Source organism: Rhinopithecus roxellana, chromosome 10 (assembly GCF_007565055.1).
Source record: "Rhinopithecus roxellana isolate Shanxi Qingling chromosome 10, ASM756505v1, whole genome shotgun sequence".
In the NCBI taxonomy this organism is placed as follows: Eukaryota; Metazoa; Chordata; class Mammalia; order Primates; family Cercopithecidae; genus Rhinopithecus; species Rhinopithecus roxellana.
The window spans coordinates 68,975,562-69,047,650 of record NC_044558.1 but is presented as its reverse complement, the minus strand read 5'-3'; the positions used below and the strand labels follow the sequence as shown (position 1 = coordinate 69,047,650).

At 38.9% G+C, this 72,089-nt stretch overlaps 1 protein-coding gene across 1 annotated transcript; it reads right to left on the bottom strand.

Moving 5' to 3' along the window:
* Window positions 1-23,958: 23,958 nt before the first annotated feature.
* On the bottom strand, window positions 23,959-62,738 carry DBX2 (developing brain homeobox 2). Its single transcript, XM_010382271.2, has 4 exons — window positions 62,181-62,738; window positions 47,800-47,895; window positions 33,083-33,270; window positions 23,959-25,895 (listed from the first exon to the last, which is right to left on the bottom strand). The coding sequence occupies exons 1-4, from the start codon at window positions 62,581-62,583 to the stop codon at window positions 25,563-25,565; spliced, it is 1,020 nt and encodes a 339-aa protein (XP_010380573.1). The 5' UTR covers window positions 62,584-62,738; the 3' UTR covers window positions 23,959-25,562.
* Between the last annotated feature and the right edge of the window lie 9,351 nt (window positions 62,739-72,089).

Below are 72,089 nucleotides of genomic sequence, written 5' to 3'. Positions count from 1 at the left end.
CATCCCCCAAATTTTTATCATTGGGATTGAGGTATAATTTTCTCTGAATCATGTGACTTTCCAGTTGAGAAAATGACACATACTTGATCCAAATAAAAAGGAAACGCCTTTTTGTTCTACTTCTTGAACATTCTTCCCTTCTCCAAGCTCCTGTATGACCACTGCAGCCTCCACTTTGAATCACTAAATGCTCATAATTTGGCAATGAGTCCAAAGATCTAGACTTTTACAGATTTGACTAAGGTCTATGGAAATGATTATTTTACAAAATATATTGCCTTCGGATATTACTCTTCATGTGGTTGTGATTTTATACATTTTGCCATGAACTTCATTTCTAACAAATAAGGCAGAAACTTCAAGTTCAATGACCATCCAGTGTATAGCAGGAAGAAAAAGAGCGGATTATGTTGGCATGCAATTATGGAAATAATGGTAAGTATGAAAGTTAGTAAACTTGGAGAGAAGCTACTAAGTACTCACTTCCCCAAGTCTCAGTTCCAGGCTGGTTGAAGCAGAAAGTTTTTGAAAATCTAGACATTACATCATGATTCCCCATTCTCTCTCTCATTCTTTTTCTTTATTTTTTAAAAATTATTATCATAATTTAAGTTCTAGGGTACATGTGCACAATGCAGGTTTGTTACATATGGATACCTGTGCCATGTTGGTGTGCTGCACCCATTTAACTCCACATTTACATTAGGTATATCTCCTAATGCTATCCCTCCCCAGTACCCCCTCCCCACAATAGGACCCGGTGTATGATGTTCCCCTTCCTGTGTCCAACTGTTCTCATTGTTCAGTTCCCACTATGAGGGAGAACATGTGGTGTTTGGTTTTCTGCTCTTGCGATAGTTTGCTGAGAATGATGGTTTCCAGCTGCATCCATGTCCCTACAAAGGACACAAACTCATCCTTTTTTATGGCTGCATAGTATTCCGTGGTGTATATGTGCCACATTTTCTTAATCCAGTCTGTCACTGATGGACATTTGGGTTTATTCCAAGTCTTTGGTATTGTGAATAGTGCCACAGTAAACATATATGTGCATGTGTCTTTATAGCACCATGACTTATAATCCTTTGGGTATATACCCAGTAATGGGATGGCTGGGTCAAACGGTATTTCTAGTTCTAGATCCTTGAGGAATCGCCACACTGTCTTACACAATGGTTGAACTAGTTTACAGTCCCACTAATAGTGTAAAAGTGTTCCTATTTCTCCACATTCTCTCCAGCACCTGTTGTTTCCTGATTTTTTAATGATTGCCATTCTAACTGGTGTGAGATGGTATCTCATTGTGGGTTTGATTTGCATTTCTCTGATGGCAAGTGATGATGAGCATATTTTCATGTGTCTGTTGGCTGTATGATTGTCTTCTTTTGAGAAGTGTCTGTTCATGACCTTTGCCCACTTTTTGTTGGGGTTGTTTGTTTTTCTCTTGTAAATTTGATTGAGTTCTTTGTAGATTCTGGATATTAGCCCTTTGTCAGATGAGTAGATTGCAAAAATTTTTTCCCATTTTGTAGGTGGCCTGTTCACTCTGATGGTAGTTTCTTTTGCTGTGAAGAAGCTCTTTAGTTTAATTAGATTCCATTTGTCAATTTTGGCTTTTGTTGCCATTGCTTTTGGTGTTTTAGACATGAAGTCCTTGCCCATGCCTATGTCCTGAATGGTATTACCTAGGTTTTCTTCTAGGACTTTTATGGTTTTAGGTCTACATTTAAGTCTCTAATCCATCTTGAATTAATTTTCATATAAGGAGTAAGGAAAGGATCCAGTTTCAGCTTTCTACTTATGGCTAGCCAATTTTCCCAGCACCATTTATTAAATAGGGAATCCTTTCCCCATTTCTTGTTTCTGTCAGGTTTGTCAAAGATCAGATGGCTGTAGATGTGTGGTCTTATTTCTGAGGACTCTGTTCTGTTCCATTGGTCTATATCTCTGTTTTGGTACCAGTACCATGCTGTTTTGGTTATTGTAGCCTTGTAGTATAGTTTGAAGTCAGGTAGCGTGATGCCTCTGGCTTTGTTCTTTTGGCTTAGGATTGTCTTGGCAATACAGGGTCTTCTTTGGTTCCATATGAACTTTAAAGCAGTTTTTTCCAATTCTGTGAAGAAAGACATTGGTAGCTTAATGGGGATGGCATTGAATCTATAAATTACCTTGGGCAGTATGGTCATTTTCACAACACTGATTCTTCCTATCCATGAGCATGGTATAGTTCTTCCATTTGTTTGTGTCCTCTTTGATTTCAGTGAGCAGTGGTTTGTAGTGCTCCTTGAAGAGATCCTTTACATCCCTTGTAAGCTGGATTCCTAGGTATTTTATTGTCTTTGAAGCTATTGTGAATGGGAGTTCATTCATGATTTGACTCTCTGTTTGTCTGTTACTGGTGTATAAGAATGCTTGTGATTTTTGCATATTGATTTTGTATCCTGAGACTTTGCTGAAGTTGCTTATCAGCTGAAGGAGATTTCGGGCTGAGACAATGGGGTTTTCTAAATATACAATCATGTCATCTGCAAACAGGGACAATTTGACTTCTTCTTTTCCTAACTGAATACCCTTTATTTCTTTCTCTTGCCTGATTGCTCTAGCCAGAACTTCCAACACTGTGTTGAATAGGAGTGCTGAGAGAGGGCATCCCTGTCTTGTGCCAGTTTTCAAAGGGAATGCTTCCAGTTTTTGCCCATTCAGTATGATATTGGCTGTGAGTTTGTCATAAATAGCTCTTATTATTTTGAGATACGTTCGATCAATACTGAATTTATTGAGAGTTTTTGGCATGAAGGAGTTGTTGAATTTTGTCAAAGGCCTTTTCTGCATCTATTGAGATAATCATGTGGTTTTTGTCTTTGGTTCTGTTTATACGCTGGATTATGTTTATTGATTTGCATATGCTGAACCAGCCTTGCATCCCAGGGATGAAGCCCACTTGATCATGGTGGATAAGCTTTTTGATGTGCTGCTGAATTCAGGTTTGCCCGTACTTTATTGAGGATTTTTGCATCAATGTTCATCAGGCATATTGGTCTAAAATTCTCTTTTTTTTTTGTGTCTCTGTCAGACTTTGGTATCAGGATGATGTTGGCCTCGTAAAATGAGTTAGGGAGGATTCCCTCTTTTTCTATTGATTGGAATAGTTTCAGAAGGAATGGTACCAACTCCTTCCTTGTACCTCTGGTAGAATTCGGCTGTGAATCCGTCTGGTCTTGGACTTTTTTTGGTTGGTAGGCTATTAATTATTGCCTCCATTTCAGAGCCTGCTATTGGTCTATTCAGGGATTCAACTTCTTCCTGGTTTAGTCTTGGGAGAGTGTAAGTGTCTAGGAAATTATCCATTTCCTCTAGATTTTCTAGTTTATTTGTGTAGAGGTGTTTATAGTATTCTTTGATGGTAGTTTGTATTTCTGTGGGGTTGGTGGTGATATCCCCTTTATCATTTTTTTATTGCATCTATTTGATTCTTCTCTCTTTTCTTCTTTATTAATCTTGCTAGCAGTCTATCAATTTTGTTGATCTTTTCAAAAAACCAGCTCCTGGATTCATTGATTTTTTGGAGGGTTTTTTGTGTCTCTATCTCCTTCAGTTCTGCTCTGATCTTAGTTATTTCTTGTCTTCTGCTAGCTTTTGAATGTGTTTGCTCTTGCTTCTCTAGTTCTTTTTATTGAGATGTTAGGGTGTCAATTTTAGATCTTTCCTGCTTTCTCTTGTAGGCATTTAGTGCTATAAATTTCCCTCTACACACTGCTTTAAATGTGTCCCAGAGATTCTGGTATGTTGTATCTTTGCTCTCATTGGTTTCAAAGAACATCTTTATTTCTGCCTTCATTTCGTTATGTACCCAGTAGTCATTCAGGAGCAGGTTGTTCAGTTTCCATGTAGTTGAGCAGTTTTGATTGAGTTTCTTAGACCTGAGTTTTAGTTTGATTGCATGTGGTCTAAGAGATAGTTTGTTACAATTTCTGCTCTTTTACATTTGCTGAGGAGTGCTTTACTTCCAATTATGTGGTCAATTTTGGAATAAGTGTGATGTGGTGCTGAGAAGAATGTATATTCTGTTGATTTGGGGTGGAGAGTTCTGTAGATGTCTATTAAGTCCACTTAGTGCAGAGTTGAGTTCAGTTCCTGGATATCCTTGTTAACTTTCTGTCTCATTGATCTGTCTAATGTTGACAGTGGGGTGTTAAAGTCTCCCATTATTATTGTATGGGAGTCTAAGTATCTTTGTAAGTCTCTAAGGACTTGCTTTATGAATCTGTGTGCTCCTGTATTGGGTGCATATATATTTAGGAGAGTTAGCTCTTCCTGTTGAATTGATCCCTTTACCATTATGTAATGGCCTTCTTTGTCTCTTTTGATCTTTGATAAAGTCTGTTTTATCAGAGACTAGGATTGCAACCCCTGCTTTTTTTTGTTTTCCATTTGCTTGGTAGATCTTCCTCCATCCCTTTATTTTGAGCCTATGTGTGTCTTTGCATATTAGATGGGTCTCCTGAATACAGCAAACTGATAGGTCTTGACTCTTTATCTAATTTGCCAGTCTGTGTCTTTTAATTGGAGCATTTAGTCCATTTACGTTTAAGATTAATATTGTTATGTGTGAACTTCATCCTGTCATTTTGATATCAGCTGGTTATTTTGCTTGTTAGTTGATGCAGTTTCTTCCTATCATCGATGGACTTTACATTTTGGCATGTTTTTGCGATGGCTGGTACCGGTTGTTCCTTTCCATGTTTAGTGCTTCCTTCAGGATCTCTTGTAGGGCAGGCCTGGTGGTGACAAAATCTCTCAGCCTTTGCTGGTCTGTAAAGGATTTTATTTCTCCTTCACTTATGAAACTTAGTTTGGCTGGATATGAAATTCTGTGTTGAAAATTCTTTTCTTTAAGAATGTTGAATATTGGCCCCCACTCTCTTCTGGCTTGGAGGGTTTCTGCCAAGAGATTTGCTGTTAGTCTGATGGGCTTCCCTTTGTGGGTAACACGACCTTTCTCTCTGGCTGCCCTTAACATTTTTTCCTTCAACTTCGGTGAATCTGACAATTATGTATCTTAGAGTTGCTCTTCTCGAGGAGTATCTTTGTGGTGTTCTCTGTATTTCCGCAATTTGAATGCTGACCTGCCTTACTAGGTTGGGGAAGTTCTCCTGGATGATATCCTGCAGAGTGTTTTCCAACTTGGTTCCATTTTCCCCACCACTTTCAGGCACACCAATCAGATGTAGATTTGGTCTTTTCACATAATCCCATATTTCTTGGAGGCTTTGTTCATTTCTTTTTACTCTTTTTTCTCTACACTTCTCTTCTTGCTTCATTTCATTCATTTGATCTTCAATTGCTGATACTCTTTCTTCCAGATGATCGAGTCCGTTACTGAAGCTTGTGCATTTGTCACGTAGTTCTCATGTTACAGTTTTCATCTCTATCAGTTCCTTTAAGGACTCCTCTACATTGGTTATTTTAGTTAGCCATTCGTCACATCTTTTTTCAAGGTTTTTAGTTGTTTTGCGCTGGTTACATAGTTCCTCCTTTAGCTCTGAGAAGTTTGATCGACTGAAGCCGTCTTCTCTCAACTCGTCGAAGTCATTCTCCGTCCAGCTTTGTTCCATTGCTGGCGATGAGCTGAGTTCCTTTCGAGGGGGAGATGTGCTCTGATTTTTTGAATTTCCAGCTTTTCTGCACTGCTTTTCCCCCATCTTTGTGGATTTATCTGCCTTTGGTCTTTGATGATGGTGACGTACTGATGGGGTTTTGGTGTCCTTTCTGTCTGTTAGTTTTCCTCCTAACAGTCAGGACCCTCAGCTGTAGGTCTGTTGGAGTTTGCTTGAGGTCCACTCCAGACCCTGTTTGCCTGGGTATCAGCAGCAGAGGCTGCAGAAGATAGAATATTGCTGAACAGCGAGGGTTGCTGTCTGATTCTTGCTCTGGAAGCTTCGTCTCAGGGGTGTACCCCACCGTGTGAGGTGTGAGGTGTCGGTCTGCACCTAGTGGGAGATGTCTCCCAGTTAGGCTACTCAGGGGTCAGGGACCCACTTGAGCAGCCAGTCTGTCCATTCTCAGATCTCAACCTCCATGCTGGGAGATCCACTGCTCTCTTCAAAGCCTGTCAGACAGGGACATTTACCTCTGCCGAGGTTTCTGCTGCTTTTTGTTTAGCTATGCCCTGTCCCCAGAGGTGGAGTCCACAGAGGCAGGCAGGCCTCTTTGAGCTGTGGTGGGCTCTACCCACTTCGAGCTTCCTGGTGGCTTTGTTTACCTACTTAAGCCTCAGCAATGGCAGGCACCCCTCCCCCAGCCTCGCTGCTGCCTTGCAGTTAGATCTCAGACTGCTGTGCTAGCAATGAGGGAGGCTCCGTGGGTGTGGGACCCTCTGGGCCAGGTATGGGATATAATTTCCTGGTGTGTCGTTTGCTAAGACCCTTGGTAAAGCACAGTATTAGGGTGGGAGTTACCCGATTTTCCAGGTGTTGTGTGTCTCAATTTCCTTTGGCTAGGAAAAGGAATTCCCTTCCCCCTTGTGCTTCCCAGGTGAGGCGATGCCTCGCGCTGCTTCAGCTCTCGCTGTTCGGGCTGCACCCATGGACCAGCACCAACTGTCCGACACTGCTACAGTGAGATGAACCTAGTACCTCAGTTGAAAATGCAGAAATCACCCGTGTTCTGTGTTGCTCATGCTGGAAGCTGGAGGCTGGAGCTGTTCCTATTCGGCCATCTTGGGTGCGCTCCCATAAATGTCTTCTTTTGAGAAGTGTCTGTTCATATCCTTTGCCCACTTTTTGATGGGGTTTTATTTTCTTGTAAATTTGTTTAAGTTCTTGTAAATTCTGGATATTAAACCTATGTCAGATAGTTAGATTGCAAAAATTTTCTCCCATTCTGTAGTTTGCCTGTTCACTCTGATGCTGTGCCAAAGCTCTTTAGTTTAATTAGATCTCATTTGTCAATTTTGGCTTTTGTTGCAATTGCATCGGCATTTTTGTCATGAAGTCTTTTTCCATGCCTATGTCCTGAATGGTATTCCCTAGGTTTTCTTCTAGGGTTTTTATGGTTCTGGGTTTTGCATTTAAGTCTTTAATCCATCCTGAGTTAATTTTTGAAGATGTTAAGGACTACCTTTTTTTTGGTATAAGGTGTAAGGACCACATTTTTGTGAAAGTATAAGGTAAAATGGTCCAGTTTGTTTTCTGCATATGGCTAGCCAATTTTCCCAGCACCATTTACTGAGTAGGAGATACTTTGCCTATTGCCTGTTTTTGTCAGGTTTGTCAAAGATCAGATGGTTGTAGATGTGTGGTGTTATCTCTCCTCCATTGGTCTATATGTCTGTTTTGGTGCCAGTACCATGCTGTTTTGGTTACTTTAGCCTTGCAGTATAGTTTGAAGTCAGGTAGCATGATGCCTCCATCTTTGTTCTTTCTGCTTAGGAATGTTTGGCTCTACAGGGTCTTCTTTGATTCTGTATGAAACTTAAAATAGTTCTAATTCTGTGAATAATGACAGTGGTAGTTTGATGGAAAGAGCATTGAATCTATAGATTACTGTGTGCAGTATGGCCATTTTGATGATATTGATTCCTCCTATCCATGAGTATGAAATGTTTTTCTATTTGTTTGTGTCATCTCCTATTTCCTTGAGCAGTGGTTTCTGATTCTTCTTGAAGAGGTCCTTCACATCCCTTGCTAGCTGTATTCCTAGGTATTTTATTCTCTTTGTGGCAATTGTGAACGGGAGTTCATTCATGATTTGGCTCTCTGCTTGTCTATTGTTGTTGTAAAAGAATGCTTGTGATTTTTGCACATTGATTTTGTCTCCTGAGACTTTACTGAAGATGCTTAGTTTAAAGAGCTTTTGGGGCCGGGCGCGGTGGCTCAAGCCTGTAATCCCAGCACTTTGGGAGGCCGAGACGGGCGGATCACGAGGTCAGGAGATCGAGACCATCCTGGCTAATACAGTGAAACTCTGTCTCTACTTAAAAATACAAAAAACTAGCTGGGCGACGAGGCGGGCGCCTGTAGACCCAGCTACTCGCTGAGGCTGAGGCAGGAGAATGGCGTAAACCCGGGAGGCGGAGCTTGCAGTGAGCTGAGATCCGGCCACTGCACTCCAGCCTGGGTGGCAGAGCAAGACTCCGTCTCAAAAAATAAAAAAAATAAAAAAAATAAAAATAAAGAGCTTTTGGGCTGAGATGATGGAGTTTTCTAAATGTAAAATCACATTGTCTGCAAACAGAGACAATTTGACTTCTGCTCTTCCTATTTGAATACCCTTTATTTCTTTCTCTTCCCTGATTGCCCTGGCCAGAACTTCCAATACTATGTTGAATAGGAGTAGTGAGAGAGGGCATCCTTGTCTTGTACCGGTTTTTAAAGGGAATGCTTATAGCTTTTGCCCATTCAATACGATATTGGCTGTGGGTTTGTCATAAATAGCTCTTATTATTTTGAGATATGTTCTACAAGTACCTAGTTTATTGAGAGGGTTTTCCCAAAACCATCCAAAAATGAAACCTGCTGCTCTTATTCTCATGTCTGGCAGAGTGATGTATCCCCACCACCACCACGACTGTTCTCTCTAAGCAGGGCCATCACCTGAAGATTTGTTGCCTCAAAAACATTTGTTTCAGATTTCCTGATATCTGAATGGCTTCAGAAAGTCTAAGGACTATGTTTAAAGAAGGAGAGTCTTATGAACCTCCAAGGTTTGTTGTGATCAGGAATTCCACTTTGCTCATCTTGTTTGGATTCTCCACTACCCAACCCAATGCCTAACTCACATAATCAGTATGTATTTGGTTAATAAATGTGCAACTGAATTGTGAAACCCATGGCAACTGCAGCAGTTTATTTTTAATTAAAACAGCCCATAGGAATGAGGTAGTTCTGGAGTTACTATCTCCCAAAGTTCTGATTTTCTCTTTCTACTTTTGTCTGAGAGATCCAACTTAGAGAGAACAGAGTCCAGTGAGTGCATTCCACCATTAACTTCAAATCCTGGGCAGTGGATTTTCTCTTTGCTCCATACAGGTTTGGCCTCATATACAGGTCACAAGTATCCATGAAGGTCTGTAACATTCATAGTATTCTTATGACCTCCAATGAAACCCTGGTGAAGTATGGGATAGTTCTCATGCTCCCCTTTCATTTTGCCAATAAGTCCATGAATTTCAACATGCTTTCCTTTTTCCTTTGAAACAGCTACCACACCTACTGTATTCTATGTTATTTTCCAAATCTAATTCTGAAGTGGCATACAATCTCTCCAGCACCCTTTCCCTATACCCCCCAGCACCACTACCTATACACAACTTTCTTGCCTACCCCACAACAACCTAAAGATGTTTTTCAATCTAAGTGTTTTGTAGGAAAACCAAAAAAGAATAATAAAAATGATGAATAAGAGGAGATATAAAGTTGTAATGTTGCTGATGTCTCACAATCTTTCTGCTAGTCTATAATTCCTCACCACTCTAAATTTTACTGACAATTCTCTTTAGTGCTATAGGTGGAGCTCACCATGCTTAAGCCTTTCTTTCTTAACCCTGTTTTTGTCTGGATCTGTGGCTTCCTAATGCTGGGCCATACATGTGAAGCATCACAATCATCTGGGAGCTTGAAAAGTACAGATTCTGAGGCCCAGCCCAGACCAAATGAACAAATGAATCAATCTGAACATCTTATACTGCTAAATGGGGAGAGAGAAGAGTGACTTTCTCCACATAGTCATTCAGGGACCCAGGCTGATAGAGGTTCTGCAATCTTCAATACAGGCTTCCAAGGTCACCAAGGTCATCTCTCTCCACTCTGTAAAAGAGAGAAGAGCATGAGGAGACATGTGTGGGTGGTGTATGTAGCTCAGGCTTGGAAGTGACTCATGTTCCATTGGCCATAACTCAATCACATAGCACACCAAACTGCAAGGCTGACTGGGAAATGTTGCCTAGTTGTTGTTCCAGAAAGAAGAGGAGAACATGGATTTTGGTGAGCAGCTAGCATTATTTGTGAAATGATTTGAGATAACTAATATTCTTTTGGCAGGGCTAGAAAACCAGGTTTCAAGCCACTAGAATTGGTCTGATGTGAAGAAGTCACTACTGCTCTGCTCGATGTTGCAGCCATCATGTGAGGGAAGTAGCCATGTACCCACTGCCATCATCAAAAGCCAGATTCTTGCATTTCCACTATCAACAGTAAAATGTATTCTGCCCATTCCTCTGGAGACTAGAGCCACAGAAGCCTTGCAGAGCTGAATCTGATGAAGAAAGTTCAGGTCACATTGCTTTGCCCTAGCTGCAAAAGGGAAGGTTGGGAATCAAGTCTTTTGGTTTTATTTTTAGAGAGGCGGGATTCATAAGACTAGACGGTGACCCAAACACATCCAGGGTATTAAAGAGCTGCTAAACATCTAGAAAAAAATGATAAAATCCACACCGCAGATAGAGCTTTGAAAGGAGGGGCCATTGGCAAGTAACCCATAAGAAATAAACCAAAATATATCAAGAATTATGATAAATATGACACAGTGATTGACAGATTGGACTAAGAAAAACAAAAATTCAGCTATATACTGTTTACCATAAACATCCTAAGACATAAGGACATAAAAATGTTAAAAGATAATTATGGAATGTCACTCTAAAAAAAGCCGTTGTAGCAAAGGGGACTATAAGCACAGTAGTGTCACCAAAGTGAAATTTGCCACATAGTTACAAAAGATTCACTTCACTGCAAATACATAATAAATCTAAACTTATATGTACCTAATAAAATAGCTTCAAAATATGAACAGCAAAATTTGACAAGCAACTTGGAAAATCCTCTATTACAGTGAGATGCTTATCACGACATTCTCAGTAACTAAGTCAAACCCCAAATTAATATGTACATAAAAATTTGGCAAAGCCACTAACAAGCTTAATCCAATATAAGCATATATTTAAAACCTTGTTAATACCCTCAACTCTACAAGAAAATACTTCACACCAATTTGTTTACAGAAGCCTCCACTGTCTAGTTCCTGTCCTCTCTTTCAGCTGATGATTTCCTTGCTATTGCATTGAGAAATTTTAAGTATTAAGAACTTACCCAGGCTCCTTCTATCACATTTTCCCACTTGCCAACATGTGTACCCATACTCTGCCTCCCCACATGTACTGTAGATAACTACTTGTGCTCCTGTGTAAAGCCAATCCCTGTCCTTGTGCACTAGGTCCCATCATCCCTTCCAGTTTCTTTTCTCTAAGAGGCCTCCTTTCTCTTCTATATTATTCTGCTGGATCATTCCATCAGAATTACTATCAGCTTTTCCCCATCTCCTCTGCAAATATTGTTCATTTCTCTGTTACCCTTTGTAGTAAAAGTGCATGGCTATCCCCCAATACCTGTCCTCTGATGCTCTCAAATCTACTCTAGTTTGGCTTTCACAGCCATTATTCCACTGAAACTGTTCTAGTCAAAGTCTTCTGCACATTGCTAGATCCAATGGTCATTTCTGAGTCCCCATCTTACAATACTATTATAAACATTGACCCAGTTGATTACTCCCTCCACTTTTATCCACTTTCTAGGATACAAATCCCCCTTGGCTTTCTTCCCATCTCAAAGGTTGGTTCTTCTCAGTCTTTTACTGGTTCTTCATCTCTTCTTGGACCTCTTGAAACTGGAGACTCTTAGGGCTAAGCCATTAGTCCTTGTCTCTTCTCTTCATATACTCACTCCCTTGGCAACCTCATACAGTCTTGGGGCTTAAATGCCTCTTATTTGTTCCAAATGTATATCTCCAGACCAGGAATCTCTGGAAATCCAAGTTTGCATATACAACTACCTACTCAACATCTCCTTTTGAACAGCTCGTTGACATCACAAATTCAACTTATCTAAAACTTAACTTCTAATCTCACGCCCTCCGCCCCTGAAAACCTAAGTCACCCGCAAACTTATCTGTCTCAATTATTGATGATTCTATACTTCCATGAACCCAGGCAGAAACTGTGGAGTCATCCTTGACCCCTCTGTCTCATACCACCAATATTCTGCCAGGAAATGTTTAGATCTATCTCTAAAATATATTAAGAATTTGCCCACTTCTCCCTACCTTCACTACTGTTACCATTATCCATGCAACCATTATCTCCTCAATGGATTGCCACAGTATCGTCCTAACTGGACTTCCTGCTTCCATCCTTCCCCTTTTAGTCTATTCTAAACACAATAGCCACAGTGACCCTTTGAAAATCTAAACACATCACATCACTTCACTGCTCTCCCTCTCACTGGGAGCAAAAGCCAAAGACCCTATAATGATCTGCACCTCTTATTATCTCACCTTATCTCTTACCTTGAGCCTAGCTCAAAAGCCTCAGGATCTTCTTGATCCCTTTATTTCTCTTATCCGTCACATTTATTCCATCAGAAAGACCTACTGAATCTAGCTTCAAAGCCTACTTCACCTTATCTCTTATCTCTTCGTTCAACCCCTGCAGTCACACTGCCTCTTTGCTGTCCTATGAACACAACACATAAACTCCCACCTATCAGTATCTGTATCTTTATGCTCTTAGACACTCTTCAATTCTTCACACTGTTTATTACCTCTGCCTGAAATGCTCTGGACTACTGAGGTGGGTGCAATAAGGGGGAATGAGGTTAGAGTGTTCTTGGCAGAATGAAAAAACATGAGCAAAGACCTTAAAGCAATAGAGAGGGTATAAAGAGCAAAATGTGCTTAAAAAAAAAAAAAAAAAAAAGTTTAGAGGGAAGGGATGATGGTGAATGATGAAGTTGGACTGAGAATTAAGTGGTGACCATTTCATAAATATCCATGTAGTCTCTGTTAAAGAACTTAGACTTCATCATAAAAGCAATAGGATATCTTCCAGTTCCTTGACCTCTTTATCTCCAGCGACGTTTCTCTTAACCCTATCAGCCACCCATCGCCATGGTCCCATCCTAGACTTTAACAACACTAGCCATTGCATTAATTCTGAAATATTAATTTCAAATGTTATACATTCTAACTATCAGATCACTTGCTTCTACATTCCCACAGCTAAAAACCTTCACCTTCACCAAGGCCCTCACTATACTAATCCCATCACTTTCTCACTAACAATAAGCCCCTGCCTCCCTCATCTCTTCCCTCATCCACTATACATCCCATGATCTACCACCACCATCACACTCTTTCCAAAGACCCTCAGCTCCCTTACTCTTTTACCCCTCCACACCACTGTCCCAGCAAAACCCCAATTGTTAATCTGCATTTCTCATATATGTACTGACAGCTGAACATTGATAGAGAAATATCATTCATGTAAACTTGTTTCACTTTAAATTAACATCACAGACCACAAATGGGTACTCAATAAGATCCAGAAATCCTACTCTGTTTTTCTAAGAGACTCACTCCCACACTGCCTCTTTCATTGTATCTCCTTCTTCTAACAACCCATGCCCCTCCTCAGCCTTCACCTTTACTTTCAGTTAATGACTTTGCTTCATACTTCATTGAGAAGCCATAAATGGGAAGACTCATCATCTCACCCTCCACCTACCAACGAACCTGCATTTGCACTGCTCTTCTCTACAAGTCCAGGGGAGAACATGTTCACTCCTTCTAAGGAAGGTCCCTCCTCCAAACATGGCTTTGGATCCAATCCCTCTTGCTGTCACCAAAACTGGGTCATTCTCTCCCTTTCCTTCATTATCATCACTTCTTCTCAATTAAATCATTCAATCGTTATCCTAATATTCCCTACTAGCTCCCAACATAAAAGAAAAGGTCTCACTTCTTTGCATAAACCTCTCCAGGTTCCACTCTATCTCTCCACTTCCTTTCACAAAAAAAACTGCTTCCAACTTTTTCTATACTCAGCCCGTCCTCTTTCTTACTTTTCATTTTCTCTTCAGTCCACTCCAGTCTGGTTTTCCCTCCTGACCATTCCAATTAAGGCTGTTTTGGTCAATTGCTATCATCCTCTCTCCTGTCGAGTTCAAATAACTTCTCCTTGTCTTTATGTTACCTCTCAGCACCATTACAGAAGAGACTAACTTCTTTCTTTTAAGAATCTTCTGTTTACTTCCCTGACACAATGCATTCTTACTTTTCCTCCTACCTCGCTTGCTACTCCTGACTCTCTTTTGATATCTCTTCTACAAACTCTCTTTGTTGGTGCTCCTCAGAATCACTCAGGAGCTCTCTTCTACTCCTTTCTATTTACACTTTAAAAAAAATCCCATCCAATAGTTTAAATTACCACCTATATTTTAATGATTCCGAAGTTGGTATCTCCAGTATGGATGTTTCTTCTCAACCCCAGATACCCACCACCAACCTTAACCAATGTCCAGTTGAAAGTTTCACCATCTGAATGAGTCTGAAATTGAATTTCCAATCCAAACCCCCCATACCTCCACCATCTCAGTAGATGCCCTCATTGCTCATCTGATTTGCCTAGCTCAAAAGCCTCAGGATCTTCTTGATCCCTTTATTTCTCTTATCCGTCACATTTATTCCATCAGAAAGACCTACTGAATCTAGCTTCAAAACCTACTTCAATTATGTCCATTTCTTTCCATCTACTATGCTACCAGCTTTGTCCAGGCCACTGTCATTTCCCTTTTTGGTCTCCCTTTTCTATCTTGCCCATCATTTCCCACTCTATTCTCTACATAGCATGTGATTTTTTAAATAAGATTATTCCTTCACCCATCCATGACTGCATAATTCACTTAGAATAAAATCCAACCCCCTTACTATACCTTCTGCAACTAGGCCTGATCTAGCCCTGCTCAAGTCTATATAGACTTAATTCCCCCTTGCTGACCAATACTCATCCCCATAGGTCTTGCCTTAGTTCCTCAGACACAGCATGCTCTTCTGCTTCAAGGCATTTGCACGGGATTTTTTCTCTGCTCGGAATATTCCTCCCACCACTCTTTGCATATCTAGCTTCTTCTCATCCTCCAGGATTGACCTGAAATGTTATCATCCAGAGTAAATTTTGCCCCAGTCCAACCTTGTTTTTTCAAGAGCTTGTTATAATTTATACTTTTTTGTGGACTGAGATTGTCTGTTTACTGAAATAGAATACAAGCCCCATGGGCAATGATCACATCCAACTTGTTCACCTTCATATTCCTGTAGTCTAGCACAGAGCTGGGCACAGCACATACTTGGTGAATGAATTAAATAAGGAATTATTGAAATAGAAGGGGGCGAGTGACATGATCAAATCAATATTTCAAGGTAGTGATTCCCAACTTGGGGCAATCCTTACTCCCCCAGGGATATTTGACAATGTCTGAAAACAGTTTTTCTTGTCACGACTGTGGTAAGGGAGGATTTGCTCATGGGTAGAGGCCAAGGATGTTACTAAGGATCTAGTGAAGCACAGGATGGCCCCCCACAACAGAGAATTATCTGGCCCCAAATGCCACTAAAGCCAAGGTTTAAAAACCTTGTTTTTAAAGTGAAACTCTATCTCTTTAAACAAAAACAAAAACAACCAACTTGCTATACCTCTCTCAGACTCGTTTTTGTCATCTGCAAATAGAGGTAATTATATCTACTTTATAGAGCTTATTGTCAGGAATAAAGGAGATAATGTGTGTAAGCAGCTAGGGGGGCGGAATGGATTGTTCCCTACGGCCTCCAGAAGAAGCCAGCCCTGCCAATGGGATCCCTGGTTCTCAGGCCTTGGACTCAGACTGAATTACATTTATATATGTTTATAGAATCATAATATGAAAATATACTCTTGACCAAGGAAAAGTGCTGTTTAAGAAGAAGTCTTAATTGTAACAGACTAGCATATTTTAACTGTTTTTCTTATTATAACCACACTGGGATTGAAATCACTATGAAGAAAAATACTAAGAAAATACATGTTTAATTTCAGATTGAAGTTTATGACTACAGGTAAAGCTTAAACAACGTTTTTTAAATTAAACTATACCTTAGATTCAGCAGAACTCTCCCATCTGCATAAGAAGGTATTCATGGCATTGAGAACAGCAGTTACATATCAGAGTGACACTTGCATTGATAAATCATCCCTTGCTGTTGCACTCTTCAAATTAGCAAATGAAATAGCATCATCTGGCAATGGGGCAATATTTATAAATTAAATTTATTAACAGATGCACAAAAAAATCCCTATTTTAGAGAAATCAGGAGAGAATTTAAATAACAGACTTGCTAGTTGGTCTCTTCTTTAACTGGCAATGGGGAGGCCAGTTAAAATGTTGTTCCCAGGTGAGAGACGATGGCCTAGAATGACGTAGTGCATGCAGTATAGAAAGAAATGAATAAATATTTAGGATGTAGAGTCAACTGTATTTTGTGATAAACTATATAGAGGAGACAGAGAGACACAAATAGACAAAGATATTCAAGAATATTCCCAGGCTTCTGATTTAGATGTCTAGATTAAGGTAGTGCATTTATTGAGTCTAAATGTATAATAAGTGGAGCTCATTTGGAGAGGAAGATGCAATCAATTTTGAATGAAACATGAAGTTAATAAATGACTGTAGAAGTCACAATACAAGCTCAATAAACTCTAAATTTATTGCTAAAGTTAAAAAACTCGATATAAATCTGTAGAGGTAAATCAAGACAAATATTATAAAGGTAAAAACAATGTGGCATGGATAAGTACCATACACAGAGTTACTATAGATATTTCATCAAAGAGAAAAAAAGAATAACATGAAATAACATAAAGAGGAGTAAAATTTCAGAAATGTAATGATTAAAAATACCTATAGAAAATAATTGAAAGGATTAATGTATAATTCCTTTTAGCACAAGCAAGCCAATGAAATGTCCAGTTTCTACTATTTATATGAAAGGAATTTAAAGTTTTACAATATATAGAAAGAAGACAATAATACCTATTAAAACAATGGTATTAGGTCTTCTGGTTTTATTTCTTTATGACTTGACGTTCTTTATCATGAAGATTTATATATGTTTATAGAATCATAATATAAAAATATACTTTTGACCAAGGAAAAGTGTTGTTTGAAAGGAAGTCTTAACTAGCATATTTTAAAATGTTATACTAATTGTGGTAGGCTGAAAACATGGCTCCCAAAAGATACCAGGTTCTAATCCCTGAAACCTGTAAATCTTACCTCATTGGGAAAAAGACTCTCTTTACAGATGTGATCAAGTTAAGGATCTTGCGATGGAAATATTATTTTAGATTATCTAACAGGGTTCCAAAGGCAATCTTGTAAGAGGGAGATTTGACACAGAAGGAAGAGAAGGAGGCCATGTCATTGCAGAGACCAATATTGGAGTGATACAGCCACAAATCAAGGAATACTGGAGCCAGCAAAATCTGGAAGAGGCAAGAAATGGATTGTTTCCTACAGCCTCCAAAAGAAGCCAGCCCTGTCAACATCCCCTGGTTCTCAGGCCTTGGACTCAGACTGAATTACATCACTGGCTTTCCTGGTTCTCCATCTTGCAGATGGCATATTGGTCTTCATAATCATGTGTGCCAATTCCCACAATAAATCTCCTCTCATATATCTATACATCTATAGATATAGATAGATCTAACTAGCTAGCTAGATATAGACATATAGATTCTATTGGTTCTGTTTCTCTGGAGAACCCTAATTCAATGAGATTTGCATATTAGAAGAATCATTCTGACTACAGACTGGGGAAGGAGTTGGAAGGGAGCTAGAAGGAATGCAAGGAGATTTCTAGGAAACAAGAAGCAAGCAAGGGATAATGGTGATCTGGAATGCATTAGTGGCTGTGGCGACAGAAAGAAAAAAACAGATTGAAGAGATGTTAAGGGAAATGCATAGATAAAGCTAAGTAATTCATTGCATATGAGGGGAGAGAGGGAGGAAAGTCAAGCTGACTCCCAAGTTTCTGAATTCAGCAACTGGTTATTTTGCTATTTATTGAGAGAAGGAAATACTGGTGATGATTTAAGGTGAGAAAAGGGCTCATTTGAATTTGAGATGTCTGTGAGACATCCATGTCAAGACATGTTCTCTGATTTTAAAAGCAATATGCATTTATAGTGCATTATTCAGAAAACAGAGAACATGGAAAATAAAGCAAACATCACTTTAATTCCACTACCCAGAAATAGCTACAGTTAATATATGGGCCTACAGTCTTTTCTTTAAAGCTGTGTGCACGTGCCTACACACACACACTCATAAACACACACACATATACACATAGGCACACACAAATATTAGGCTATTAACATTTTGTAGTCTACTTTCCCCTTAACAATGAATCATGACCATTTTTAAAGATATTATTCTTCTACATTATTTTCAATGGCCACATAGGATTTCATTATATAATTTGCTAAATTTGATTTAACCAAAGCCCTATTGTTACCAAATTATATTATGAGAAGATTTTTGGACAATGAAACTATGCTGTATATCATTATACATTTGTCAAAACCAATAGAATGAACAACACCAACAGTGAACACTAATTGTAAACTATGGACTTTGGGTGATAATCATGTGTCATAAGGGTTTGTTGATTGTGACAAATACACCAATCTGGTTTGAGATGTTGACAGTGAGGGAGGCTGTAAGTATACAGGGGTAAGGGATATACAAGAACTCTTTATGTCCACTCAGTTTTTCCAGGAACCTAAAATTACTCTAAAAAGAAAGTCTACTCTGTGTGTGTGTGTGTATGTGTGTGTGTGTGTGTGTGCATAGAGAGCGAGCATCCTTGTATACAAAACTGCATATCTATTACTTTAAGATAAATTCCAGTAAATGGCGTTGTCTGTTCAAAGAATATGCTCATTTAACGTGCTTATTGGCCAGGCACATGTTCAATGAGGCATGGTGTCTCCTGCCTGTAATCCCAGCACTTTGGGAAGACTAGGCAGGAGGGTAGAGGATCACTTGAGCCCAGGAGTTCAAGACCAGCCTGGAAAACATAGTGGTATCCCGTTTCTAAAAAATAAAAAAATTGTCCAGGCATGGTAGTGCATGCCTATAGTCCCAGCTACTCCAGAGGCTGAGGCAGGAGGATCGCTTGAGCCCGGGAGGTCAAAGCTTTAGTGAGCCATAATCACACCACACTACACTCTAGCCTGGGTGACAGAGTGAGACCCTGTCTCAAAAAAAGCCACATAGGCAAACTCAGGTTGCTTGTGTTGCCAAATTGCCCTCCAGAAAGTATTTAATAACTTACATTTTTACTAAGAGGGTACAGTTGAGTTGATTTTTGATCCCTGACTCAACACAGCCCATTATTGCATTTCACTCTGTACTTCCATTTATGCCTTCCTCAAAATGGTAAACATTGTTGATGCTTCTGTCAACAACATCCCATTTTGTTAAACACAATGTAGTACCAAGTTCACCTTGTCTTTTGATTACCAGCTAGTTCCATCTCTGAGAAAACGTGTGCCATGCTAATTTGTCTTTATTTAAAATTTCAAAGAAATTCTCACATGGATCCCAGATGTTGACTACTTAATGCAAGAAAGTGTTTCCTCATTATACAAATATGGTATGTGCTCAAAATATTGGCATTGTTTAATGAATCACTTAAAATAACTACATCAGAAAAAACAATGGTTCATGTGTGAGTCATAATTTAAACAATGCCAATTTTTTTATGTGTACCACATTTGTATAATAAGGAAACACCTTCTTGGATTAAATGGTCAACATCTGGAATACATGTGAGGGCTTTGAAAAATTAGCATTGTATTTTCTTAAATTTTCGCAGTATAGAAAGAAATCCACACTGGAGGAAACTTTCACAACAATTTATGTATCCCAGATATTCTTGCAAGTAGTGTGTTGCATGGTTGGTACAAAAGCCGAAGTCAAAGCAATATTAGTCAAGTTCCATGGCAAGGACTGCCAAGGAAGTCTAAGTCTTTTGCTTTTGTTCATTCTAAGCCTTCTCCTCTGATATTGTAGAATATGATTGTAGGAGGTTGAATAGTGGTGCCCCCACAAAAAAAAAAAAAAAAAAAAAAAAAAAAAAAAAAAAAAAATATGTCATGTCCTGAGCCCTGGAAGATGTGAATGCAAGCTTATTTGAGAAAAGGGTCTTTGCAGGTGCTATTAAGTAAGCAATCCTGAGACATGATCATCTGGATTTAGGGTTGGTTCTAAATCCAATGCCAGGTGTCCTTTTAAGAGAAAGGCATAGGGACATTTGGGACACAGACACATAGGGAGAACACATAGGAGAGAAAACCATATGGAGACAGAGGTAGACAATGCAGTCATGCAACCCCAGGTCAACGAATGCCTGGAGCTGGAGCTGGACCTATCAACAACTGGAAAAAGCAGCCTTCTGGATGCATCGGAGGGAGCACGGCCCTCCTGACACCTTGATTTTAGGTGTCCTTCCTCTACCACTGTGAGAGAATAAATTACTGTTGTTTGTGGTAGTTGTTGCAACAGACCTAGGAAACTACAATGCCTATTCAGTATTTGATGGGCATGGCATTCACAGTGAAAGAATTAGATATAGATTATGTATTAATTATATCACTGTATTTTATTCAAATTTGGCATGCCTGGTGTTTGGCTTTTGACTAACATCAAGGAATGATGTTTCTGCTTTAGGTGTAAATAACATTAAAAGTTTCCCAGCTCCCTTTTAACCTTGGAATGTTCTGATCCTGAAAGACTCGCTCCTTCTGTTATTTAAGCAACTTGGAGAAAAAAATCTATAAATTTATAACAAGTGGGAGATTCTAGACTAAATAGGCAAACCAGATTTATCACCTCAGGCTTTGGAGTGGTGACAGATGCCAGATCCCCATTAGTTTGCTTGACTCCTAACCACTTGGTAGACAATAATACATACTCAAAAAGCTAAATAATGTATCAGTTTGACTACAAAGCACAATAAAACAGAGGAATATCATCCCATATTATTACACTCTTGAATTTTGAACGCATGGGATATGTTTTGATAAGCTTTATGGTGGCTTTTTGGAAGCGGCTCTCCCTTTGGTGTATTTGATACACTATATTTAACACCACTAAAAGTATGTTTATTCAGTTTTCATTCTAAGTTTTATGTTTGTTGCAGTTTCATTTAGCTCAAATAAATGATAAACATCAGATTACTTTTCTTAAGTGTATTCTATGGTACAAAAGCCCATGATCATTCTTTATATCACCTGTCATCTCCTAGCCCCACACCCTGGTCCACCTCAAGAAGTGAAAGAGCTACAATGAGATATTACACAGCTGTCATAAAGAGTTTCAAGTAATTTTTAATGACATGGGGCAATGTTCTGTGTACAAAATTGAGTAAAAAAATAGTAGAATCAACTGGATATACACTATGGTCCAAATTTGTTTAGACACACATAGTTACATATATATACATTCAAAAAATGACTGAAAATGTTTCACAAAAGAGTTAAGTTGGCTATCACCAGGTGGAATTATATATGAACTTTACTTTGTTAGCTATATTTTCAAGTGTGCTTCTTTATAACCAGAAATAATAATGTAACAGAACTGAAGTAGTAGCTGGAAGCTAAGGGCCATCTTTGTTAGACTATTGCTATGTCTTTAGGGTAGTTGCTTATTTCAGAAATTGTTTGTAATTAATTCTGCAAAATTTTCCATATGTATTCAAGAACATTCATCCTGACTTCCCCAACTTGCACTATTTGTTTTTTCTTCTCTCGTCCTACTTACCATAGGTATAGGCTGATCTGAGGCCGAGAAGGTGGAAAGAAAAATAGAAATAGGGTACACCTTGAACAAAAGGAAGCTACTGAATTCTGCCCTGGACTCTTTCTGGCTCCTCTTGGGTCCACTGTGGCCTGAATGGAGGAGGGACAGCACAGAAAAGCAGCAGGGTCAAGCAGCTTGCATTTTTCTGCAGGGTGGATCACGGAAGAACCTTGCATTGCAAATGGAAGATGACGTGTTGGAGGATGTCAGAAGCTTATTTTTTGCCCCAAATTCACTGGATCCCATCACCAGCGGAATGGAAAATGTCACAGAATTTCTTCTTGGCAAGAAGACTAGATTAGAAACTCCTTGAGGTCAAGAACCATGCTCTTCATCATACTTGTTTACATAGAGCTAGGATAAGGCTTCATACATAGTACTCGGTAAGTGCTTAAATTTAGAGAGAAAAAATATTTTGAGGAATTTCAGATAGCCAAAATGCAGTGTCTAACAAGCTTATGTACACAGTAGAATAGGCTTCATGGAACCATTAGTCATCAAGGGAGGGGTCATGGAGCACAATGGGGGGTATGTAGTTTTTAAAGGAATGCATCAGAAAGTGGAGTGAAGGGGGCCAGAAAGAACATCTGTGGCTTGGACAAGCATATTTAATTGTGACTTGTATTTGAAAAGTGAACAAGAGTGTGTATTAATGATTCTTGAGAGGTGGGGTGGGTGGCAGGGATTTTGAAGCAGTATGTATGAAGTGTATGCCCAAATCTGAGCACATATCCAAAACTGGTTGGAAGGTATAGCATGTTCATGGACATGTACTTTTAATGTTTGAGAACCACTGGACTGAATAATTGGGTTCCCCATTCAAACCACCATATTACTAAGAAAATAGAACTGTCCTCTAAACATTAATGATCATGGTTTTCGTTGTCTCAAGAGCCAGTGATCATCCCTAACCTGTTTATATATTTCCAACACTAAGTATTTATCTTTCTGAAAGCTTAGGGGATAATGCTCACCATTTTTTCTCATCTGCTTAAGATCTTTTTGATATATATTTTTTTAATTAAAATGTTTCAGCCTCCAGGCTTCTATGGCCCTGGCTCTCACTAGAGCACTATTTGTCTGGAAAGCAGACAACAAATCTACTAACATGTGATCAACTGAAGAAACGGAGTCTGCATCTAGATGGCAGAGAAAATATATATATTTACATGAGGGGAGGAAGGATGGTTAGCAAAACACAAGAGAGAAGGGAGACCCTTCAACAGGATAGGGGGCTCAGCCACTCTCTCCAGCCATTCAGGCAAGTGAAGGCAAAGTGAAAGCACATCGGGCATATGTATGTGTACTGTGTGTGTGTTTCCTAAGTACCAGTAATATATCCATCTAAAGCATACTTTTCCTAAGTGTTAACACATTCCAAACTGGAAAACAATTAAAAGCTTGATTTGTCTATTTGAATATCAAGCTAATTTTACAGTGAGATGCCTCTGCTGGGTCTTAGATGCCTCTGCTGGGTTAGGCCCTGAGGGAAGATTATTTAAGAACCAATTAGCCCTACCTGTGTTATCAGATGGCCATGACAGAGGTTTCTCTTATTTGACTTTCAAGTTACTCTCAAGAAACACTGACCACAGATAAGCATTTTATGATTTTAGCAGTGAGTGATATATATATATGATATATATGTATATCATATATATATGTATATCATATATATATGATAACAGTGATTATGCTTAAACACTCCTATGGGACTATTTTCTATAGAGGCTTCATAGTTAAAGGATTTTGCAATTCCTTAATTTTCTTAAAGTTCAAAATCTAATAGAAAAGACAATACTGAAGATAAAATCATTACCCAAGTAAGATGGTAAAGCTTCTGAATTTCTTTAATAAATCTCACTGCAGTCCCCAAAATGTATCTCTTACAATGCATCCCATAGCTGTGTGAATACATAACACTGGTATGCAATCCCCACATGGTTGGTAAGATTCCAAGATTCAAAACTTGAGTGTCAGGGTTCAAATCCCATTTATTAACCTAATGACGTTGGATAATTACCCCAACCATACTCTGCCTTAGTGTCCTTGTCTGGGTAACAGGAATCCTGATAGTAATTACCATCTACATCATAGGGTTATTGCCATGAAGATTAGATGAGCTAATCTACCCTAAATGCTTAGCACAGTCTCTAGCACATAGGAAGTACCCTATAAATGTAAATGAGGTTAACATTATAAGAATAGAAGCCATACTATAAACCATTTTAAGACTGGTTTTAAATTTCAATTTTTTGTCAGCAGATCCATGCTCCCACTCCCCACAATGAGGCACTGAGACACTGCTTCTAAAATGACTTTTAAGTAAAAGATCATGTAGTAAAGACACGGGTTGACATACCAAGTCCAATTCTATTCGTATAAAATAATTTCCTGCTGTTGATTAAAACCATTATCTTCTGAAATATCTTTTCTAAACACTAAACCCTCAAAAGACATTAACTTCTCAGACTAGCAGAGTTCAGCAAATTAGAAGCCACCATCATTATGCAGCTTACTCACTAACAAAATGACACTTAATGAACTTCTCAGAATGTTTCTTGTCCACAGATTGATAAGAGTTCAAGGCAAAACCACATCATTTCCTATTTTTGTTTCATTTCCTTCAAAGTGAAACATAATTTCTTCTTGGTCCTGGAGTAAAAACTTCTGGATTAACTAAGTAGATCGTTACCAGAAATGCAATTTTAGAAAGACACAATTTCAGGGTAGTCAAAAAACACAAAACATCTGTGTGGTGTTTGTTAATACATAAAAATAACCTAATATGTAAAGTGTATGCCACCTAAGTGGAAAACTGAGTCTCTAACTAGAAGCACAAACAGAAATCATTGTTGATTCTGTTAGTATTGTGGTTTTAAGTCCAGTTAGAAAAATTTTAAGAACTGTGACACCACGGCTTTCTTTAGTCTTGGCCAGAGATCACAAACTTCTTGGCATAGATATTCTGTTTGGCCAATACAGTATTTGAAAAATTACTTGACTCAAATATCTTTAGGTGAGCCATAGCTTTTATTTACCTGACAGGGTCTTAAAGGCATTTTATTTTACAAACCCTGGTCTAGGCCCATCTTTACAGAGAAAAGATAAAAAAAAAGTATTAGTTAAATGGGCCTCCCGATGGCCCGATGGTCCAGAGACTTGGAGATTAAGGATACTAATAGTTATATATAGAAATTCTTCTAATTTGCTTGTTGGGTTCATTTTAAATATATATTTTCAGTGTATGTATCTAGCAGCGGCTCATTTAATGAGGACTGCTGAGCTAAGGTGTTAAAATTCACTTACAGCTGGATACCAAAAGAAGTCGGAAAATAGAGAATTTTTTAAAACATGTTTTTGGGGTATGAAAGTTTGCACCAAAGTCCAAATTTTACATTATTTTCAAAAAATTAAAAACATTCTGTCAATGGTATTTTTCTTCACATAAAAGGAAATGAATTTACTCAATGCAATAGTTAAAGAGAAACTAGTTTCTACTAACACATTTTAATGGATATTTATGTATATACACACATAGAGACACACACACATATACACATACTAAGAGCAGGGACGGAGCCAGCTGTTGCTGTCATTCTTTTCAGTTCCATCATACTTCCTGGGAGATTCTACTCCACTTACAAATTAAGCCTGAGCCTAGGGCCAAACAAGAGAACACCGGAGTGGGTTTCCTAAAGCATTAGTTCATATATCGCTCCAAAGTTGTTAGGCTGTAAGCACTGATGAGGTACAGGCGAGCTGGCATTAGAGCCCAAATGTTACTATTAAGCGTTCTTTTAAATTAACACGGAGGAATGCTTCCATTCAGACGGCCCCAGTAAGTACACCCTTGCTTCCAGCTTCTTCTTCAGAACATAAATACAAGGCACCTTGCAGTGAATTTGCTTCTGGGGGTGGTGCCCCTGAACTCTCCTGGATTAGTCTTTCTGAGGGTTCTGGAGAATTCTTCCTCCATCTTGGACTTGAGTGCTGTTGGGGGACATCCCATATTGAAGGACACGGAGAAGGGAAACCCAGAGCAGACCGTGAGAGGGGATCCTCTTGAAGACCTACTTCTTGGATACACCTGTTGGAAAGCACTTCCTTTTCTTTGGAATTCCGCCATTTCATCCTTCTGTTCTGAAACCAAATTTTCACCTATTGACAAAATAATTGCACAAAATGATCACTTATTCCAGGTTATTTTACTTCAAAATTTTAAACTGTAATTGCTTCTACTATCCCTTCTACAGAATACCTTATTATGAGAGCCGACCTCAAAAAGTCCTTGTGGCTTTTCACATGAACTCCTTCAAAATATCCTTTTTTTTTTTTTTTTTTTTTTTTTTTTTGGGATGGGGTCTCTCTTTGTCACCCTGGTGCGATCTCAGCTCACTGCAACCTCCACCGCCCAGGCTCAAGCAATACTCCCACCTCAGCTTCCTGAGTAGCTAGGATGACAGGCACACACCACCACAACAGGCTAATCTTTATATTGTTTTTGTAGAGACAGTGTTTCGCCATGTTGCCCAGGCTGGTCTTGAACTCCTGAGCTCAAAGAATCTGCCCACCTTGGCCTCCAAAAGTGGTGGGATTACAGGCATGAGCCACCACACCTTGCCAAAAATATCTTAATCTAATATCCCCATACACACATTTGAAACAAAACAACTGTGATAAATTGGTTACACCCTGTAAGTCTGATAGCTTTCAAAATTCAGTTAACTCCTAGATATTTTAAAACATCATCTAGTCTGTGCTGAATTATTTATTCAAAGGAAATGGATGGGCTAGTATTAGCATCTGAGTGTTTATTTTGTGCCAGGCATCAGGCTATGCACTCGGGATGGATTTTATAATTTGATTCTCAGAATGGCTGTAAGAAGTCCTCATTTCACATGTTAAAAAAAACTGAAGTTTGGAGAGATTAACTAGCTCATGGTCATACAGCTAGTGAAATGGAAGCACTGAGACTAGAATTCATGACTGTCTGACTCCGGGGCCCAGGCTCTTATAAACATTCAGACCTCATCAGGAGCTTTCTGAGACTAAATTAAGAATGCATTCTGTAATGCTTTGATAAATTGCAGGCTTTATACAGTTTCCAAGTCTTGATTACTCCCAGGATTTATCAAACTGTAAGAATTAGGCTCAATAAATAACAACTAATTGTAATTAAGCCAAAAGTGCTTATGATGGTGGTTCCTAATTTGAACCGTACCTTCCCCCAACCCATGGCACTTGAGTCTTTATTACTAACCTCCCTCTTTATACACTGTGTAGTCAACTGTGCCTGAGCTGAAAACTTCACAACTGATTTCCTGGAAGCTTAAAAGCCAATCACATTCTTTCCTGTGTATTGCATCACATCCTTATACTAACAATTTAGTTGCTTTCTATTTTTAAAACAAAAACTAGAAAATTTTTATCTGAAGAAATAATTATTATATCAACCAAGCATTTCTCTCAGTGAAGAAAAAAATTCTACCTGAGGCTCTCATTCCAGATTGGAAAAACAATTTCTTCTTTCTTTCAACTTGATTGGCAGTGTTCAAAATGGCAACCAAAGAAATCTACCCCAGGCAATTCAGTGCGAAAGACTGTCATCTCAGTCACAACACCATGATTAAGGCTTTTCATATGAAAACAGAACTAATGTGTACATACCACAGCACTTGGTTCTACTCATGAGCTCATTTATTGTTTGCAGTGGGCATTTATTCCTAGAAAGCATGCCAAGTATTTCTAATGGGTTTTCACTGAGACAGTTTTTTGTTTTCAATAGTGATTCTTTCCTTTGTCATCACATTCGTTATTTCCTCTTCTCTTAGCTTTTCTGTATATCTATAAATATTTGTTGTTAAGTGATATCTCAAAGAAAAAAAGCATAAAAGGAGTTTCCTCACAATCAATCGTGTTGAGACAAATGCATATATGGGGAGTAACATTGAAAGTTCTACCTCTCAAGAAATGCAAAAACAAATTCCAGATAGATTAAATAGCTAAATATAAAAATAAAACTGCAAAAGTTTTAAAAGAAAATAGAGATTATCGTGATAGTCTTGGGGAGACTAATGTTTTCATAAGCATGACATAAAACAGAGGATACATGGAAAAGATAAAAAGGAGGTGAATACATAAAAATGAGAAATTTCTGTACAAACACATGAACAAGCCAGAAACTACCCAACAAAACTAAAAGCAAGAAATCTAAATGATATTTGTGCATCCATGTTCATAGCAGCATCATTCACAATAACCAAAAATGGGAAGCAACCAAGCATCTAGGAACAGATAAATGGATAAATAAAATGTAGTACATACATACAAAGGAATACTATTCAGCCTTGAACAGGAAGGAAATTCTGGCACATGCTACAACAGAAATGAACCTCGAAGATATTATGCTAAGTAAAATAGGCCAGGCATAAAAGTACAAACGCCATATTATTCCACTCATATTAGAGCCTTAGAATAGTCATTAATAGAAACATAAAGTAGAATAGTGGGTGCCAGGAGGTGGGAAAGGGGGAAATGGTGAATTATTGTTTAATGGATACAGAGTTTCAGTTTTACAAGATGAAAAAGTTTCTGGAGATGAATGGTGGTGATGGTTTCACAACAATGTCAATGTACTTAATGTCATTGAACTGAACACTTAGAAAGGACTTTTGCAACATCTGAAACAGGAAAAATTTCCTAACCATAATATTCCATAATTCTTGACTAACAGCCAAAGTATTGCTACATATCAATAAAAAGACAATATGATAGAAAAAAAAGATGCAGCCATGAAAAGGCCAATTCACAGACTACAAATGGCCAATCAAACAATTAAAAGCCCCTCACGTTCTGGTAGTTAGGAAAATTCAAATTGAAAAATAACAAATAGCATTGCCCATGAGAGTGGCGACATTTTTCAAATCATAAATGGTAGAGGTTTTGCAAAATGGAACTATTTGTTAGTAAGAATGAAATTTTCATATGTCAGTATCTAATTTGATACAATGTTGTATTTGGAAAGGAATTTTTAATCTGCCACATTTTAAATGTACGTACACTTTTACACATAAATCTCACACTCTCTTCTTACAAAATATTTTTAAAGTGCATAAAAATTTGTGATAGTAAAAATTGGAAGTAACTTAAAATTGAGGATGGTGAAATGATGGTCTGTTACGAAACAAAAAAAGAATGAAGTAGATCAGTATGTACTGACATGGAAGGAAGCAATCCATAATATTCAAAAAGGAAAAAAGCACCAAACAATACACATTATCAGTAGCATTATTCATAATAGCCCAAAACTGGGAACAATACACATGCCCACCATCAGTAAATGGATGAACTGTGGTATACTACATAATGGTAGTACTACACAGCAATGAATACACATGAGCTTTTACTACACACAACATGAAGATTCTCACAAACATACTGTTAAGTAAAAGAAGCATATATGATTCTATTTACATAAATAATACTGAATGATACTATTTTTTAAAATTTGTTAATAGCTCTATGAGCCTATAATTCACATACAATTCGCCCATTTAAAATGTACAGTTCAAAGGTTTTCATGTATTCACAGATAACGCAACCATCACCAATTTTAGAACATTTTCATCACCTCAAAAGGAAATCCCACACCCTTTTGCTATCTCTGTTCTATTCCCTATTTCCCCCAGCCCTAAGTAGATTCATTTACTTCCTGTCTGTATAGATTTCCCCATTCTGGACCTTCAAATTAATGGAATCATATAATATGTGGTCCTTGTAACTCAGTTATTTCACTCAGTATAATATTTTCAAGGTTCATCCATGTTGTAGTATTATCAGTAAGTACTTCATTCTTTTTTACAGGTAAATAATATTCCACTATATGGATATACCACATTCTGTCTACACACTGAATAATACTACTTACATAAAAGTACAAAAAGAGGCAAAACTAAGAAGTTATAAGTTAGGATAGAGGATACCCTTGGAAGGAGCAGATAGTGAGTGGGAGGGGATACTTGGAGGATCTTCTGGCCTCTACTGCTAGATCTGTGAGCTGGATATACAGGTGATTTGTAGTGTTCTTTAGAAAATGTCAAAATACATGCACAATATGATTAAATTTTTATGTAAGTATGTATATGTATATATATGTATATGTATATATATACACAAACACAATTATCAGCCTCTTCACTTGTAAAATAGAGGTAGTAAAAGTAGTTACTTCATAAAATTTTTGTAAGGATTAATTGACACAAAATGTAAGGGCACATGGTAAGCATGCAAGTGTTTGTGTTACTATATGTTCGTGCATATACAATACACATATAAATTTATTTTTAAAATAATACATGATGTGTCAAAAATTCAAACAAGTGCCATTTGTAAACGACAGAAGTAACCAAGGAATTGGATTCGAGGAGAGTAAGATGAGTTTTCACTTTTATCTTTACAGGTTTCCTTTTTAATTGAATTTACCACAATAAATACCATGTAATTGATATATTGTAATTGATATATTTACAAATAAGAAAATGTTAAATTACTTCTGAGATGCTGTAATTGATATACTGATATATTTACAAATAAGACTGGTATATTTACAAATTGTAATTGTAATGTTATCATTGATATAATTGTGTAATTCATATATTTGTGTAATGGATATATTTACAAACAAGAAAATGTTAAATTCTGAGATGCTATAACTGATATACTGATACATTTATAAATAAGACTGATATATTTACAAATTGTAATGTTATAATCGATATACTACAATTGTGTAATTGATACATTTGTGTAATGGATAGATTTACAAATAAGAAAATGTTAAATTACTTCTGTGATGCTCCACCAAATTCAGTAAGACAGAAAGTACTCACTCCTGAGGCACCAAATTTTAAACACAATATAATTAACTATGTAAAACCATATGCCTATGGATAAGAACAAGATAGCATACAAATAGGAAAATAGTTGTTTTTGAGGCAGGAGGAGAGATTGTGGTTATACCCCATAATTTTTATATATGTCTGTTGCATTCTCTTTTCAGAAGTCTCTTTTTGGGACCACAATATGTACTATCAGAGATTTTCACAATTTCTCAGAGCACTGTCAGATGGAACTTAGCTACTTTCCACTGCTTTCCATCTTTTAACACCTACTTCAAGTTTCAACTCCACCAGAGGCTCTCCAAGCTCCCAAACCTGCCTGTTGTCTCCCCTCTGATAATAGGAGCTTCTTACACCAGTGAGATGCAGGCCAGGCCCACTGAGCTCCCGTGATATCCTCTCTCAGGCCCAACAGCTCCTCTGAGATCAGAGAGTTCCATCACTAGACTTTCTGGAAGTCGTATATGGACCCATCACACAGCTGTCCTTTGCAGAGATGGGGATCAACATAAGGCTTCAGAGAGATAAGTAACTTTGAGAACTGATCCCTTTATTGGGCAGTATATCTAACCTACCACGTGATACTGTCTATATTATTATATAGTTTTATCAAACTTTTTATGAGTTTCCATGAGGTGTGGAAGCTTCTGAGGTGCACAGACTGTGTCTTATTCAGTATTTATCAATATTCCCTGTTATTGCCTACCTAGTACAGTGTCTTGCACACAACAGACCATCAAGATCTGGCTGCTGATTTATCTGTTATATACACAAAACTGCTTTGTGACATAGACAGAATTATTATATTTGTTTCTGTTTTTTTAAGTGAGAAACTGAGGCACAGAACAACCAATTAAGGTTATGGACTCATTAGTACCACACAGCTAGGAGAGCACAGACTGACTAATATAGGCCAATTACCCTCTACTACACCTTGTGCAGCTTCCTACTACTTGACAAAGTTGGGGCAAGCAGCTTGTGAAGACATTTCCCTAGGGTCAAGGAGAGTTTAGTCCAGTAATAACTGTGTGTGTGTGTGTGTGTGTTTTTTTTTTTTGAGATGGAGTCTCACACTGTCACCCAGGCTGGAGCGCAGTGGCGCGAACTCGATTCACTGCAAACTCTGTGTCCCGAGTTCACAACATTCTCCTACTCAGCCTCCCATGTAGCTGGGACTACAGAAGCCCACCACCTCACCTGGCTAATTTTTTTGGTAGTTTTAGTAGAGTCAGGGTTTCACCGTGTTAGCCAGGATGGTTTCGATCTCCTGACCTCATGATCCACCAGCCTCAGCCTCCCAAAGTGCTGGGATTACAGGCGTGAGCCACTGCATCCAGCCAATAACTGGTTTTAATAAGATCCAAAATTAACCACCAAGTCATCAGTAGTGAGGAACAACAGTAGAGCATGGTGGTTAGACCAGAGCCTCCTCTAACTCTTTAGTCCCTTTATGTTAATTCAAAAAATCCAGGCAGATGTAGGCCTGCACCAGAAAACTCAACCTGGCAAACAGTGTTCGTGCTGCATTTCAGCTGCCACCATTCCTTTTGGCCAGATGCCTTTGTACAGTGAACTCTATGCACAACTGTACATGGTATTTTTAGGTTAAAGAGAACACAAACCCCAGAGTTAGGTTGTCTAAGGTGGAAGCCTACCTCCAAAACCTCTTTACTACATGATATAGAACCTACATTCAGTTTCTTCTTTTTTCATTTAGAAAATAGGGATTATTATAGTGTGTATTTCACATGACAATTATAAGGAGGGTTAAATAGGAAACTTCTAGTGCCTTATGATATTGATTATTTGCAACAAGTAGGTCAAACGTTAAATGGAGTATTATACAACTCCAAAAGCCAGAAAGTCCCATTCGCAATTATATGAAACCTCAATGAACAAGAAAGCTATGTAAGTGTTGCAAATGTGAAATTGCTTAATTATACTTGACATAAACCTAAAGAACAAAATCATGAAACCCATTAAGAAGTATTCATGAGTCACTCATTCATGCTTTGATTTTGGATTGGAAATGAAAAGAAAGATAGGAAAAGTGGTTCCTGCTTTTTGAAGAATTATTTAACCTGTTTCTCTGAACACAGAGCAAACAATTTATAATGTAATTACCACATTCTTAGCATTTCTCTTCATTTGAAAAGAACTAAGCAGCCCAATGGCAAAAACCTAGACCTCTCAGCAAATGGATCTGTTTCCAAATAGGAAATGGGACATATATCTCCACCCACTAAAAAATTATGAAAAGCTTTTCAAGAACACCTCAGGCTCTAGCACCATGCCTGGTATAAGAAATATTTGCCAAATAAATGGATTCCATTGTGTGCCTTAAGAAATCAGAAGCAGTTGCCTATGGCCCACCACCCTGAACACAACTGATTTCATCTGATCTCACAAGAAATCAGAGGCAGTAGACATCTTCCTGCTCATTAGTACCTGTGATTCCTTTAGTCCCAAGTTCATGGCAAGTTTCTTTCGGTCTGTTTTGCTGATATATTTCTGTTTCTGAAACATTTTCTCCAGAGCCTTTCTCTGGTCCTCAGAAAAGACAGCTCTTCTTAAAATGCCCCGCCGAGCCTTGGAATTAGAGTCCTGTGTCAGGAGAGGCAGCACGCTCTCTTCTCCTAGAGTCGAGGGAAAAAGATACAAAAGCCCAGTTAGCTTCAGAAAGAAGTCAGTCTTTCGTAGGACAATATGGTATCCTCCTACTCTGTACTATGGCCAAATGACCTCATTTCAACTCTGCTCACTTAAAGCAGTACTTCCTAATCTCTTTTTGGCTATGGACTCTGATATGGTCTGGCTCTGTGTCCCCACCCAAATCTCATCTTGAATTGTAATCCCCACGTGCTGAGGGAGGGACCTCGTGGGAGGTAACTGAATCATGGGGGTGGTTCCCCCGTGCTGTTCTCATGAAAGTGAATGAGGTCTCATGAGATCTGACGGTTTTGTGGGGGGCTTTTCCCTACTTTGCTCTGCACTTCTTTCATTCTTTGCCTTCCTGCTGCCATGTGAAGAAGGACATGCTTGCTTCCCCCTCTGTCATGATTGTAAGCTTCCTGAGGCCTTCCAGTCATGCTGAACTGTGAGTCAATTAAATTTCTTTCTTTTATAAATTACCCAGTCTCTGGTATGTCTTAATTAGCAGCATGAGAACAGACTAATATAGACTCCTTCGAGAATCTGATAAACACTCTTTGCTCCCCAGTGCAGGGGAAATGTACATTTCCTCATCCTTCCAATTTTGCATGCCACATCAGACAGCCCAAGGTCCCAGTTACAAAGCCCCAATGTGGATTAAGTAGTGGGTGATTTAAAAACTTCATTTTTCTCTAATTCTTCATTTGTTTATTTACTAATTTTTTCAACAAAATTTTGAACACTTACCATATGCCAGACACTCTGCTCAATATTACACAATGAGAAATAAGACAGATATGTTTAATTGCCCTCATTACCTGTAAAATATTGTAGAAGGGCATTTATTGAACTATCATCACAAATGTGTTGTATTCCTAAAGAGGGAGATTTGGGAACACAAAACAAGGGGTCTGACATAAACCTGGGACAGGGAAAGCTTGCAAAAGTCAGAGATGTTTAATCTGAGAAGAGAAGAGAGAACTGAAGGGCTCTCAGTCACTCCCCTGCAATTCCACTGATCATCAACTCCTTGAGGTCAAAAAGGCAGAAACTCCTCTTTCTGCCTTTTTGTGCCTAGCACAATACTGGTTCCCATGCTCTGAGAGTTTATAGGCTTTCATGGTTCATTCACTCATTCTGCTTCCCAGGTGTGGCAGGCAGAGAAATGGCTCTCAGAGATGTCCATGTCCTAATCCCCAGAACCTGTGAATATGTTATGTTACACGGCAAGGGGAATTAAGGTTGCAAATTAATTAAAGTTGCTAATCAACTGACCTCGAGATGAAGTAACCTGTATTATCCAGGTGGGCCCAATGTAATCATAAGATTCCTTATAATTGGAAGAGGGAGCCAAATTAGGAGATCCTAGTCAGACAGAGATTTCAAGATGCTACATTCTTGCTTTGAGGTTGGACAAAGGGGCCAGAAGCCAAGGAATGCAGGCAACCTCAAGAAGCTGGAAAAGACAAGAAAACAGATTCTCCCCAGAGCCTACACAATGAACACAGCCCTGCTTGATTTTAGCCCTGTGAGACCCATTTCAGGGTCTGACCTCTATAACTATAAAATAATAAGTACTTGTTGCTTTAAGACACTCCGTTCATGGTAATTTGTTACAGCAACAATAGAAAACTAATACATTGGGTGTCAGGCTCACAGAGCCAATTGCTGAAGAAAGCAGACAAAGAGCACATGGTTCCCACCTTAAAGGAGCTCACCTTTTTATGGGAGGGGTGACTCATGAACATTAACTCTGTAACATAGCGCCAGGAAGGCAGGCTTACGGTTATAGCTACTATGCAGTCTGGTGCTTAATAATTATTTACTGAATAAACAAGTAAATGAATGTCTTAAGTACTAGAATAGAAAGATCTGCAAAGTGCACTGGCATCACAGAGGAGGAAATGATGAATTCAGAGAAAAGAGTCAGGTCAAGTCAAGTCTGAAAGAACAATACCATTAAAGAGAGAAAGAACCAAAGCCAATTCAAACAGTTACTAGTATGTCTGAAAGCACAAGGAATAAAGTCTATGCAAGGAAAAGTAAGCAGTCATCAAGGCTGCAGAAAGGCATAAAGCAGAGGCTGCAAGAGGGCAACCATATCCAGTCTGCAAATGGGCTTTTTTTGGTCTTAGCATGTTGGTTAAGAATTCTCATTTAGTTATACACATTTAAAAAACGGGAAGTTCCACATAAAGTCCAGGTTTCTGACACCTCTTCAAAGGTAACCACACTGGGCTTAAAGTGAGTAGCAGGTGCCTCTTTTTTATATGGAACATGTGGCCCCAGTTTGCCACAGTCTTGCTTAGCTTGTTTTTTACCTGCCAGGCCTTTGAAGACATTTGGACCTCTAAAGTGGAATGGAGTCAGATAATAGAGAACTGCAAGGGTTTGGGTAGGTAATGAAGATCAATAGAAGTAGGACAGGACATAATAATAAACATACGGCCGGGCGCGGTGGCTCAAGCCTGTAATCCCAGCACTTTGGGAGGCCGAGACGGGCGGATCACGAGGTCAGGAGATCGAGACCATCCTGGCTAATACGGTGAAACCCCGTCTCTACTAAAAAATACAAAAAACTAGCCGGGCGAGGTGGCGGGCGCCTGTAGTCCCAGCTACTCCGGAGGCTGAGGCAGGAGAATGGCGGGAACCCGGGAGGCGGAGCTTGCAGTCAGCTGAGATCCGGCCACTGCACTCCAGACTCCAGCCTGGGCGACACAGCGAGACTCCGTCTCAAAAAAAATAATAATAATAATAATAATAATAATAATAATAATAAACATACACTGAACACCACTATTAATGATTACTTTGTGTTAAGCCACTGACATCCATTATTTCATTTAATTCTCACATTGAATCTATGGCATGAATGCTACTATTACTCTCTCCATTTTACAGAAATAAAATGAAACTTAGGAAGGTTAAGTTACTTTGTTCAAGGTCACAAAGCTAGGGTTTCAAACCCAGGAGACATACCACAATAAATGTACCAACCCTACACAATACTGGCATTATCTGATTCGTATTTTAGAAAGAAAATGACAACAAATCTTGTCAATTTGGCTTCTACAATGTGACAGCTTCCTTTTCTATTTGTCTAAAAGGTTACAAACATCTCCTGGCTAAGCCCTAGGTTACATCTCATTACAATTCATCCTCACTCTGCAAAATGAACCACTAACTTCTCCCTCTTTCCTTCCAGCTCTGTAACTCTGTATCTTCTTTGAATTGCCATAACCTTGAGATGTCATCAAGCCCAATTCTCTATAAAGGTCTACTTTCATTGATGCCCCTCCATTCATCTTCACATAGGATGTTGGTTATTTCCCCTGTTACATCACTAATTCTTTTGGCCTGTCTCATACCAAGATCATATCTTGAAGTCAGACTTTGACAACTAGATTCACTATTCTTTATCAGAGATTTAAGCAGTTTTATGAAATATTGATCAATAACAAAAATATTCTGAATATCTCAATATGTGCATCTTTTCCTAAGTGTGTTTCTTCTCTGAACATTTCTTGGTTTGGATCTCAGCCCTTACACACATGTCTTAAAGTAAGTTATTCAGTCTCTTCCAGCTGATTTTATAAGGCTGCTCCCAAGATTCAATGAAATAAGATAGCAAAATTTCAGCGCTTAGCTCACATTAAGGATCCCACAAATCTACTTTGCTTCCCATTGTTGGATTTTATTTGATCTTTACAAGAATCATATGCCACAGATATCCCTCACTATAGATGAAGAAGTGTTCAGAGCAGTCAAGGTCCAAAGACACACAAAGGACATGGAACAAAGCTGGCACCAAGATCTTCTGAATTCAAATCAGTGGCTCTTTCCTCTGCACTCTGGCATTCTTAATTTCTAAATGTATCCAACACATAAATATTACAGCAATAAGTATTAAAAATTAGGAGAAAAAATACCTATCCACTGGTGAAGAAATGCATATGTAAATTATCCACTTGGTAAAATTTAAATGAATCATTAAAGATGAGAACTATGAAGATTAGGCAGCAGCAAAGAAAGTACCTACACTATGATTTTTAAAAGTATGATATTTAAGATACATATTATGTTCACAACTAAGCAAAAATGCAGAGAAAAAATGGAAAAGACAAAAGTAAACACAAAATTGTGTCATTGCATTATAGAATTCTGGACAAATAATTCATTTCCACTGTCTATGTTTTAAGTTTGGTTCTATTTTCTAATGAAAACAGGCAAGCATTGTAGCAACCTTTTTGGGAATAACCTGTCAGTTACCGAGTTGTTGTTGAGCAATAATCAAAGATTAATCCAAATCCATCCTTAAGGTGTTCACAGTTGATAAGGAAAAGTCCAAAAAGAATACAGCCACAATACAGTGGGATGAGACCACAGCACAGAAGGCATTAGTGCACCAGATAAGAAGCCACTGAATTAGGATGGTCAACAAAGTAGGTCCTAAGAGAGAGCAGCACCTAGAAGAACAGCAATTCCTCTTGCTGGCACACGAGGGAAAGGCAGGTAGAGGAATTAGCATTTGCAGAGGCATGAAGCCAGGTGAAGACAAGTGTGAAACATGGCAGACCTAAGAATCTCACACAACCTAGTATTTCTGGATTGCAGGGTATGACTGGAAAGAACACAGGAGAAAAGCTGGAAAGACAGATTAGGGTCAAGGATGCCTGAAACAAGTTTAGGTTATAACTTATCAAGGGAAGCCTTTCAAGAAGGACATAACCAACCTAGCATTTTAGAAAGGCAAATGTCCTCTGAGTTAAAAAAAAAAAAAAAAAAAAAAAAAAAAAAAAAAAAACCTTTTATGTCTATATACGGAGTCTAAAACAAATTTATGGTAATGGAAAAAATATGTACCCTTTTTTTTCTAAGTAGAATTTGTATAAGTAAGGCTCAAGATTCTATTCATTTTGGCTCTTCTTCACCAAGATCTACAAGTTAAAATAAAATAGCAAGGAAATAAAACTCATATAAATGCCCCTAAAACTTTTAGTAGCAACCCATAGGTTTCCCTAACAAGTTGTTTTTAAGTAAAGAAAAAGATTTGTTGCGGGAAGTCAGGGACCCCAAACGGAGGGACCGGCTGGAGCCGCAGCAGAGGAACATAAAATGTGAAGATTTCATGGACATTTATCGGTTCCCAAAATTAATACTTTTATAATTGCTTAAGCCTGTCTTTACTTTAACCTATGAACATAAATTGTGAAGATTTCATAGACATTTATCAGTTCCCAAATAATACTCTTATAATTTCTTATGCCTGTCTTTACTTCAGTCTCTTAATTCTGTTATCTTTGTACGCTAAGAATGTAGGTCCCCTCAGGACCACTATTGTACAAATTGATTGTAAAACCTGTGTTTGAACAATATGCAATCAGTGTACTTTGAAAAAGAACAGAATAACAGCGATTTTCAGGGAACAAGGGAAGACAACCATAAGGTCTGACTGCTTGCAAGGTTGGGCAGAATACAGCCATATTTTTCTTCTTGCAGAGAGCCTATAAATGGATTGCAAGTAGGGAAGATATCGCTAAATTCTTTTCCTAGCAAGAAATATTAATAATTAAGACCCTGGGAAAGGAATACATTCCTGGGGGCAGGTCTATAAATGGCCGCTCTGGGAGTGTCTGTCTTCTGCAGTTGAGACAAGGACTGAAATACGCCCTGGTCTCCTGCACTATCCTCAGGTTTATTAGAGTGGGGAAAAAACCCCACCCTGGTGAATTTGAGGTCAGACCAGTTCTGTTTTCGGTTGTTTAAGATGTTTATCAAGACAATGCATGCACAGCTGAACACAGACCCTCTTCAGGAGTTTTTGATTTCACCCTTTGCTTGTGATCTTTGCTTTGCCCTTTGCCTTGTGATCTTTATTGTCCTCAGAAGCATGTGATCTTTGCTCTCTCTTTTGCCCTTTGAAGCATGTGATCTTTGTGACCTACTCCCTGTTCGTACATCCCCTCCCCTATTAAAGTCCTTAATAAAAACCTGCTGGTTTTGCGGCTCAGGGAGGCATCACGGTCCTACCGATATGTGATGTCACCCCTGGAGGCCCAGCTGTAAAATTCCTCTCTTTGTACTCTTTCTCTTTATTTCTCAGCCAGACGACACTTTGGGAAAATAGAAAGAATCTACATTGAAATATTGGGGGTGGGTTCCCCTGATAAAGATTCCCAACAAGAAAGCCTACAAATAAATTATTCTTACCATTGTAGTATATATTAACATTTGGGGCATCATCAACCCAAACTAGCCCTTGATCTTGAAGGGTGAGACCTGGAGTGGCTGTAAGGATCAAAGGGTTAACTACTGGGTCTGGTCCTCAAGTTTCAGTGCCCTATAACAAACAAGAACTCAACCAATAGACAAGCAAAAAAAAAAAAAAACACCAAAAATAAAGAACATTATAATTTTTCCTTCTTTACTAGTTGTCTGGTTTCTTTTAGCACTGACCTCAATACACAAATCAAGCTTGTTCTCATAAAGTGATGTAACGTGGTTCCTACAAGAAGCATATGACAATGCTGCTATTCCTAAACCATCATTGATGCTCCTTCCCATGGCTCACCCATGTCTTTTATGGGCAATCTCTGGATCTAACCACAAACCACATTGATGAACCCATACCACTTTCATACCTTCTAAATATACATATAAGCCCCTAAATTTTATGTCTCCAAAACACATGTCCAACTATTCATAAATTTATGACAAATGTCTGACTTTTATGGATACTTCCAGGTAAACAAAAATAAACAAACAATATAAAAAGAAACAGGCATGGAGAACAAGGCATGTAGCAGAAATTAGGCTTTAAAAGCTGGAGTCACCAATTCAAGGAGCTACAGTCTCTATCAGTTCGAGGATATTATTATTATTATGCAGCTTCCACACATATTTGGGCTTACATGTGCTGACATATGTGCCAAATACATGCATTATGTCATGTAATCCTTACAACAATCCCTGGAAGAAGAAATTACTTCCCCCATTGTTTACAGGAAAAACCTAGGTTCTAGAAAGTTAAGTTGTGCAATTAAAGTCACACATCAAAGCAGAGGGAGACAAATCAATGCCTTTGTCAAATTACATGAAAGATCATCAAAAGGTACGAGTGGGCAAGGAAAGAAGTGGGGAAATGGGAAGAATCACATTAAAATAGCAGAATGACTCAGGATAGGCTGGGTGCAGTGGCTCATGCATGTAATCCCAGTACTTCGGGAGGCCGAGGTGGGCAGATTGCCTGAGGTCAGGAGTTTGAGAACAGCCTGGCCAACATGGTGAAACCCTGTCTCTACTAAAAATACCAAAATTAGCCGGGCGTGGTGGTGTGTGCCCATAATCCCAGCTACTCAGGAGGCTGAGGCAGGGAGAAGTGCTTGAACCTGGGAGGCAGAGGTTGCAGTGAGCCAAGATCATGCCACTACTGCACTCCCGGCTAGATGACAGAGCAAGACTCCATCTTAAAAAAAAAAAAAAAAAAAAGAATGACCCGGGATAGAAAACTTTTCAAAGGTATGATTCCCTGGATCCTGACATGCTCCCTAATCACCGTCTTCCCCAGCAGCCCTGTATGAAGGGCCCAGTGAAGGGTGCTACAAATGGAGGTATGCTGTGGAGGGGAGGTGGGGGGAGACAGAGAAACAGAAACACAGCAATGGACAATCTAGTGGTTATCATTGCCTCTCTCTATTGCCTCAACTTCCAGAAAACATGACTTAACTCTGAAGACAGGGCGACGGTGTCTGTAGCAGCCAGCAAACACTACCAAACAAAGAGAGACCTTATCCAGTCACTTTCTAAACATCAGACCAAGAGCAAATAGCTGCAGCTCTGGCCTATCTACCATTGCAATTCAAAAGTATCTTGTACTGTGAACAGCTGGCCAGTAATGTGTGTAATGTTTAGACTCACAAAGAACTCGTGTTAATCTCTGGACCATTGATCCCATTCGGGGACACTTCCTTTCTCCTGTGTCTTTTCACCTATTGCTTCGAGAAGCTCTAGAAAGGCTTCTGGATCATGCATGTCCAGTGCTGCTCTTTGCCCCAGTATAGTTTCCAGCACCTGCCATGGCACTGGCCTTCTCTCTGTTTCCTGTTCTGTTCCAGCCTTTGCTTGCAACCTGGGCTACCCTGAGGTAGGCCAAGGAGTGCTATACAAAGGCCACTTCTAACAAGCCATGTTGTTTAATATTTGCTTTCCAAGTTTACAGTTTTTCCATATTAAAAACTAATTCATAACCCGGTATCCCCCGACTTTGTAAGGAAAATAATAGCATAAGTCTATGAAGCACCACTGAATCTAAACCTCTCAAGGCTTTTAGTAAAAAATAGGATTATTTCAGGATAACTCAAGCCGGGGGCTACCAATAACACTTTCAGAAACAGAATTCTTTCATCCTTTTATATAGATTCAATAGCTTTTCAGAACTGAAAGGGATAAGAGGTCATTTGTTTAATCCAGGCCTCTCCAACAGGCTAGCTACAACACCATCAGCCTCTATTAACTATTTCCTCAAAAGTAGCTCATTTCAAACCTTGAGTCTGTGTCTTTCCCTCCTGGAGTCAGTTTTCCTCAAATAGGGGATGTTTCTTGTCTGTGTGCTCACCTTTTCCTGCTGTAATATTCCTCACAGTTGAGACTTTCTACCTCCTACCTTTCAGGGGCTTCTCTTCCATGAAGAGCTTCCTTACCCTTCTTATTTTCAAGTGTGTGTGTGTGTGTGTGTGTGTGTGTGTGAGAGAGAGGGAGAGAGGGAGAGAGGGAGAGAGGGAGAGAGGGAGAGGGGGAGAGGGGGAGAGAGAGAGAGAGAGAGAGAGAGAGAGAGAGGAGAGAGAGAGAGAGAGAGAGAGAGAGAGAGAGTAATTTTTGCAGATTTGAGTTTGGAGAGAAAGACGGAGAGGGAGAGGGAGGGAGAGGGAGAGGAGGAGAGGGAGAGGGAGAGGGAGAGGGAGAGGGAGAGGGAGAGGGAGAGGGAGAGGGAGAGGAGAGGGCGAGGGAGAGGGAGGGAGAGGGAGAGGGAGAGGGAGGGGAGAGGGAGGGAGAGGGAGAGGGAGAGGAGAGGAGAGGGAGGCGAGAGAGAGAGAGAGAGAGAGAGAGAGAGAGAGAGAGAGAGAGAGGGAGAGAGAGAGGTAATTTTTGCAGATTTGAAGTTTGGAGAGAAAAGACACAGCATTTGCCAAACCCATGTGATTTAAATTAAGTCTATCCTTCTGTCTCTATATAATCTTGTATTTGGGGGTGCCACATGGTAACACTTATCAAACAGCTTGATTTGCTAGAAATCATTCCCTGATAACAAGCCAAAAATTAACTTTCCCTAAACTCCACTCATTGGTCCCAATTCTACACTTCATATCTATATGAATACAGCAGACCTGAGTTAAAGAAAACTCTCATAGGCTGGGCGCGGTGGCTCAAGCCTGTAATCCCAGCACTTTGGGAGGCCGAGACGGGCGGATCACGAGGTCAGGAGATCGAGACCATCCTGGCTAACACGGTGAAACCCCGTCTCTACTAAAAAAATACAAAAAAACTAGCCAGGGGAGGTGGTGGGTGCCTGTAGTCCCAGCTACTTGGGAGGCTGAGGCAGGAGAATGGTGTAAACCCGGGAGGCGGAGCTTGCAGTGAGCTGAGATCCGGACACTTCACTCCAGCCTGGGCAACAGAGCGAGACTCCGTCTCAAAAAAAAAAAAAAAGAAAGAAAAAGAAAACTCTCATGTTCTCCCTAGCATTTCTCTTCTCCAGGACAAAAATACCCAATTTTTTTCCCAAAATTCCTAACTAGTCATACAGAGTCTTCGCTATTTTAAGTTGCTGTATACCTCTTAACCTGGTTTTCTTTTTTTTTTTTTTTTTTTTTTTTGAGAAGGAGTCTCACTCTGTCACCCAGGCTGGAGTGCAGTGGCCAGATCTCAGCTCACTGCAAACTCCGCCTCCCGGGTTTACGCCATTCTCCTGCCTCAGCCTCCCGAGTAGCTGGGACTACAGGCGCCCGCCACCTCGCCCGGCTAGTTTTTTGTATTTTTTTAGTAGAGACGGGGTTTCACCGTGTTAGCCAGGATAGTCTCGATCTCCTGACCTCGTGATCCGCCCGCCTCGGCCTCCCAAAGTGCTGGGATTACAGGCTTGAGCCACCGCGCCCGGCCTTAACCTGGTTTTCATATGAGAGTTTGTTCAATGTACCTTTTAAAGTGGGCCTCCAGAACTGAACAGGTGCAGGCAGTCTGACCATTTCAGAGTCCAGTAGCACTCTGATGTCTCTTGTTCTGGATGGTCTATTTCCAAAAGCACAATCCAAAAACCCTGTATCATTTTGTAGACACATACTGAGCTGACAGTACAACGCTTTCCTGCTTTGTTCTATTCAGCCATTCTCCCCCTCCCCTATTCTTCACTTGTTTTTGGAAACCAAAAATCAGGACTTTATAAGTAGCCCTGTTAGGTTTCATGTTATGCTCAAACTAGGGCTATAGACAAGATCAGAGTCAACCACCCCATATTGCTAAGCAGTTCCCCTCCCCCACCCATCACCCACCCTTTAACTGCTTAAGAACATTTGGGGAGAAAAGGAACTCCATTCCAGGAATGTTACTCCAATACTTTCACTGCCTCTCTAGAACTGCTGAATAGAGCCATCAACTTGGAAAATCCATTGTCTTTGAGTCTCTGACCCCTTTAAACATTGTTCTTGATTGACTGAATGCCACTTATCTATGGAGCAGCCCTCCCTGTACTTTTGAGAAGTCATCACCTATTCAACTTATTGCACAAACTCGATTATGTTTTAGGCAATATAATTAGCCTTCTTTTTATATTAGAAAAAAAATTCTGCATGCCTCTGAAGATCTTATGGTGCTAAGATTAATCCCTATTTAAAAATTGTATGCAACCTTTTGTAGATTTCCACAGATCCTGCTCAGTGTCCTCAGTCCACTGGCCACTCCAGCTGAGAGGAGTAAAAGAGAACACAGTCAGGACAGGTGGTAAGAATACTAATCAGAGCATTCCCCGTCTTTGACCATGAAACTCATAGAACCAACCTACATTCACAATTAGAAAAATAATGTCCCTTCCTTTCTGCTTTCAACACAATCCTAAAAATTCAAACTTGGAGAGTGTATTACTTTTTTTTAAGTTTTAACAAGAAGAAGAAGATAGTACAATTATCTTAAAATGTAGAATATAAGCTCATCTCCCAAAAGGCAGAGCAGTTTATCCCAGAAGAATACTTTCCTGGCTCAAATTTTTATGACGCTGCTCCAAATTTAAGCTTTGTCTTTTAAGGTATAAAATTCAAAGGTCAAATTCAAGTTGGGTACTCAAAGACGAAACAAAACAATTATCTGATTAATTCAATTAGCTAGTCTACATCATTAAGATTCCTATACTTTAAGTAATTTTTTAAAAGTCATTATTTACATAATTTCCACAACTTTCCATTTCATGTTATTTGAGAAATATGTTATTTTGAAAAGAACCTTGTGGTTGTAATATCAAAGATTTTCCATACACTGCTTTGGGTGAGGGGAGAACTGTTAGCACTGCCTTTTAATTTTTCCCCACTGTAAGTGTTGTGTTTAACAGCCTATTAAACTATTTACTATATGTGAGAAGGCCATTGAATGAATGATCGTTTCCACATTGCAACAAGAAGTTAGTCATAAATCTAAGAAGTTCACAAGAAAAACTAAATCAATATTAAATAAATGAATCATGCAAAGAGTTAAAATAATACTTCACTCGCATAGTTAAAAATGGTCTGGTCTGATCCTAATCTTTTGGAAAGAGTGAAGCAATATTGTGAAACAATGATGAGGGCCATTGATTTAATCAATTATTACACTTTTCAATACAAACCTAATTTTGGCTGAGCTGAAACTTAATGCAAGTTTATTTGAACAGTCCACTTTCCTTTGTTTGTACAATGGAAAATAATATAAAGACCCGGGCATAAAAATCATTCTTATTATTTAAAAAAGAAGAAAAAAAGAAAAACTGGTAAAGTCTTATTAAAAATTGTTGTACAGATGTAAACCTTATTAACTGTACCTTATTTATGTAAAATTATTTATTGACAGCTTAATTCTACCATGTTATTATTTGCTGCCAATACAAATGAACATTATAAATAAGAAAATATGAAATTCATTTTAGACTTATAACTAATAATATGAGAAACTATCATTTATTAAAATCACTTGTGGGATCTCTAAACTGTTTTAAAATGCCAACTTTAGAAATGAAGCCAAATCAAGTGAATCATTTTCTATCCTTGATTAGAGCTGCACTGACTTTCAGATTGTATATTTATTTTTAAGAAAAAGATAAACACAGGACTTCATAAACCTCTAGGGTTAAACACTATAATTTACAAGAGTTATGCAAAAGGCACAAAGTAGGAAAAACTGGGAAGCAGATGGAGAAAAATAAGACCTGCTTAAAGTAATTTTTCAAGCAGCAGAGAAGATAAAGTCATCTAGAAAATGTCTTTAGCATTACTCTTACATGCTCTATTTATTGAACTGGCCCAGCCTTTCTTTTCTATCTAGTAAACTGCCCAAACTTTGATAGCTTGAGACTCTTCAAACGTCCCTATAAAATAAGTACACACACACACACACACACATGCACATGAATGTCTGTCCACCTGTTAAATGGAATTTTTTGTCCATTTCCACTTACCTGAACTGCCAGAGATTTTCTGAAGTAAAAACCCAGTATCATATCATGATGAAATAACTGAAGCTAAGTGTGGGACCTCTTTTGATCTCCACTCCCGAAATCTAACACTGAAGACTTAATTCCACAGAGATGCCACCATGATACGGTACCAGATATTTGGGTTTTAGGTCTCTACTCCAGAAGTCTTTTCCTGATACTCTCATATATGGTGATAAATGTCTCCTTAATTTGCACAAGAGTTTTCAATTGTCCTCATAGGAGACCACCTTGAAGGAGCGAGTAAAAGGTTTAGTCATGGTTTCTATTTTTCTGTTTGAATTCAATACATTCTAGTTAAATGGACAATTAATAGGTCACTTCCAAAATAGTAGTGTATCAGTCCCGGTTAATAAACAATCCCCACAATTGATAATGGGCCCTATGTATTCAGCAAGTCCCTGTATACACTCAGCTCATCCACTAAATCCCTTTTCAGGTAGACAGGGTTATATGGGAAGATGAGCTAGAATGAGTCTATAAAAGTCAGTTTCATTCACTGCTTTATTTTTCAGTCAAGTGTTTTAAATGGTGTCCAGAAATTCACTTGGAATGTGAGACAGGAGAAAAGACTGACACACAGAGCCTTGCTTTATGACCATACAAAAGGGCAACTGACCCTTGCCCAAGCCTTTTCCATGTGAAATGGTTCCTAAAGTTCATCTGCAGAGTGAAAAATCGTGGTGAGGTCGCGTGTGGATGAGTCGAGTGAAAGTGACGATTGGTCACGGGTCTGTCACCCATTGTGGCCGGGTCTCAGCCATGTAAAGTGCTCTGTGGGAAAGTATCAGCCCCCTAAAGAGATGCTCAGAGCCTGCAGCTCATTAAACCGCCAGCATTTGCTGCCTCACTTGTCAGGAATTATTCTGTCGAGCAACTGCTTTCCTGAACCATTCCCAAGACACATGCACAGAGGCAGCAGGGATCTGAATTCAACCGTGATGGGGTTCGGCACAGGAGCCTGACTCAACTCTTATTTCACTTTTCACCTGACAGAGCTGTTAAGCTGAATAAGTGTTTTCTCTTGGGCAGCTGAAAGAAATGCACCCCTCCACTGGATCTCTTTACCATAAACTCAAATTCCCTGCCTAGAGATTCTCATCTGACCCAGAAATCTCAAGACCAAGGGGAACTTTACTTTTATGCCTGTGTTTTTCCTTTGCCTGTGAGAGTGTGTGTGTGCACGCTGCAAGATTTCGAAAGCCTGTCATTCCCACTCCACCCCCAGACTCCACTAAAATTTTGCTTTTATAATGTTGGGAGAAAAGAGTTCTCTTGAAAATATTTCCAACAGTTCTGGTTGGTTACCTTCAAGTTGCCAAAAAGGAGAGATTTATCTCCTCTCATGATCTTGACAATTTTAAATTATTCTCCAAAGATACTTAGTGACTTTCTGTGTTACATTTTAAGCGGAATGGAAATTTTACACAGCACAACTTTTTCGCCTTCCTTCCTTTCCTTTTTCCTCTTCTTTAAAGGAGTGTTGCTACACATTTCAGAAAAGCCAAACCGGTCCCTCTGAGATCTTTTATATCAAATGGAAAACAAGTTGCTTTTGGTGATGTGTCGGCCCTGGGTTTCAATGCCATTAGAACTGCTCACAATTGCTCAGTGTGCTGAGGTTTGATAAATCTCTGGAAAGCTCCTGAATAGGATTGCTGTGATTTTTAGTGAGGAATTAGCTCCTTGCCATTGCATTACCAATTAGTTTTCCAGAGCACATTAAATCGTGCAGCTTTCGTTTACAGAGTAACTGAGGCATTGCTGATGAAGCATAAAAACTTACTTGCAAAAGCAGCGGAGGATGCAGTGCGCCGACAGGACCCACCACAGCACGCTGAGTAGAATGGTGGGGTGCTCAGAAGAAAAGGTTTGGAAGGTGCTGTGGAGAAAGCATTGATCTCATTGATTAGCCATTTCTTTAAGACAATATTCAAAACTCCAGTTTCCTAAAAGTCATTGAGTAAATACTTTGCTTAGTTTTAATTTGTTTTGAAATTAAAGTTGTTGTAAAGTAGCCTTTGTCAAAGAGCATGCTAAATAATATCAAGATTTGAGAGGTGTTGTGGAAAGACGCAAAGAGACTATGAAACACCAAGCTTCTTAGATCATTTTCTGTGCAGTCATCATTGTAAACAGTAAACATCAAATATTCCTTTATTTAAAATACCCTAGAGCAACACTGTCCAAGAAAACTATCTGTGATTATTGGAAATGTCTACATCTGCATTGTTCAAAATGGTATCTGCTACCCACATATAGCTACTGTACACTTAAAATGTAGCTAATATAATGAATAACTGAATATTTAATCTAAATTCACTTATATTTAAATAGACTCATACGAATAGGGGTTACATTAAATAGCACAGCTCTAGATATCCTACTTACCAAGAAACGATTTAAATCTTATGTGCTTACATTTAATTTTTAAAGTTTATATCACTTTGCTTATTTCAGATGGTTCTTTGAAACATATAGTTAGTTGGATTCCAAAGTTGGTAAGACTAAATTTACTGAGCAATTCCATAACAAAAAGTGGTGTTTCTGATCACATTTACGTGACTTAAAGTATTTGAGAATAATCCCATCTTATCTCAAGAGAAATCTAGTCACCCTGAAGATATATGTGTTTCTAGTATAATGAGTTGCTGTGTAATTCTGCTCTGCATAGTTTTATTAAAATAATCACTCATAAAATTTTCAGGAGAGACGCATGAACTATTTATGATTACTCCTGTGCAAAAGTATGAAAAAGAGATCCATTTTGGTGACTAAAAACTTCTATAAAAATTTTTTGGCTGGGCGCGGTGGCTCAAGCCTGTAATCCCAGCACTTTGAGAGGCCGAGACGGGTGGATCACGAGGTCAGGAGATCGAGACCATCCTGGCTAACACGGTGAAACCCCGTCTCTACTAAAAAATACAAAAAAACTAGCCGGGCGAGGTGGCGGGCGTCTGTAGTCCCAGCTACGCCAGAGGCTGAGGCAGGAGAATAGCGTGAACCCGGGAGGCGGAGTTTGCAGTGAGCTGAGATCCGGCCACTGCACTCCAGCCTGGGCGACAGAGCAAGACTCCGTCTCAAAAAAAAAAAAAAAAAAAAAAAAAAAAAAAAAAAAAAATTTTGAAGTCTCATTAGTATAAGTTGTTCTATTAGTTTGACTATAAAACCATCATAGAAATGATGAATCATCCCCTTTGAAGTTAACATTTTAAGCTAAACTCTGTTCCTCAGTAGATGACAACAGTTATAAAGGATAAAACATGAATAACTCCTCTCCATTACTGAGCACTTACTGTATGCCATGCTTTGGTTACGTGCCTTAGACACACCATGTCCTTTCATAGAATGTGTTTAATACAATATAACTGTAGGTGGAGATTGCCTAAAGTGGGCACTTGCCCATACCATGACACACTCAACAGAGTGCCTAGCACATTCTAAACAGTCAAAACTTTTTTAGTAATTGAGCAAATGGTCTTCCAAAGTAACAAACAGAAAACTTCCCTGGTCTTAGGGAAAGAATGAGGGTCAAGAATTAATCCTTCCCCTGCTTCCTGACCCATCCTAAAACATGGTGTCTTTCATAACTGATGACCTTGAAATCTAAAACATGACTTGAAAATAAATATTTTTATGATTCTCCTTTCATATTCAAGTGACAACTTCTTTCCTTTTCTTAATCACATTCAGTGAATATTGTTTCCATATGACTACATACCTTTTTGAAGAACACAGTAATTTCAGACTTGTATTTTAATGAACTGATAAGTTGTTTATGTTCATGTTTATTTTCACAATTTCTGTGAAGGATGTATCAAAATAAGTATAGTTCCCAATAAGAATTATTATAGTATTTCAGGGTCCTGCGTGCTTTCAAATTGCAGATTAATCATAAATGCAGTTTTCTTCCTAGCACACAATGCGAAGTTGTTAACATTAATGCTTTTAGATTTTTTAAATACTTGGGCTTTTAAAGAATCAAGTGTTTGTTTTAATGATCAATTAAATCAAGTGTTTGTTTCAAATGATCAATTAAATTCTTAGTGATAAATGTGGTTTGCAGATGTCTGATCTTAATGCTGAATTTAACCAGAAAAACCATTTTAATTGAACAATCTCTTATATTGCTCTACATTACCCTATCTTAATATATAAAAGCTGTAATCAAAATGACAGTATCAAAATCTGTAATTGCAAAAAAAATTAATCATAATCTACAGTAACAATTCTAGTTTTGACTAAAGAACTGGACTTCTTCACATTTTGTGACATGACAGGCTTGAAATTCTATTGTGTACAATTTTTCACCATTTTAAATCATCTTTTTGACACACATATTTACACATGAGTTTAAGTCAATTCCTGATTGCTATACACAAAAACATCTTGTTTAAGCTGGTTTATGTGAAAATCACTGTAAAATTCCAATTAAGTGCTTTTTTTTTTTTTTTATGTGTTCCTATTTTGACCTAAGTCAAATGCTAATCCAGTGAGCATGTGATTGCAGGAGCACTGAATGGTCTTAAGAAATCACCATTTAAAACAATGCACTGCATTGAAGGTATACCTATATACATACCATATATATATATATATATATGTAGCACTTTTAACTTTAGTGAACCATATACATTTTTTAAGTAATGACCAAAACAGGAAACTCAGCTTTGAAGAAAACAAAGTGACAAGTTGACAGACGTGCCGTAAACCCTTAAGAACTACTTGGAAGGTGCTCTGAAAAAGGTAGAAAAGGTAATTTGATCCTATATAAAATGCATTTCAAACCTGATCAGTCCCATCTAGATGCAGTTGCTTAATCATTTATCATGTTAGAAATGATTAACTGTAGGCTCACTGAACAATATTTATAATGATAATATTTAAGGAGTGCTTACTATATATCAGGCACTGGACTAGCTACAAATTTAACACATGCTATCTCATTGATTCATTAACATTCAACACATCTGAAATGTGATTATGACCGCTCACAGCAAATTAAAAGAAAAAAGGATGAGAAAAACAATAAAGATTTAATATAATAATTAATTACTAGCCATGAGTGATAGAGATTTCATGCACCATGACTCTGCCAGTTAGTTATTCAATAAGAGCTTGACCCTGGATAACTGACACATCTCCCAAGATTTCCATGAGAAAGAAAAAAAATGGCCTTTCCTCTGGAAAAATATATAAACAGGTCAGGTTCTACAGCATGATGTCAGTTTATATTAACACAACATTTTGAGACACTCCAAATTTTATATCCTACTGTGATGGTTAATACTGAGTGTCAACTTGATTAGATTGAAGGATGCAAAGTATTGATCCTGGGTCTGTCTGCGAGGGTGTTTCAAGGGAGATTAACATTTGAGTTAGTAGGCTGGGAAAGGCTGGGTGGGCACCATCTAATCAGCTGCCAGAACACCTAGAATATAAAGCAGGTAGAAAAAAGTGAAAAGACTAGACTGGCCTAGCCTACCAGGCTACATCTTTCTCCCATGCTTCCTTCCCTCAAACATTGGACTCCAAGTTCTTCAGTTACGGGACTCGAACTGACTCTCCTTGCTCCTCAGCTTGCATGCGTCCTATTGCGGGACCTCATGATCTTGTGTTAATATTTAATAAACTCCCCTTTATATATATGCCTATATATCCTATGAGTTCTGTTCCTCTAGAGAACCCTGACTGATACACCTACCAATCAAGCTTCCAATTTCTGTGTGAAACTGTTATGAGTGACAAACAAAATGACTTAAAATTTTTGGAACTAAACTGGGGCCTGTCTGAATCCAAATGACTAAAATTATGTATTCAGAGAAAACTTCATGAACTTTCCGTATGACTTATTTGAAGATACAGATTCAAGATACCTTTTATTTTGCATGTTTATTCAAGATGGGAACTTCTAGCCAACCTAATGGTGAACTGGACTGATTTTTTTAACTTAGCTGACTAGATGGTTCTGTGATACAAGTATCCCATAGCCAAGCAAGGTTACAAGTTTAGCTACTGAGAAATTCTGTTTTCTAGAAAACAATAATTTTTTAAATTGTTTTTTGTTCTTTTCATTCTCCTTTAGTAAAGCAGAAGAACATCAGGAATCTAAATGGTGTGAAACCACATTCTTATTGGCAATACAAACTATGGTACTAACCGACTTGAACTGACATTTCGAAGGAAGAGTACTAAAGACCACTAACAAAACTTTCAAATAAATTTCAGGAGCCCACTGCATTTAAGAAGGATGAGGAGAAATAACAGAAAGTTCCAAAGTATCTTACTAAGGCAACCACTGGGGGAAAAAAAAAACCCTCTAGGAAAGAATGACAGGGAAGTAAATAATTAAGAATATTATTATAATAAATAATATTAATAGTTAATTAAAGTTAATAATTAAGGAATAATTAATTAAAATAATTTAATAATAAATAATAAATTGATTACAAATAATAATGACAGAGAAGTAAACAATTCCAAAAGGATGGTTTTAATGACCTCCTTCACATGCCAGGTACATGGCCACTGAGAAGTTAAAAATCTAAACTTCCGACTTGCAAATAATACACAATTGAACAGACAGTCTATGGTGGGGTGGACCCAAAGCAAGACTCCAAAAACAGTAAACATCTGTCTTGAGTAGTTAGAACAAAGAAATATCAATTAGCTAATGAGGTTTGATTTATTTTAATACTTAGTACATCTGAAAGTAATTCATTCATGTGATCTAATTGCAAACCTTGCCTTCAATCACCAGGCATAACAAGTTAGGTAAATTCATCCTTTACCTTTCTGTTTATCAGAAAACAAGAGAAGCCCACATTTTTTGCCTCAAAGGTGTTTAAAAGACAGAAAAACAAAGGGTCTTAATGTTTTGGTACAGCTCATGAGAAGATAAATTGAATGCAGTGTCTACTTGTTTGCTTCTGTCCTTTCAACTTAGGGCAAATAGTATGTATTGTCTGTTTGTCAACTGCTGAGCACTGCACTGTGTGCCGGGACTACAAAGATTGAAAAAGGAGTTTTCCTTCCTGGAATAATTTATATTTTTTAATATTCTTTAACTTACAGATTTGAGTCTGCTGGTTAATGAAATGAAATGTGCCCCCACACCAATTGTTTTAAATCAGGCTGGCTAGGATTGGACACCCGCACAGCATTTTTTCACTTTGTAGGTGATTATAATATAGAGCAAGGATGAGACCGTGAAAAGAACATAAAACAACACCTGACACATCGTAGACAATCAATAAATGTTAGCCTCTCCTCTTGCCATTAGTATATAATCTGAGATCAAGACTAAAACAGCATATAAAAAAGCAGTATTGCCTGTAATCCCAGCACTTTGGGAGGCCGAGGCAGGAGGATCACAAGGTCAGGAGATCGAGACCACGGTGAAACCCCATCTCTACTAAAAATACAAAAAGTTAGCGGGGCACGGTGGCGGGCGCCTGTAGTCCCAGCGACTCGTGATGCTGAGGCAGGAGAATGGCGTGAACCCGGGAAGCGGAGCTTGCAGTGAGCTGAGATTGCGTCACTGCCCTTCAGCCTGGGTGACAGAGCGAGACTCCGCCTCAAAAAAAAAAAAAAAAGCAGTATTATCCAGAGTTCTACTGAAATACAGAATAAAAACAAAAAGATATTTTAAGAAAGGCTTGTTCAAAGAACGCTTTAAGCAGGAGAAACATCTTAATCAGGGTCTTGATTTGGAAAGTACTTGGAAGGGCAAAAGAAGAGAATGAAACCATTCCAAAAAGAAAAGGTTGGGACAAAGGAAAAGAGGCAAGGATGGTGTTAACACATGGAGCAGGTGAAGGAGACCAGCCTGGCTACTGGGACAAGGTTTAAGGGGTGAACATTAAGCAATGTGGCTAGAAGAGTTAAATGCAGTTGATGGAATGAAGGTCTTAAAGGCCAAACTAGGTAATTTCATTTCATCTGTAGTCAAATTGGATAATTTGAGTTCTCCTGAGTAGCTTGGTGACATGATGAAAACTACATTTGAGAAAAGTTCACCTGGCAGTGGTGGATGGGATGCAGTGGAATAAAGAAAGGCCAGGCTGGGCGCAGTGGCTCAAGCCTGTAATCCCAGCACTTTGGGAGGCCGAGATGGGCGGATCACGAGGTCAGGAGATTGAGACCATCCTGGCTAACACGGTGAAACCCCGTCTCTACTAAAAATATACAAAAAACTAGCCGGGTGTGGTGGCGGGCGCCTGTAGTCCCAGCCACTCGGGAGGCTGAGGCAGGAGAATGGCGTAAACCCGGCAGGCGGAGCTTGCAGTGAGCTGAGATCCGGCCACTGCACTCCAGCCTGGGCGACAGAGCGAGACTCCGTCTCAAAAAAAAAAAAAAAAAAAAAAAAAGAAGGGCCAAAGGGAAAGCTGCTATGCAGTAACAACGTGCTGTAGCAACAGGTGATGATAAGCATTTGTGTGAACACTTCCAGCAACATCTTATCTATCCTCACAACACCAACAAGTTGACAGGGTCTGGCTTCCCTCCAGCTGTGGGACGCTGGTTCATTGTGACCATCACCGGTGCCCAGGGTCATCACCTCTGCTGCCTTACCCTCAGGGAGTCTCAATTAGACCGCTCTGAAAAAATGATCTAAAGTTGAGGAGATTCCTTGCTCTTTTTATTATAAAGTCTATGTCGCAGAAGAGACTACTACAAGCCTTTGTGAAGGCTCCCTGAGCTCCCGGCTATAGTACTCTGTGTGATTAATTCCTGCACTGGTCTACTCCAGCAGAAGATAGACCTAGCAGGAAATGCATCTGATACTGGTTATCTTGATTTCATCCTGGGACAGATTTTAAATGATCACAAATTATTTGGTACTCCTCCCACTGAGAGGTGGGGTCTATTTCTTCTTCCCTTGAAGTTGGAATGGCCTTGGTGACTTGCTTAACCAAGAGATATGGCAGATAAGACATTCTGAAACTTCTACAACTAAGTCTTATGAAGTTCCAGAATGTCACTTCCAAGACTAAGTCATAAGAAACTGCAAGACTTCATATGACCTAGTGTTGGAAGTACCAGAATGTCCAAAGTTCCAAAGCCACATGGGTTTTTGGAATGTGTGCTCTTGGTGTTCTCCCTTTCAGAACCCAGCCACTCTGCTATAAAAAGGCCAAGAAACTTGGAGAGCCCAAGTATGAATGCTGCAATAAACAGCTCCACTTGAGCACCCAGTAAACAGATGGCATCAGTGCCAGCCATGTGAGTAGTCATCTTGGACATCCAGCCCAGTCAAACCTTCCCATGACTTTAGTCCCAGTTGACATCTAACATCACTCAAGATTCTGAGAACCACCCAGCTGAGCCCAGTCAACCCACAAAACTGTAAGAGAAAATAACAAATTGTTCTTTAAGCCACTGAGTTTTGGGATGGCTTCTCATACAACAATATCCCTTTTACCAATATTTTGCTTATGGTGAAATGGTGGGAAGGAGTCCTGCACATCTTTTCCTGTATCTTACCAGTGGGTTTTTAAGGTATGTGCTTTAAAGTCAAATGCTGAGTCCACCACTGTTCACATTTTGAAATGAAGAAAGAGAGGCTCTGTGAGGTTATATGAATTCCTTATGGTTACAGAATCAGTAATCTGAAGACCTTGAATCTAGACTTAAATACAGGAATGTTCAGAGAGCTATAGGTAGTTTTAAATTTAACCAATTTGCCATTTACACGTGAGAACAAGCACTGGCGTACTTATATTATAAAAAGCATGATAGTAAATACTTTACGGTTTGTGAGCTACACAGTCTCCATTATGACTATTCAATAGAAAAGCAGCTATAGGAAATATGTAAACAAATAGGTGTTATTCTGTTCTAGCTTTAAACAATCAGATGGTCTTTTTTGTTTCAGACCCGATATAACCACAAAACTTATTCAATACACCTAAACTCAATCCAGCCCTAGGTTATCTATTAAAAACTTGCCAGCAGTCACAGTTTTTATTCCTTTTTTAATGTACATAAATTTTCTCAAAGAATGACTTACTGACTCCTTCCCATATTTTAATTTTAAAAATAATAGAGATAAAGTTTTAAAGAACAAGAAATGTTGAGTCTTTTCAAGAGGCCTTGTAGAAATCTATATATTGTATATTCTATTTCTGATGGTGCTTAGAGTTAACAAAAAATTAAGGTTGTTATGGCATGGTCCCTGAACATGTGAAAGAAAAGTGAAAAACCTGGTTCATCTGGGGAGTATTTATAAACAAGAAGGCATTAAAATAGTCAGCAATTTTTACAAAAAGACCCAAGTTTTTTTCTGTCTTCCTTTCCTTTTCCTGAATGCTTCAGTTCTAAAAGTCTAAAAACTCCTATAGGCTTTTTGATCTTTGACTTCAGAGAGAATTTCAGTACCTTAAGTTGACTGTTCACATACCTCACAAAACTGTGCCCCTGAAATATTCTCAACTAATAGCTGGTTGACAAAATGAATCATGCTATTAAAAATGAAATCAGCTATGGTAACTTTATATAGAGTGATGAATCACTCAGCATTGCCAAGTTAAGTATTGACCGGAGGCTAAAAAGAATGAGAGAGAGAGATTTCATTAAAAGTGGAAACATTACTGAAAGTAAAATAAAATATTTTGGAATAAAATACAAGGGCCTGGTAAGTATGTTATATGTTAAGGCAAAAATCCAATTTCTTACTAAGAGAGTATAAAATAGAAACATGATCTAATGAAGTCTAAAATGAGGATTCTAACAAGCATTCCTAGATAAAAATCATAGTTTCATTTTACAACTTGCCTTTTTATTCCTGACAGACTCCAGGTGTATTTGAATGAAAACTTAGTTACTTAAACTGACTTAAAACTTGTGTCCTTTCATTGTACATATAAAGAAAAACTATTCTAATTAAGAAAAACTTTACTTAGAGCTTCTTCTAACCGAAAATTAAATAGACAAACACTGTATTAAGGGTTGCAAAGCAAGATCCTCAAAAGATCTTTGCATTTAACGCCCATCCTAATATAAGCACACTTTCTTTAAATAGTTTAAATAACAATTTCATTTCTGTATAAACTTTCATAGCAAAGAATCTCAAAGGATTTTATGAACACAACGATTAAACAGAAATTATGCATGGATGTTAGGTCCTTCACTTTTAAGTTGCTACCGTTTTTCTCATTGTTCAGCAGCAAATCTAACCATAAAATATCTTCTTACAGCAAAAAGACATCTAGTGGTCACCAAGAACAGGAAGGAGGTGGCACACCCAAAGAGGACTACCATGGAGTCTAAGCACAGCTTAGGTTCCAATATAAACCTTGGAAACACATCCATGGCAAACAAACATAAATAAAATCACCCTTGACAATCCCCCCCCCCTTTTTTTTTTTTTTTTTTTTTTTTTTGAGACAGAGTCTTGCTCTGTCACCCAGGCTGGAGTGCAGTGGTGCGATCTCAGCAATCCCTTTAAATTGCCCAAAACATACGGCATCCTTTTGACTTTATGTAGCATAACCCTGAACACTCTAAATTCTACATTTAATTCTACGTAAGTCCATATGTAGATTTACGGGCATTCAAACCATCGTACCTCTTAAAATAACCCTCAAATCCCTAAAGGAAGGGAGCTAAGTGGAAAGTTCTAAAACATTCTTATTTGCCCTGCTCCATGTACTCCTGTTTTACTATTAAACTTCAAGAGTTTCAGTTCATATTACCAGATTGAAATTTGCTTGTTGTTACAGCAAAGAAGAGAAGAGAAGCATGTGTTGGGGCAGAAGAGAGATAGAGATATTGATTCTAATCGTCTCTTTTATTTTATCCACTGCAAGAACTTCTCCTTGAACCTGAAGGTGTTTATCAACTTAGGGACCACAGAGCTGATTACTCACGAACTAGGTAAAAGTTATTAATATGTTAATTTTAAATAAAAAGGTATGTTGAGCAGATTACAGAAAAATATACAGACATAGAAAGAATATGGTTCTGGCATTCTCAAAAAATTCCACCAAAGGATGACTGGAGTGATGGCCTCAGCAAAGAACCACTAGCATGGGTCCCATCACTATCCCATTCGGAATCCCCTTTTGTCATCCTGGTTCTGAATCAGCATCATCAACACTCAAAATTCTATGATTTTAATTTGTCAAAATGAATCTAAATCACAGTGTCAGCAACAGAAAGCTCAAACTCAGGCTTAAAAAATAAGGTCACAAAGTCTTAGACTGGAATCCCCACCTTAAGCACAAATCCCTTTTCTCCCTCCCCTAGGTGCCTAAAATGTAAGAGAGGCCATTTTATTTCACACTTTCAGTGTATCTCAGTGGAGGAAAAAATTACCATTTGCAGCACCAGACATAAGTGTGAATAGTTTCAGACAGTCAACAATCAATGGGTAAACAGTACCTAGGATTGGGAGACAAACAAGAAAACTAGAGTGCACATTAAGTATTGATGGTCAGAAACAATCCTAACTGGATGCCAGAAAAAAAAAGTACTAATGCTCTTTTATTTCTTTACTACACAGAATGACTTACTTGGCAAAACTACTTTTTGCAGTTCAACTCACCTATCCAGAATGAACATTTGCTTTCCAGTCCTTTCATATGCAGCACAAGAATAGATTTAATAAACAATAAAGGAAATTATATTCAGGAAATTATTTTTATGTCAAACATTTTCTAAAATGCTTAAAATAACAAATGTTATTAATAAGCAAGACTATTTGTTCCACTTATTTTGAAGAGAACTGATGGCATAACCACCAATTGGAAAACTGATATCATTCTGTAGCCAGGAGAATTTAAATATTTTGGCATTTTACATTTTCAGGCCCTCTTTTATATACAAAGACATGAATATTTTTATCAGGCATAATATTTTCCAAATATTGTCACAAATAATGGCATAGGAAAACTTCTGAGGAAGGATGTCTGATAATCAAAGTTTACTCCAAAAACCTCCTGGTTTCCACTAATAAACTATAATAGATTCATGACATTTTTTCTTTTTTCAGATATAAGCCCTGCAGGAGAACCTATTTGCTATCCAATATTGCCCTAAATGTGCCCCTCCCTAGCCCTGAGTCCTTTGATTTTTAAAGTTTTAAAACTATTCTACATAAACAACTCGACAACATATAGCTATGGAGTGTGACTTTTCTTGCTGTAAATACTCAAACTTAACAATTTTCAGGGATGAAGCACTGACAACTCTACTTTCATCCATGAGCTGTAAATTTGTGTTACCGTGTTTAACTGTCACCACCTTTCAAATATATTTCATAACAAGAGGAAAGGGAAAGCTAATTTCTTCCATTATGGGCTGAGGTACAAAATCACAATTTGATTTATTATTGTGATACTATGTAATTGGTGATCCAATTGGCCCTCATTATTTTCTTCTAGTCAATGAAAGACTAACCTAAGGTAGGAGTCTGAAGATTTGGAGTAATTTTTTCTCTTTCACAAGTTCATAGATGATTAAAGTGATACTTTGGACAAAAACAAAATGAGCAAATGAAATAATCATTGAGAAAAACAACTGGAATCCCCATAGCCATCCCATTAGCTTACTAGGAGGATTAAGGGAGCTGTTTTGAAAATGGCTGCTAACCTATAAAGCAGTACAGAACATGGAATGTAAGCTCTACAAGGGCCGAGACAGTCATCTGTTTTGTTAACTGATTATGCCAATGGCCTAGAACAGAGCCTGATACATGGGAGACACTCAGTAAGCATGTGCTGAATGAATGAAATATATGGTATATTTAAAGTAGGTAACAAAAATAATGAAAAATAATGAAACAAAAATGCATGCAGAAGCAGAAATCCCGCAGTTAAACGGTGGTATATTTCACCAATGAACTTAGAAATAACTCTGAGGCTTTCTTATTCAAATTTAGATGTGGTGCACTCAACAAATTGAGGCTGGGAAAAAAGCGGGCAGTCAACATGCAGAAATTACTAAAATCAGATTTTGTGGTCCACTCCCAAGTTAGTGTCTAAAGGATCAGAACTGGTTGTTCGACAACATTTCAGAAAAATATAGTATTATCTTCCCGAAAACTCCAACTCTTATGCTCTCCCCCAGAACACCAAATCACTATTCATCCTCACCTAATTTCCACCTGATAGAAAAAAAAATTGTTGGCACTCCATTATAATTTTATAATTGTACACTCCATAAAATAATTCCCACATTTGGTAAGGCAAGAATCTGTAATTTAAATAAAACTGGGGCAATGTTCAGAAAACTATATTCTTTATCCAATTATAAAAATAAATCAATATAAATTCTGGTTTTAAGCAGCATATTTGTGGGGTCAAATTCATGAGATTTTAGTTCTCTTCTTTAGATGTTTTTCTAGTTTCAGAACCTAATGTTTTCTTTACAAGAATATTTTTTTAAAAAACAAAGGTTGTTCGTTCAAATGAAAATTAATCTACAACATCATCTCTTCAATGAGTATTGAATAAAATATTTGGAAAAACACATGCTTAAACTGTATTAGAATACTTCAAAAGGGAATAAAAATTCTTACAACCCTCGTAATTATTCCAAAAACAATGTTTGCAATTGGACACTTTAATACGTGTACAAGAATGAATATGTTCTTGAATATAAAAAATGTAGTTATGAAAACTTTTAACCTTTAGTTGCAATATTTTGAAATAAATAAATAGATGCGGTAAATTATTTTTGAGGGTTATTGAAATAACTGCACTTGACTTGCATTTATTTTATTTAAATGTAATCTGTAAAATCTGCAAAGGTTAAAATTAAATACCTTTTCATGGCTGAGACAATTACGATTAGAAACAGCGTAGGAATCCTTGAAAGATAATTTCTATCAACACAAACAAGCCACCAAAAGTTATGCAAATCAACAAATTTTCTGGAAAATGTTATTTTTATGAAACATAATTTATTAACTCTTGTCCAAGTGAACCTGCTTTATGCCTAATTTTTCTAATACTTCAAAAAGAACAGACAGGCCCAAATTTCCATAAACTTTGCCTTAACTGTTTGTTCCTCTTTCAGGGTGCAAAAAAGGCTCCCTAGCATTTAGGTTTTACACTAAGTGAATGAGACCGGTGTTTATATAGTTACATTTGTTCCATTCTGTTAGTAACCATTTCAAACTGAAAGACTAGGACAGGTTCTAAACATGTTAAATTCTATAAAGCCATTAGCAATAAATTTGATCCGGCAGTTTGCTGGGACAATGGAAACTGCTGAAAAAGCGTCTATTAGTCATTCTGGACAAACCCATCGGGATTAAAAGAATGAGTTAAGATCGTTTAAGGACGCAGCCAAAAAAAAAAAAAAAAAAATCCAATTGGATCTCAGTTTCTGAGTCTCTAAGAGGCTTTTTCCCTTTTATCACTGACAATTTCAGGGAGCCCCACATAAGCTTTAGCTAATAGTTGACTAAATTGTCAGCATCCTTCTTCCCAGTCCCACTATTTAGGTTTAATATGGTGCTTAAAATAAACCCAAACTGCCCTTCTTTCGGTAAATTCTTATTTATTGGCGAACTTCCTATTCCAGTTGCCAATTCAGCTGTTTTTCAGCTCAGCACGAAGAAAAAGCCGGCCTTCATTTCTTTGCGCCTAACGTGATCCAAAATTTAAGAGTGGAGAAAGCCAGAACTTTGCGCAACTCTCCTTCCAAAGATCGTTGCGCGCGTTCCCGACCTATCCCGACAATCCTAACAGTTTGAGTGGCAAAATCTCCCCAAGTTGGGCCGCGCAAAGCTCTCCCTGTCAATAACTTTTCTGAGAGCTGGTGTCGTGCAGCCCGGGGCACAAGAGCGGGCGGGTTAGAAATGTTGAACTTGGTGAAACCTCTTGAGACTGATACAGGCAGGCCGAAGAACCTTCAGAGTTTCCCAGTTAAGGCCAAAAACTTAAGGAGCCCTACCACCTGTTGAAAGAAGGGAACGGCAAGGAAGCTGGTGGAATGGAATGGGTGGGATGAGGCAAAAAAGAATCACAGAAAGTGGTGCGCCTCCGCCTGGGCCCCCGACTCCCAAAGTGGCATCTCCACTAAAGCTTGAAATGCTCCAGGAAGGTCCCAAACCGGCGCTCCCCGGGCACAGTGCGCACCGCCGGCGCTGCCAGATCCCGGGACAGCCCGGCCCGGGGACACGGTCGCGGCTGGGGAGGGAGGGGAGAGGTGGCTCACCTGGAGCTGAAGGCTGGAATGTACAGTCTCGGTCCCCCGGAGCCCGGCCCGGCAGCCTGGCACTGTCCATAGAGGGACTGAGCACTTGAAAAGCCCACCGCGTACCGTAGGGCGCCCCGGCGGGGCTAACTTGTTCGGCTGCGGGGCACAGCTTTAGGGGAACCGGGCTGGCGGGCAGGGGCCGGAGTTGCGCGCCCGCGGTGGCCAGGGCGGTCGCCGGGCCGTGGGGCGAGGGCGGCTGCAGCCCTGGCGTCGGGGCACCCCCGACCCGCAGCAAGTTCTCAATCAGGAAACTCTTGCCCAGGTTGCCAAAGCCGGGCGCAGCGGGGAGGTTGAGGAGAGCGGAGGAAGCCACCACGTCCCAGTACGCACCGGCGTGGGCTGCCACCGCGCTGGGGAGCATAGTGCGGCGCCGGCTGGCCTGTTGCGCGCCCGCCTCTCGCCCTCGCGCGCCGCACCGCACAAGGAGCCGCAGCTTCTGGTCGCCGCCTGCCGCAGGGCTGGAGCGTGCCGAGCCGAGCGGGGAGAAGAGGCCGCCCGGGACGGCGGCGGGCTTGGAACGATATTATTTATTTGCGTTGGGCGTTTTTTTAAGGGATGGGAGGAGTGAGTGTGGGAGGGGGAAGCTGTGAGTTTCTCTGGCCAACGGCTTAGGCTCTGGGAGCGTCGGGGGGAGTCTTTCCCCCTCTCTATGCAGACCTGGACGGTTTTTTCTGGTTTGTTTTTTTTCTGAAAGGACTGAAGGTGTGTCCAGCCCATCCATTCATGTCACCAGTCCCACAAAGTGACAGACGCGGCCAACAATAAGGGCAGTGCTGTGGCAAGGGGAGGGGACTCGTAGTGGGAGGAGGTGGGCATGGAAGCGACGTGAATCGGGAGCGCTCGCCTCCTTCCCGCGGCCGTGCAGAGCCTTGGCACTCTCGCTGGAGCCCGCGCAATCCCCCAGGTGCGGGGTCAGGTGGACGCCGGCGTGGAGCGCCCGGAGGGCGGGGTGGGGGTGGGGGGAACGCCCTGGCGTCTGGGGCGCCTCCGCGTACTACCTGTTGGGCGAACCCTAGCATTCCGGTGTTGGTTGTCACTTCAGCAACTGATGGGTTTCCAGGGGAAGCAAACGGAGTCGCTAGTGGCTGGAAGGGCTGTTATCAGGGTCAGTGGAAGGGTATCACCGAGACTGTTGCAGCTGTGCCGCAGTTGAAAAGTTACCTCTCAAAGAGTGGGTTGTTTGCATATTAAATGAGGCCCTTATGTTGTAAGGGGGAAGGAGATGTGTTTTTCTCAGAGATCTTTTAAGAAATTTCTGTTTCCAGTGACTCATTTCCGGTCACCTTTTAATAAGATGTGTTTTAAGGATTGTGGTGAGAGGTGCCTACAGCTTCTTCACTCCAGAAGGGAGGAGCTAATACTTTTTGATCTAGAGAAAGAGCTCGTAGTCGGCATTGGTTAAATGCCAAATGACAGATGTTTGGGTCCAAAACCAAGAGGGAAAAAACCACCACCAGGTCCTCCTAGACACTGGTAGTTGGGTATGTCTCTGCAGGGAGACGGGGATGAAAACACTGCGTTACTTAGGATTACAGCTGCTCTTTTTTTTTTTACTCTGAAAATTTAAGTATTTTAAGATGTATTAACAGTTTGCTAAGTGGGAACTGGACAGATGAAAAGCACGGGTGGGTGGGTGGGTAGGGGTGTGTGTGTGTGTGTGTGTGTTAATTAAAGCTTGCTTTTTAACCACAAGACAACTTTGGGAAGGCTGCTCTTTTAGGAAACTCTGTGTAACATTGGAGTGTTAAAATTGTGAACTCTCTGCCAATTAACACTTACCATTGCTACTCTCCTGTCCAAATTTAGATGATTTTATTTAGAGTGAGATTTTTTAAGGATGTCTGTGAAGTTTGGAGTCACATTATATTTTTCCTCTTTATCCTAAGAATAATTTGGTCTGTGGCCTCAATTTAGTTAAAATCTGGCCAGAGTTGCCAGGCTAGTGAGATAAATATTCTTCATAAGTTCACCTTATGGTGAATGTAAATGCCCAGCTTCATCAAAGATGAGCATAGGTAACTAAATTAATAAAGTTTGGCTTTTTTTCCTAAGATGGTGGACAATTTTATGACCTGCTACTAAATGGGAGGAAAGTTATTTGGAAGACTGATGTATACTGCCAATGTTCGTTCACTTGTTGATTTAGTCAGCAGACCTTTACTGAGCATTTCATATTTATTGAACACTTGTGGTGGTCTTGGGAATACATAGAAGAAAGATCTGGTCCTTGCCTCGTGGGAATTCACAGCCTACTGCAGGAAGAAAAACAAGTAAAATCTGAGGAAGGGCTTCTAATTTGAAAGGAAAAATGTGAGAGAAAACTTTCTAAAGACAGCCTGTATTGTCATTCAGTTCGAAGAATTTTTTAATTTCCATCTTGATTTCATTTTTGACCCAATGATCATTCAGGAGCAGGTTATTTAATTTCCATGTATTTGCATGGTTTTGAAGATTCCCTTTGGAGTTGATTTTCAGTTTTATTCCACTGTGGTCTGAGAGAGTGCTTGATATAATTTCAATTTTCTTAAATTTATTGAGGCTATCTTGGAGAAAGTTCTATGCACTGATAAATAGAATGTATATTCTGCAGCTGTTGGATAGAATGTTCTGTAAATATCTGTTAAGTCCATTTGTTCCAGGATATAGTTTAAATCCATTGTTTCTTTGCTGACTTTCTGTCTTGATGACCTGTCCAGTGCTGTCAGTGGAGTATGAAGTCCCCCCACTACTATTGTGTTGCTATCTATCTCATTTCTTAGGTGTATTAGTAATTGTTTTATAAAATTAGTAGCTCCAGTGTTAGGTGTCTATCAAAACCTCTGGGATACAACAAACGCGTGCTAAGAGGAAAGTTCATAGCCCTAAACACCTACATCAGAAAGTATGAGAGAGCACAAACAGACAATCTAAGGTCACACCTCAAGGAACTAGAGAAAAAAGAACAACAAAACCCAAACCCAGCAGAAGAAAGGAAATAACCAAGATCATAGCAGAACTAAATGAAATTAAAACAAACAAAGTACAAAAGATAAATGAAACAAAAAGCTGGTTCTTTGGAAGGATAAATAAAATTGATAGACCATTAGCAAGATTAACCAAGAAAAGAAGAGAGAAAATACAAACAAGCTCAATTAGAAATGTGATGGAAGATATTACAACTGACACTGCAGGAATACAAAAGATCATTCAAGGCTACTATGAACATCCTTATGCACACAAACTAGAAAACCTAGAGGAGATGGATAAATTCCTGGAAAGATACAACCCTCTAGTATAAATCAGGAAGAATTAGATATCCTGAACAGACCAATAATAAGCAGTGAGATTAAAATGGCAATTTAAAATTTACTGACAAAAACAGTCCAGGACCAGACGGATTCACAGCAGAATTTGACCAGACATCCAAAGAATTGGTACCAATCCTGTTGACACTGTTCCACAAGATAGATAAAGAGGGAATCTGCCCTAAATCATTCTGTGAAGCCAGGATTACCCTAATACCAAAACCACGGAAGGACATAACCAAAAAAGAAAACTACAGACCAATATCTCTGATTAACATAAATGCAAAAATCCTTAACAAAATGCTATCTAACCAAATCCAACAAGATAGAAAAAAAAAAAAATCCACCATGATCAAGTGGGTTTCATACCAGGGATGCAGGAATGGCTTAACATATGTAAGTCAGTAAATGTGATACACCACATAAACAGAATTAAAAGCAAAAACTGCATGATCACCTTGGTAGACACGGAAAAAGCATTCAAAAAAATCCAACATTCCTTTATGATTAAAATTCTCAGCAAAATCGGCATACAGGGAACATACTTCAACGTAACAAAAGCCATCCATCTCTGACAAACCCACAGCCAACATAATACTGAATGGGGAAAAGTTGAAAGCATTCCTTCTGAGAACTGGAACAACTTAAGGATGCCCATTCTCCCCATTTCTCTTCAACGTAGTACTGGGAGACCTAGCCAGAGCAATCAGACAACAGAAAGAAATAAATGGCATCCAGCTCAGCAAAGAGGAAGTCAAACTGTCTCTGTTTGCTGATGATATGATTGTTTCCCTAAAAATCCCTAAAGACTCCTCCAGAAAGCTCTCAGAACTGATAATAAAAAAAAAATTCAGCAAAGATTCCAGATACAAAATTAATGTACACAAATCAGTAGCTCTTCTATATATCAACAGCGACCAAGCTGAGAATCAAATCAAGAATTCAACCCCTTCTACAATAGCTGTAAAAAAATAAAATAAAATACTTAGGAACGTATCTAACCAGTGAGGTGAAAGACCTCTACAAGGAAAACTACAAAAAGCTGCTGGAAAAAATCATAGACAACACAAACAAATGGAAACACATCTCGTGCTCATGGATGGGTAGAATCAATATTGTAAAAATGATTATACTGCCAAAAGCAATCTACAAAATCACAATTCCCACCAAAATACCACCATCATTCTTCACAAAATTAGAAAAAACAATCCTAAAATTCATATGGAACAAAAAAAGAGCCCACATAGCCAAAGCAAGACTATGCAAAATGAACAAATCTGGAGGCATCACATTACCTGACTTCAAACTCTATAAGGCCACAGTCACCAAAACAGCATGGTACTGGTATAAAAATAGGCACGTAGACCAGTGGAACAGAATAGAGAACCCAAATACTTACAGCCAACTGATCTTTGACAAAGCAAACAAAAACATAAAGTGGGGATAGGACACCCTATTCAACAAATGGTGATAAGATAATTGGCTAGCCACATGTAGGAGAATGAAACTCGATTCTCATCTCTCACCTTATATAAAAATCACCTCAAGATTGATCAAGGAAAACCCCTTCTAGACATTGCCTTAGGCAAGGATCTTATGACCAAGAAGCCAAAAGCAAATGCAACAAAAACAAAGATAGATAGCTGGGACTTAATTAATCTAAAGAGCTTTTGCACAGCGAAGGCACAGTCAGCAGAGTAAACAGACAATCCACAGAGTGGGAGAAAAATCTTCGCAAAGTACATCTGACAAAGGTCTAATATCCAGAATATACAATGAGCTCAAACAAATTAGCAAGAAAAAAAAAATCTCATCAAAAAGTGGGCTAAGGACATAAATAGAAAATTCTCAAAAGAAGATATACAAATGGCCAACAAACATGAAAAAGTGTACAACATCACTAATAATCAGGGAAATGCAAATCAAAACCACGATGCGATACCACCTTACTCCTGCAAAAACGGCCATAATCAAAAAATAAAAAATAAAAATAATAGATGTTGGCACGGATGTGGTGAACAGGGAACACTTCTACACCGCTAGTGGGAATGTAAACTAGTACAGCCACTATGGAAAACAGTGTGGACATTCCTTACAGAACTAAAAGTAGAACTACCATTTGATCCAGCAGTCTCACTACTGGATATCTACCCAGAGGAAAACCAGTCATTATACGTACATGCATGTTCATAGCAGCACAATTTGCAATTGCAAAAATGTGGAACCAACCTAAATATCCATCAATCAACGAATGGATAAAGAAACTGTGGTGTGTATATATATATATACACACACACATATATTCCATCATATATATATATGATGGAATACTACTCAGTCATAAAAAGGAAGGAATGAATGACATTTGCAGTGACCTGGATGAGATTGGAGACTATTCTAAGTGAAGTAACTCAGGAATGGAAAACCAAACATTGTATGTTCTCACTCATATATGGAAGCTAAGTTATAAGGATGCAAAGGCATACGAATGACACAATGGACTTTGGGGACTCAGGGGAAAGTCTTGAGTAGGGAGTGAGGGATAAAATACTACAAATTGGGTGCCATGTATACTGTTCGGGTGATGGGTGCACCAAACTCTCACAAATCACCACTAGAGAACTTATGTAACCAAACACCACCTGTTCCCCAATAACCTATGGAAATTTAAAAAAAAAAAAAAAAGACAGAAATAAAGGCAGTCTCACTGAACTGAGTTTGCTTGTTGTTGTTCGGGTTTTTTTGTTGTTGTTGTTTGTTTTTTTTTAAGACAGAATCTGACTTTGTCACCCAGGCTGGAGTGCAGACACAATTCTCTAACTCCCGGAACTCCTGGCCTCGGTCAAGTAATCCTCCCACCTGGGTCTCCCCAGGTGCTGGGATTACAGGCATGAGCTGCTGTGCTGGGCCCTGAACTGAATATTAAAGGTGAATAGTGGTTGGTGATAGGATGTGAAGTGGTAAAATTTGAGATTGAGCAGGAAAAAGAGTGATTACATGATTATTGTCATCACTATATCATAGTGACCGTGCAGCCAGTCACAGTACAGGCATACCTCAGAGATATTGTGAATTCAGTTCGAGACCACCACCATAAAGTGAATATCAAAAAAAACCCAAATCACACAATTTTTTTGTTTTCCAGAGCATATAAAAGTTATGTTTACATTCTATTAAGTGTGCAATATCATTATGTCTTTTAAAAAGTACGTACCTTAATTTAAAAATACTTTATTGCTAAAAAGTGCTAATATTCCTTTGATCCTTTAGCGAGTTATAATCTTTTTGCTGGTGGAAGGTCTTGCCTCGATGTTGATGGTTGCTGACTGACCAGGGTGGCTAAGGATTGAGGTAGCTGTGGCAATTTCTTAACATAAGACAATGATGAAATTTGCCACACCAATGGACTCTTTCTTTCAGGAAAGATTTGTTTGTAGCATGAAATGCTGGTTGATAGCATAGCATTTTACCCATTGTAGAACTTATTTCAAAATTGGAGTCAATCCTTTTAAACCTTGCCACTACTTTACCAAATGAGTTTATGCAGTGTTCTAAATCCTTTGTGGCCATTTCAAAAATGTTCACAGTATCTTCACCAAGAGTAGCTTCCATCTCAAGAACCCACTTTCTTTGCATATCACTGAGAAGCAACTCCCCATCTGTTCAAGTTTGATCATGAGATTGGGGCAATTCAGTCACGTCTTCGAGCTCCATTTATAAATTCTAGTTCTCTTGGTACTTGTAGCACATTTGCAGTTACTTCCTCCACTAATGTGTTGAACCCCTCAAAGTAATGCATGAAGGTTGGAATTAACTTCTGCTAAACTCCTGTTCATGTTATTTTGACCTCTTCCCGTGAATCATGAATGTTCTTAATGGAATCTAGAATGGTGAATCCTTTCCAGCATGTTTCAATTTACTTTTCCCTGATCCATCAGAGGAATCACCTTTATGGCAGCTATAGCCTTACAAATTTTTTTTAAAGAATAAGACTTAAAAGTTGAAATGACTCCTTGATCCATGGGCTACAGAAGGGATATTGTGTTAGCAGCATGGAAACAACATTAATCTCCTTATATAGTTCCATGAGAGCTCTTCGATGACAAGGTGCATTGTCAATGATCAATAATATTTTGAAAGAAATCTGAAGGACCCTAGGATTTTCATAAGAGTAAATGACCATTGGCTTCAACTTAAAGTCGCTGGCTGCATTACCCCCTAGCAAGAGAGTCAGCCTGTCTTTTGAAGCTTCAAAGCCAGGCACTGACTTCTCCTCTCTAGCTATGAAAGTCCTACCTGTCATCTTCTTCTAACAGAAGACTGTTTCATTTACATTGAAAACCTGTTTTTTAGTGTAGCCACCTCCATCGATGATCTCAGCTAGATCTTCTGGAACACATGCTTCAGCTTCTCCATCAGCACTTGGCACTTCACTTTTGCACTCTTATGTTATGGAGATGGCTTCTCTCCTTAAACCGCATGAATCAACTTCTGTTAGTTTCACATTTTATTCTGTAGCTTCCTCACCTCCCACAACCTTCATAGAATTGAAGAAAATTGGGGCCTTTCTCTGGCTAAGGCTTTGGCTTAAGGAAATACTGTAGTTGGTTCGGTCTTCTATCCAGACCACTTAAACTTTCTCTATATCAGCAATAAGGCTGTTTTATTTCCTTATCATGTGTAGGTTCCCTAGAGTAGCACTTTTAATTCCCTTCAATAACTTTCCTTTTGCATTCACAACTTAGCTGTTTGGTGCAAGAGGCCTAACTTTTGGCCTGTCTTGACTTTTGACATGCCTTCCTCACTAAGCTTAATCATTTTTAACTTTTGATTTAAAGTGAGAGTTGTGTGACTTTTCCTTTCACCTGGACACCTACAAACTAGCCTTATTAATTGGCTGAATCTTGTTATGTCTCAGGGAATGGGAAAGCCTGAGGAGAGGCAGAGAGGTGGGAAAACAGCCAACAGCCAGTTGGTGGAGTGGTCAGAACACATACAACATTTATTAAGTTTACTATCTTATATGGGCACAGTTCTTGGTGCCCCCAAACAATTAAAATAATCATGTCAAAGATCACAGATCACCATAACAGATATAATAATAAGGAAAACTTTCAAAATATTGCAAGAATTACCAAAATGTGACACAGAGACACAAAGTGAACACATGCTGTTGGAAAAATTGTACTGATAGCCTTGCTCAGTGATAGCCTTGCAGGGTAGACACAAATCTTCAATTTGTAAAATATGCAATTTCTGTGAAGCACAATGAAGCAAAGTGGAATGAAACAATAAAACAAGAAATGCCTATACTAAACACTTTATACATATTAACTCATTTATCTTCACAATAATACTATAAGGTTGGTACTACTATTATCCCAGTTTTACTGATGGGACACATAGAATTTAAATAACTTTCCTAAGGTGGCACAATTGTCAGAGTGATGAGGCTGAGATGCAATGATCCAAGCTGGATGATTCCAGAGCTTTGCTGTTAACCTTTAAGTTCAACTAACTTCCCTTCATGAACCTAATATTCCGTGCTACATTGTGTCACCTGATTATCCTTAGATGCAAATGAGGCTGAAAAACAAGTATTCCATTTTTCTTAAGTTCATGGTAGCAAGCAATATTTGAGTCAAGAATTACTGTTGGTTCAGCAAACTTGCTTGCCACAGCCAGAGAGGAGGCAATTGGAAACATCTAGAGGTGAAATCATGTGAAATTTAATGAAATGGGTCAGGCAAGTGGCTCATACCTGTAATTCTAGCACTTTGGGAGGCCGAGGTGGGAGGATTGCTTGAGCTCAGGAGTTTGAGACCAGCCTGGGCAACATAGGGAGACCCCATCTGTACAAAAAAAATCAAAATCATTATTTGGGTGTGGTGGCATGCTCCTGTGGTCCCAGCTTCTTGAGAGGCTGAGGTCGAAGGATCACTTTAGCCCAGGAGGTCAAGGCTGCAGTGAGCTATTATTGTGCCACCGCACTCCAGCCTGGGTGACAGGGTGAAACTTTGTCTCAAAAAAAAAAATAAAAAATGAAATGAATGGCAAAAAGATTTAAATGAAGAAAGAAAATGTTGCCAGGGTTGAATCTGTAGGACTGGATGATTTTATAGGGCAGTTCTTAACTGGAGATAACTGGAGACAGTCTCCCCCTCCCCAGGGGACATTTGGCAATGTCTGGATGTTTCTGGGGATTGTCACAACATGGGAAGGGGTTCCCTACTAGTATCTAGCAGGTAAAGGCCAAAGATGCTGCTAAACATCCTACAATGTGTAGAACCTCTCCCACAACAAATAATTATCTGGCCCAAAATGTCAGTAGTGCTGAGACTGAGACCCTCAGTTACAGAGGATAAAAGAAGAATGTAGGATCACTTCATTTTCTGGTTTGGTGACCAGGGAAGATGCCCACTTACCAAAATGGAGACTTAAAGGAAGAAGAGCAGGTTTTACATTGGGGTCTGAACAAAAAGATGGAAATAGATCTGCTAGTTATTTATGGAATGTTCCAGGAAGAATATTTAGTGAGAAGAGAAATGACTTAAGAACAAAGTGCAGCAGGATGCCAACATTT

Excerpts from the sequence above, each read along its gene's own strand:
- DBX2 (XM_010382271.2), bottom strand. The coding sequence starts at position 62,583 with ATGCTCCCCAGCGCGGTGGCAGCCCACGCCGGTGCGTACTGGGACGTG. Across the intron at positions 47,896-62,180 it reads ATTCCAGCCTTCAGCTCCAG|CACCTTCCAAACCTTTTCTT; the intron begins GTGAGCCACCTC and ends CTTTCTCCACAG. Across the intron at positions 25,896-33,082 it reads TGGGACTAAAGGAATCACAG|GTGAAAATTTGGTTTCAGAA; the intron begins GTACTAATGAGC and ends TTTTGTCAATAG.